At 37.2% G+C, this 72089-nt stretch overlaps 1 protein-coding gene across 1 annotated transcript; it reads right to left on the reverse strand.

The window, feature by feature from the left end:
- Window positions 1–28582: 28582 nt before the first annotated feature.
- On the reverse strand, window positions 28583–57606 carry LOC149792961 (uncharacterized). The gene is made up of 3 exons (XM_089966830.1): window positions 56934–57606; window positions 52071–52712; window positions 28583–32149 (listed from the first exon to the last, which is right to left on the reverse strand). The coding sequence occupies exons 1-3, from the start codon at window positions 56980–56982 to the stop codon at window positions 31866–31868; spliced, it is 975 nt and encodes a 324-aa protein (XP_089822956.1). The 5' UTR covers window positions 56983–57606; the 3' UTR covers window positions 28583–31865.
- Between the last annotated feature and the right edge of the window lie 14483 nt (window positions 57607–72089).

Here is a 72089-nt window from a genome sequence, read left to right on the forward strand (position 1 = left end):
GGGGGTCTTATAATATCTTTAGCTTTTCCGGCTTGTGCGGGAGGCCTGATGGCTGGGTTTTAGCCACCTTATAATCCTTAATTTTGGGGCCATAAATCTTAGTTGTTTAATTTTTAGTGCCACTTTGTGCGGCTGAGCCTGAAATCTTTGGGCTTTTAGACACCTCGTAGAACTAATTTTGGGATCTTACTGTAAACTTAGCAAGTTACTAGTCAAGTCATTGCCACATTGTGCAGCGGGTCCTGATGGCTGAGATTTAAGCCTCCTTATAATAGCTAAATTAATGGGTCAGTTTTGGTTTCTAAGTTTTAAATGATCCACCTTATTAAAAGTTGTAGAAGAGAGAACTAGTAGATTGTTAGTAATTGTATTGGGAGAATTCGGGAATTTCTGTTGACGGATGATTTTTCTATTTGCCGTTACATTGCATTGCTTCGTGGATAATAATTCAGATAAACCCATGGTGCTGTAGTGGGTCATAGGCGCAGGTGCAGCATCGACCCGCGCACAGGCTGAAACACACTCCTACTTGAGTTGTAAACCGTATACCACTCCCACGCCTAATTCTCCACCCAGACAAGTCCATAAGAGTGTCTGGGGGGTTCATGTCCGGCTGTGTGGAGAGTTGGGTAGTTTGTGGGGCAAATTGTGAAGTTTGGCTACCAACCTCCATTGCATTGCTTAGCGATTCGCACTCCTGACCGTCACATGTTGCTGTTGTGGGTGATGGGTGCAGGTGCAGTATTGACACCGCGCACAGGCTGAAACACAACCCTACTTGGGTGGTAAACCGTATACCACATCCGCACCCACTTCTCCACCCAGTCAAATCCTAGCCAGTTGTGTGTGGGAGGTATCAGTCGTACGAACCGCTTTACCTTACTCTGCTTGCTGTCTCAGTTAATGAGTCTAGGAGTGGGGTGGTAGAGTAGGTTGGGCCAGATACTTATGGGGAAATTTGAGAAGGTATGTGAGTCAGCAAAGTTGCATTGCATTGCTTTATAATTGATTGATGAAGTATCAAACCAGTCCAAATGTGAGAGGTAATATTAGATTTTTCCAATTTTATCTATCTCCCTAAGGAAAATCAATATGGCATCATTAGTTAGATTGGGGTTTGGGTTGGTTTGGTATAAAAATTCGGGATAGGTGTGAGGAGAGCCAGTGTTCATAAGAGAGTTGGAGTGCTTTTCTCTTGGTGTTATTATCTAGGGCAGATGTTGAAGACACGATGGAGATCCTCAGTAGTGGGATAGTAAGGACGGAGATTCTCAGTAGTGGGATAGTAAGGACGGAGATCCTCAGTAGTGGGATAGTAAGGACCTTTCACTTCGTTTTCCCTATTTGCTTGATTGAGTTTCCCCTGCAAAGTATGGTTTTGCCAGTTTTGATCCAGTATATCATCCGTTGTATATATTTATTGTTTGTTGTCGGGGCTTTGACCATACGATTCACTGTTTTTTGTGTCGAATACAGCGTACTACATTTGCCGCATAAATCCAGTTCTGTTTGCCATTTGGAGGTAATTTTTTTGGGATATCACGCTGTATATTTCTGGTATACTGTACTCGATTTGGACAGGGTTTGGATCATTGAGTTTGTTCTTTGCTGTTGTGTTTGCTTTTTCATTGCCGGGGATGTTGATATGAGATAGTACCCACATGAATTCTACAGTTTGGTGTTGTTTCTCCACGGTTCTGAGTAGCGGATTTGTTTCTTTTAGGAGATTTTCTCTCACATTTGAGTTTCTGGTTACTGATGTTTTTAGACCGCTGTGTAAATCGCTGATTATTAGTGTTTTCTGGAATTTTTGGTGGTTTGTCAGTTTCAATGCTTCAGATATTGCCCAAACTTCTGCTGTGTAAATGGAGCAATTATACGGGAGTCTGTTTCCTAATTCCTTACCTAATTCCGGGATAGTGATGATTGCAGTAGTTCTGTCTGGGTCCTTTGATTATGGTCAGACTGGTCGGTTGGTCGGTCGTTTTAATTAAAGGCTGATTGATATTTTCGAGGGGGAAGGAATGGTGCCACTTCTCCCATCACACTGATGCACTCATAGAGTGCTGTTTGATTAGCCGACAGGTCGTGGGACAATAAGTCCCTTCCGACATGTGTGAAAGGCTACCTTGAGTGTGATTGGACCGAGCACGCACTCAAGGTAAATAAAGGTCTGTGTGTCTGTGTTACTGCAGGATAAGACGTCTCGCAGGATTGGGCACTGATCATATTACATACATGACGTACACGCTCATCGGGGCACCTGATTTATAGACGAGTGGAAATCGGCACACACACTAGTCTTTTAATGTCGGAGCAGGCAGGGAGGTGATGAACCTGGAAGGAGGGACCAAACGTCGCTGGAACGTAGGTGAAACACCAAGGCTTTCTTTAAGTCAAATTCTTCCCAGTTTTGTAATTATTTGGATTCCCTATAACCAGTTCTGTGTTAGCCACAATTGTAGTTAGAGTCACACAGTATTAAGTAGAATAAAATTTTCCTATCGCCTAACTAATCGACTTAACTAGTACATAGTGTACATAATATAGTACCCTACTCTTACATATATAATTTGTCTAAGCGACAATGAAAAAGTTTGGTCAATATCAGGTATCGGTTTTAAATTTGCACGGTGTATAAAGGATCAGAAAAGTATTTGTGGTTTAATCGAATTGGGATTCCAAGTCAAAATAAGGAGACATTTTGATAACCCTTAAAAGGGCTGCTTTTATGAAGGCAGTTTGAAAGTTCCACGGCAGTCTTCTTCTTTTTTACATTCTGCCGTGCTTCGTGTTTCTGCGCTGGTCTGTACAAGGAACGCCTCGTATCCGTGTAATTCTGACAAATAGTCAGCAGATTCGATCAGACTGGAAAGGGGATATTGTTGCCACGCCTGATGATAGAACTGGGTGAGGATTCTGACTCCATACTGCATTTGTTCGGGTCTTGACTTCTTGGTTTTTAGAGTTCTATAGACAAGATAATTGACAACATTGATAAATTGCCTGCCTTCTTTGTATACTCGAGCGCATCTCCTTTGTTTCATTGGGTCAAATTCCTCTTCGTCTTCTATCATCTCCGGATCTAATTTTTCCTCCTTTTCTCCTCATTCTTTTTCCCTTCAATATCTTCCTCATTAGAGGAAGACGCGATTTCCAAGTCTGATTCAACCGTTGATTCAGCTATTATTGTGGCTCTTCGGTGGTGTTCTCTGACGGTATCTATACTAATATCTGTTTGAACCTCACGGTTGATATTCTGCCTTTTTGGTGGTATTTTTGCATTTTGGAGGTTTGGATACTATACTCGCAAATGTCTCCAATGGTTGGTGTTGTTGTTGTAGTTGTGATGGTAGTAGAAATGATGGTGATGGTTTGTCAGGAACGTGGTCAGAATATTCCTGAGCAGTCAAGACCTTTGGACTGGCCCCTAAATGAACTTCTACTTTTTTTAATTGGGGAGGTTGTTCTAAGTGGCTCGGTCGGCTGCTGAGGTTTATTTTCGTGTTGGGTCGTTAATAGCGGGCTGCTCATTGACTGTAGTACCCTCCAAATCATCTAATGGGATAATTGCTGGCAGTAAAGCTACTAATCCTGGGAAACTCACACCACAACAAGAACAACCAAAACTAGTGAGCGTACCAAGAAACAACAACCTACCACACTCCCAACAGAAACAACTACAACAAAGTCAACACTTACTGGTGCCAGACCAAAACCCGGAACAACACCAGATAAAAGCAAAAAACAAATTCGAACTGCGAAAAAGACACCAAAGAAACAAAAACAAGAATTGGCCCAACCAAGACTGACCAAGCCACAACTCAAACAGACGTTAATAACTTTGTGGCCGATTAATTCGATGAATGTGGCCTTTCCTATCTACTTCAAAATAACAACGCATCTATTTATTTCACTGATGCACTCCGGATTATACTTGAGGACCATCAAAAATTATATTACAATGGAACACTAGGAAAAAACGAACTAAAAAATCGAAGATGCTAAGGAAGGCATCGTTGATATCAGTAGAAGAATTTTACGACTGGCCAATACCAATCTTGGCAATGCTGATAAACGAGCTTCAGAAGTTCCATGGAGTGCAATCCAATCCAATCAAAAGATACCATCAATGGAAACTCCTGGTCTTGAGAGACCTATCCGGTATTCATGGATACGCAGGACGAAGGGAAATCTTCAGCTCTCCAAAAAACATCCAGTCGTTCCTGTATCCATTCTCCAAGGGGTAACCTCAGCTCTTCTCGGGGCTAACAAAAATTGCCATTTGTATTTAAGAGATTTCAGTTTTGCTTGAAATCTCGATTTGATATTACTATGATACCTAATATGATCCTTTGACCATCGTTCTAAATCAAAACCACAATACCTAACCTGACATTCAAACATTTTCATATGGTCTCTCAGACCCAGTGTTTTGCTGTTGATTTAAATCATTAATGGACACTATGTATTTCTGGAATTAATGCTGCTGCGGTTGTTGTGGTGGTTGTTGTTGTTGTTGAACCCGTGTCATTTGCTGTACTATGATTAGTAATGTTACTGCTTCCGATCTTCTTAATTTGTTATGGTCCTTGATTTCGTACGGCGGTATTGGGATAGTAAAAAGAATTGTTTCCTTTTCATCCTCCCTTAGGGTGTTCTCAGTTGCCATTGACTCCTTTCCACTTGGTATAGGACATGATTTCACATCCATGCCCCTCTCTTGAACCTCTTTTCTATTTCTGGTATAGATTTCAACTGTTCTTGTTTCCAGTTGAATAGATGGACGTGATTTAACAGTTGTTAACATCATTCCCATAGGTGGGAGTCATTATTTTGCCGACAATGGGAGTCACTTGCAGCCAAGTGTATATATTCTGCTGTTGCAAGTTTTTCTCCCTCTGCGGTATTCATTTTCTCTTCTTGGTGTCTGCCTTCTTGGGGGCGCATTTCTCCAATTTCTTCTATTGGCAACTCTCTAATTATTTCTGCTGTTTTATTCCCAAATTACAATATCTTAGTACGCTTTGCTTGAGCACGTAGGCTCCATCCGGTGTCAACTTGGAGGTTTAACCCCCTTAACGCATTCGACGCTTGTTGAGGGAATATGGTTTCCATCGCTGGCTCTCTTAATGCTTCACGTGTTGCTTGCTGATTCGTTAGTCGACGACGATGGTCCGACTGGGGATTGTCTCGCTTTATATAGTTTAAACGCGGACGCGATAGAAAACATCCCTACGTATTGTGTTGGGTCGGAACGCTATGATAGTTGATTTTACGGTGAGGGATAGAGAGAAATCAAACAGCATGTATACTGATAAAAGTTCAAAACAAACAACAGACACAATTGTTTTCAAAGCAACATCTTTTAGTCAAACAATTACAACAACCAGCAATAAATAATAAAGAAACAATGTTTCAAATAAATTATTATTGACAAGGTTGACAACGTTGTGAGTTGAAGTGAGATTTCCACTGTTGGAAGTCATTTGGCCATTCATGTACGCTACATTTCCCAGCTAATGAAACAAAACATAGCCATAATGGTCACAAAACCAACGATCAACTTTGTCATCGTTTCTAGAAGAGTGACGATCAAAATAAGTCATTCAATGTTCTAAACAATATCCAAGACTGCGTTGATGAAGCAGAATAAAATTTGGTCAAAACACCATAGAATATGTGCCTTGTAATTTCACATTATTGAATCGTGTCGTCTGGGCATTTCGTCTTATAAAGTCGATGATGTCTTTCGAAGGTGGCAATCCATGCGAGTCAAAATACTCCGCACAATCATCTTTAGGAAAGCAGACGGCTACTCATTGGGTTCCTGGAGATGACTGTCGTCCGTGTTCATGCCATAAGCTTGATGGTCTTGAGGTTTGCGATGATTCAGTTAATTTTTTTCACACATGACAGGATTCTAAGATGCAGTGTACGAACTGTTCTTCAAAAGGTAATAACGTTCCCAGCTATTCATTTTTTGTTTTGTTTTGTTTTGTTTCTTCTTGTTTTCTTTACAGGCAATGACAAGTCATCAATCCAATCCTGAATTTTAGTTTTAAAATCTCTGATAAATAATCGTTTCTTCGCTTCGTCTCCCCCCTCTGATGCAAGAGAGTTTCGATGTGATGCATCTCTAGAGAAATCAATGATTACGCAAGTCTTTATATCACTGATGCAACACGGCTTCTTCTGAGATGAGACCCCAATCCTCGTCCAGACACTTTGTCCTATTTTTCTTCTTGACTCAGCATCAGACATTAATCGTGTTGAAGTTGAGTGGGATGATCGTGACATCCATTGCAATCTTTCTTGTTCAATTCTCTAGTATTTTCTGTCAGGTGCTTGGCAAAACAGGAGACCAAATGTTGTTCTTGTTCTGGCCATCTGGACATGACCACCACACCCTCTTCGTCTTTGACTTTGGGTTCTGCTTCCACGGTATCCTCCAATTCCATTTTCATAGAATCTTCACCATTAAAAGAGAGATTTCAGTCTTCCATAGTTTCTAAAAGTCTAGAATGACTTCTCTCAAACTGTTGATTTATATGGTATTATCGAATTCGGCATACAAGAAGACGTTCACGTGTCAGTTAGAGCTTTATCAAACTGAACTTCCACACGAATCTGTCCTGATTTTATAGTGTGGAAATGTCCCTCGTCGCTGCCTTGGTCTGGCGTGAAATCAGAAGTCCACAAAGCATAACCTCCTGCATAATCCTCGTATGTAATGCTATGACTGGTGTTGATTCGTAACTGTCCGGTGAATTCGTGTAGGGATAAGTACGATCTCAAGTAATTCATACTTGGCACTTATGTCAGGTTCGAAGGGTCTGGTACACAAGGTCTTGCCATCGCAACTGACTTCAATCTTGGACACGTTGTAGTGCTGAAACTTGAAGGATATTTGATTGTGGGCTCCGTTGAAGGCTACATTGTTAACGATGCCAACTATTAATCGTTTTCGTAACTGTCCTTGTAACAGATGATCTTCGATCTTGGAGCGGAGTCCAGTGGCAATGGTGAAGGTTTTCCCTTCCACTCGTCGTATTAGATACTTGGCGTTCTGCTCAAAGTGTGATGTCGTTTCCCACTTTAGGTAACACTTCCACGCGTCGTACGTTGAGTTTGAATTCCTCGATGTAGGTTTTGTAGTCGGAAGAACCAGGCATCAAATGGAAAAGCGGTATTGCTGAGATTCAGTCTCAGGCGGACAACCACATGCAAGCGGTCTATCAGTTCAAGACTTGGATTCCAAAAAAAAATCATTTTATTTTCACGTCTATCAAATCCCTTATTGAAGCAATATGTATCTACCACCTCAGATTTCCATACCAGGCAAGTATCCAGGTGGTTATTTTGGGCTTCATCTCCGTACGTCAAGACATTTTCCAGGTATGCTCGATAATGGTAAGTATCCATACTGCTGTTGACCAGTTTGTTATTCAAGTACAACTCCACATCGCTTAGCAAGAAATGCATTAAATTGTTGACGGGAGCTACTACCTCATCGGCATCTAGATCTCCAACATCCGTATCATTCACTCTGACTTTCAAAAACAAGTAACTACTGTTCAGATCGATGTAATCTTCGGGCTGTCTTTTGATTTCAAATACAATGGGAGATGAAGCTGTCAAAGAGGAGATGGGATGAAATTCGACCCATGGGGATTCTCGCATCGTAATCATGGTGGGTGAAATGGAAAACAGATCCAGTTCCGACTGGGAACAGGTGCAAGACTCTCGGAACAGCATTTTCTTTCCTTCTCTCTGTGATTGTTTTAATGACCTAGAACGTCTAAGTCTCCAGCAGTTCTTGTTTCTTAGTCTTTCTAGCTTTATGAGTGTGAAGTACTTTGGAGTGGTGTCTTCATCGTCTCTTTCTGTCTTGTCCTTGCTGTGGTGTCATGGAAGCAGGAATGCCTGACTCGTCACCGTCCATGGCATTTACATGAGTTTCTAGCAAGACATTTTTGCCTGGTATCAAGAAAACTTCTTTAGGGTTTTGTTTGTCAATGATGACATTTTGGAGAAATTCTTTACCGTGTGACAATGCGGCATCTTTTAAGGTGTGCAATCTTCGTGTCACCATCGGTTTCAAAACTAGGACCACCAAAAGAAATGCCGATTTCAACATATCTCCTAAACCATGTCCACGCTGTCGAGCGACTCCTCGGTACACTGGATACATGACATGCAACTCGATATAGAATAATTTTCGAAAATGGAGTTTCACCGTGACTTTTTCTTTGGAGAATGGAATATTTTGTCCCAGATCTCCTTTTATAGCAATGTTGACAGTGTCGAAATACGACTTACTGATGGAGAAATAGTAAGGATGTACAAATTCGCGGTAAAGATGATAAGTATTTCCACCTTCCTAGTCACCGGCCGTGGTAGAATCCACTTTGAAAGGAATGACACTCAGTAACGTTTCGGAGGTGTGTTCCACAACGTTATACTCCACCACAAATGAGTACACAAACATCAGATTATGTCCCTCGTTCAGTTCTATAGGGGGATCTAAATGGTACTAACAGCTGCGTCGCTTGGCGCTCAGTATTAAGAGGTTAACGTTAGGACTGGTCGGTCTGGCGTTAGGATAATGTGACTGGGTGGGGTATCATGCTACATGTCTGCGTCATGATGCCCCAGTGCTAGATATCACTATAAACTGCCACATTGCAGACATCCTAGTGATATGACTGAAAAATTGTTAAAGCTACGTTAAAAATCAAAATCACATCACATCTGAATATTTATCACCTATTCTAGTTCTAATATGTCTATCTTTTAAGAAGATTTTGATCCATTTATGCATGCGGCCGTTGATTCCATAGTGATTCAAATTGGCGATGTGACCATCAGTCCAAATTAGGTCAAAGGCTTTCTCAAGGTCTAGAAAGATATTTGTGAGATGTCGATGACATTTTCGTTTAGCATTGAAAGATAGTTTAATGCGTGGCTCAAGCCTTATTAGTTGGTCCAGGGTGGATCTTTTATTGCGGAAGCCACTTTGGTTTTTGAAAAAAGATTGTTACTTTCGAGGTGAAGTCTTTTGTTTATCATTGTCTCCATCACCTTACATATAGTATCGGTGAGGGAGATTGGTCTGTAGGATGATAGTTCTGTTGGGTCTTTACCAGATATTGTGACTATAACTATAGCCTGTTTCCATTTTTGGTGTATTTGTCCTGTCTGCCATGATTTATTAATCATGTCTTGTATGATTTCTTCAATACTGGATGGAACGTTTCTGTATATTTCATATCTTAGGTTGTCTTCTCCTGGAGAGGTGGATTTCTTGTTTCGGAGGGCTGATCTCCATTCATCTAAGGGGAAAAGATCGTTAAGAGGAGAAGTCCTGGAGTCTAGGCCAGTAAAGAGATGGAGATTCTTACACTCTATTATTGTTCTGTGTGTTTGGAATTGTGCAGAGTGGTTATCGTTCTTGCTCATTCCGGCGAAACATTTTGCTATATGTTCAGCTTTTCCTTTATTGCTTGATGCACCCTTGATATTTGGGATAATGTTACTACTACTGGTGCCTCACAAGGCTTTTATTTTGTTCCAGACATGTTTGGAATTGTATTGCTTGATTTCAAGGGTGGAGCAATATTTTTGCCAAGATGTTTCTTTTCCTCTTTTGATAATAGTTTTCGCTTGTTTTTCTTTGGTTTGTTATGCAATGTAGTCTATTGATTGCCCTGTATGACGAAATTTATTGATGGCTTTCTTTTTCTCCTTAATTATACTTTTGCAGTCGTCATTCCACCATGGAAATGGTTGTTTTGTATTTGGTCTGAACTCAGTTCCATTAATGGGGATGCTTTGAGTGGCGTCTGCATTTATCACTTCAAGGATATTTTGGTTGTATCTGTCGATGTAGTCTTCTTGTAAATTGGCTATAGTTATACAGGTAAGTAGGGTATTGAATGTATGCCAGTCAGCTTTCTCGAGTCTCCATTTGGGTACTTTTGAGGAGGTGGCGACTGGATTTGTAACGTTTACAGTAATAAATATAGGAATGTGGTCGCTGCCTAAATTGGATTCCCTGTTTACTTCCCAATTAGTCATAGATGCTAATTGGGTGTGCAGATTGTTAGATAACTGCAGATAGTGACCCGTCCTCTGGTGAGATTCTGGTTTTGGTACCGTCATTTCGTATGACTAGTTTGTTGTTAAGGAATCATTCTTCAGTCAATAAGCCTATCTTGTTTTGATGATTTCCACCTCATCTTTTACTACGTGCGTTGAAGTCACCTCATATCATATACTCACTCGTTTTGCTGGTTAAATGGGCATAGTTAAGAGGAGAAACAGCATATGACTTACCAGGGTCATATATATTAAAAATTTCAAATGAAAATTGACCACTGTGGATGAGTATCGATTGATGCTTAAGAGTTATGTGATTGTCGGGGTCCGTTGGAGTTATGGAGTGTTGTTCAAATGTTGTATTTGGTAGTGATTCGCTGACAAAGATGACTAAGCCACCACCTGTTTTCGCATTATCTCTCATGGTGAGTTTACTGTTAGAAAAACCTGGGATATTTTGGTATATGTTTCGAAATGTGGTGAATTAGAGTTTCTTGGATGCAAATTATATCTGGTTTGTGCTTGGATTGTTGGAGTTTGATCATTTGTTCTGTATTATTAATGTTTAGTCCCCGGTTATTCCATTGCCAAATTATTAGTTTGTTTTCCGTGTTTTTATCCATTTACTTGTTGTTATAATTAATTTATTTTAATAGATTCCAATGGTCATATTAGTATGTGGTTTCAGGGTGTTTCTCTTATAAGTCTGACAGTAATTTAAAGAATGGGATACATGGAATATGGTGGTTCTGGGAGAGAGTAGTAATTCCCTCCAGGAGGACTTTTAAATGGTATATAATGGTGGTATGTGAGAAGACATCGGAGGAGGGCGTCCATGTGTTATCTGCATTGCTTTTGCCTTTGTTACTTGCATTGCTCGTCATTGGTTTGTCTACAGTCTCTCTTTTTGCTTGAGTTCGTACCTCTTGAATGAAGTTTGATACGGCATTGTTGGTAGATTTTATGGTGTTGCTATTAGCATCGCTTTCACTTTTTAATTGGTCTTTTACATGTTTCCTATTATCGTTTGAGGGCAAGGGGGAGGGTCCCTTTGTCAACTGTTTTGGGGGATTGGGTTGGGAGTGGGTAGCGACGGGGTTAGGGTTAGAGATAGCAGTACGTTGTAGTGCTGGCTCCTTTACCTGCGAGGTATTTTCTATTTTGCAAGTACGTTGAAACGTTTGCTTTTGTGTATGATAATTTACGTTCAGTCATGATTTAGGACTATTTCTTCTTCTCTCCTGGTGTACGGGCAGTCCTTGGAGAGGGGTGATGGGTCCGTTGCAATTTGCACATTTCTAGCCTGTGAATTTGCATCTGCTACTGTGGATACCGCCGCAGGTATCACAACGGTTCCTATTCTTACACTTGTTAGCGTAATGACCCCATGCCTTATTTATGTACTCTAGGAGTGGATAAGAATAACCATCGAAGTAGTCAAGTAATGGTGGGGTTTGTGGTGAATTCCAATAGTATTTTTGTTGTCATCTGTCTGCGACTGGTCTTAAACCTAGCAGTCCTGGAGATGTCAGCTCCTTCAGTTTTTAACTCTCAGGCGAGGTCATTATTGCTTAGAGAATTGTACTTCGCGTGCAATTTTATGTCCTTTTTACAGGTCACAGTAGGTTTCGATACATTTGTTTGGGTCGGTCTGGTCTTTGTTGTTGAAGTTGCATCAGTCTTTTGTTCCTTTCCCGTGTTCTTCGTTGTGTCCTGCTGGGTCTTCCTCGAGGGGCTTGCTGTGAACGCATTATGTCTGGTTACTTAAACTTGGATTGGTCCAATTTGTTGGATTTCCATGTATTGTGTCAAATGTCTGAGGGTCCTGCACCTGACTATTATTTAATTTGTTCTTGGTCTGATGATTTGAAGGGCTCCTGAGTACGTTTTCGTCAAGATCGATGCTAGGCTTCTGTTGATGATGCTGATATATACGTGTTCTTTACTGTGATATAGACTTTTTCCCTGTTGGTGTCTTCTTGTAGTTTCGTCGTCCTTTTCCGTCTTTTGTTTGGTTTCTTTTTTCGTAGTCTTTGCTCCTTATGGTTTGGGGGAACGATGTTTCTTTGTCGATTCCTTTACTTTTCGTTCGCTGTTTTTGGAGTTTTTGGAGTTTTCTGTTTTGGTCTTCTTCGCTTTGGGTATTCCATTCATTTGTGTCTTGCCCTTTCTTTGGTATGTTTTCTCAGCTGGTGATGTAGTCTTCCTCTTAGCATGTATGATCTGGCTAGTTTGCTCCTCTTCTGTTACTGGTAGATTATATATATATATATATATATATATATATATATATATATATATATATATATATATATATATATATATATATATATATATATATATATATATATATACATATTTCCTTGGAGAGGAATGGTATTTGGCGTGAGTGGAATACCTTTGCCGTGCAGTTGATTTTGCACTTTGTTTTGGAGTTGTTTGTCTGTCCGTCCTGGGTTTTGTCTTGTGGTAATGGTGGTATGTGAGACATTTGGTTTAGTTCGTCATTCCTACCCTGGTTGTTGGTGGTAGTGGGAGTGTTTGGGCCATCTATGACGTAGCTTACCTGCTGGCTTTGGTGATTAGGGGGATGACGGGTTGTTGGTGAGGGGGGTAATGGAGACAAGCGCTGCGGATGATAATTCATTGGGGATGGAATAGTAGGTGATGACAGATCTGGGTTTGACGTTGAATAAGGGGTGGTTCAATTGAGTGAGAAAGTCGTGCTGGTGTTGAGTGGAATTCTGGTAAGTCTGGAAGTGTTTTCTTCTCTCCCGTTTTGTTTGGTGGTCGGATATATATGGCAAGAGGGGTTGATATTTCTGGTGATGCTCTTTTATGGTAGCCATTGAGTTATAATTGAAAGCAAGTTTGATGGGGTTTTTCTTATTGGGAGACAAGTTTAGCATTTCCAGGCTGCTGAAGGTTGATACCGTTGTTTGGTATGCGATGTTTGCTGGTGTGCCCCGAATGGTCAATCTTATGCTCCATTGTATGGGTGAGGGCATTTGAAATATTCTGCTTTCGTAAGTTTGTCATGGCCTGGCGCTGTAGCTGTATTAATAACTGGGATCGTCGCCTGTTATATGCGAGATTACGTCCAATGGTCGTTGAATAATTAAGCTTGAGGTGGGACTGCATGTAAATTGTCCAAAGATGGTATGAAAGTATAGGGGGCTATCCAGTTTGACATTTGGAATTAAACTGTTACTACCGTCACTGCTACTTGAGTTTTCACCATTCTTGCACGAATCGTTTGGGCTTTCTGAGTGAGGAGTTGCCAATGGCATTGTTGGGTTTGTTAGCCATATTGATGTTGTTTATTTTCCTGACTGTATATCTATTGGCATTCATCCTGACTTGGGACCTAGTCACTCGTGACATTTTTCATTTATCAAAAATGGAACCACGATCTATATAAATATAACTGGTTCGGGGGTGGGGTGGGGGTTGGTATTCTTTATGTGGGAAGTCTCCAGTCTTACAACTTTATATTGTTCAAGTGCAGAAGCGATAGAAAACATCACTACAATGTTTAGAGTCGGAACACTAGGATAGTTTGATTTGAGGGCGAGGGATAGAGAGGAGTCAAAGACCATGTATCATTGTTACAAACAAATTAAAAACAAACGACAGACACATTTTTTTCATTTTTATTCCAATAGCTAATAACCAACAATTGACTATATTTTTTCCCAAACAATTAAACTAACATTTTTCAAATAACAAACTATTTTTGACAAGTTTGACAACGTTGTGAACTGAAGCTAGACTTCCACTGATAAAAGTTTTTGGCCATAGATGTACACTATGTTTCCTAGCTAAACACAAAAGATAGCCATAATGTTCACAAAACCATCGGTCTACCTTCTCATCGTTTCTATAAGAGTGACAATCAAAATAAGTCACTAAATGTTCTAAAGAATATCCAAGACTGCGTTGATGAAGAAAATACACACAATATTGTCCACACACCATGGAATCGGTCCCTTGTAATTTCACATTATTGAATCAGGGTTGTTGGCCCTATTTATTGAATCGTTTTGACTGGGCATTTCTTCTCATAAAGTCGATAATGCCGTCTTCCAAAGGTGTCAATCTATACCAATCAAATTACTCCACACAACCCACTTTAGGGAAGTGGACGGCTACCCAGTGGGTTCCTGGGAGATGACTGTCGTCCGTGTTGATGCCACAAGCTTGATGGTCTTGAGGTTTACGATGAGGTAGTTCATCTTTAGCACGCACGATGTGATTCCAAGAAGCAGTGTACGAACAATGGTTTAAAAGGTAATAAAGTTCCAATGTATCCATTGTTGTGTTATTTTGCTTCGATGTGAGGGATCTCTAGAGCCATCAGTGGAGGAGAGGAATGATCACGCACGTCTTTATACCACTGATGCAACACGGCTTCTTCCGAGATGAGACTTCAAGCTTCGGGCAGACACTAGTCAATTTTTCTTCTTGACTCAGCATCAGGCATGTATCGTGTTGAAGTTGACTTGGGTGATCGTTTTGACATCCATAGCAATCTTTCTTGATCAATTCCGTATTTTTTTCTGCCAGTTGCTTGGCAAAACAGGAGACTAAATGTTGTTCTTGTTCTGGCCATCTGGATTTCATCATCACATCCTCTTCGTCTTTGTCTTGGGGTTCTACTTCCTCGGTATAGTCCCATTTTATTTCCATAGATTCTTCACGATTCAAAGAGCGATCGCAGTCTTCCGTAGCTTCGCTCCTAATAGTCTAGAATGACTTCTCTCAAACTGTTGACTTCTATGGTATTGTCGAATCCGGCATACAAGATGACATTCACCGTCTCGTCTGGAGTTTTATCAAACTAACGTCCCCACGAATCTGTCCGAATTTTATAGGATGCAATTGTCCCTTGTCGCTGCCTTGGTCTGGTGTGAAATCAAAAACCAACAAAGCATACCATCCTGCATAATCATCGTACATAAAACCATGGCTGGGTTTAATCCCTAACTGTCCGGTGGCTTGTTAAAGGGACAAGTAAGATCTCAAGTAATTCTTGTCGAAAGGTGTGGTACACAAGGTCTTGCCATCGAGACTGACTTCAATGTTCGACACACAAAAGGGATGAAAGTTGAAAGACTTTTTAGTCTGGTTCCATTGAAGGCTTCTTTGCTGACGATACCAATGATTAAACGTTTGGGTAACTGTCTTTGGAACAGATGATACTCGATCATGGATAGTGTCGTATCGGATACTTGGTGGTTGATCTGATCAAAGAGTGACTAATGTCATTTCCCACTTTAGTACGTAGAGTCTGACTACTTCGATTTTGGTTTTGAAAGCGGCATCAATATCAGTCATCAAATGGAAGGCGGCACTGCTTCGATTCAGTCTCAGACGGATATCCACACCGTTAAGCAAATACTTCTCTTACAACCACATGTTCAAATGCAAACGATCCATCAGTTCTAAACTACGTCAATGCAGGATTTTCTTTCGTCTTTCGTTGAATCCCACATTGTGGTCTGGTCCTTTATCTGTAATCAAATCGGTGTCATCGAATTTGCCTGCTGTGTCAGGATTCCATAACACACATGCATCCAGATGGGTGTTCTTGGATTCTTTACCGTAAGTCAAGAGATTTTCAAGGTACGCTCGGTAAGGTTAAACATCTATGCTACTATTGATCAGTTTGTTATTTAAATACAAACCCACATGGCAAACAGCTCTAGTTCCCTCAGGCGCAAGACTCTCTGTGCGGCATTTTCTTTTTTTCCTCTCTGTTCCTTTGTAATAATACAAAAGTCTAAGTCTCAGACATTTCATCATTTCTTACTCTTTCTAACTTTATGAGTATGAAGGATTATGGAGGGGTGATTGTTTCGTAGTCTATTTCAGCCTTCTCCTTCCAGTAGCGTCAGGGAAGCAGGAATGCCTGACTCGTCACCGTCTAGGGCATTTGTAGGACTTTCTCGACGACCTAGGATGTCTTTGCCCGTTTACAGCAATACAGTTGTTCCTGCTCTCAAGAATGCTTCTTTAGGGTTTTGTTTGTCGATGATGACATCTTGGGGAAATTCTTTGCCTTGCGTCAATGTGGCATCTTTCAAAGCGTGAAATCCTCGTTTCACCATCGGTTTCACCGAACGAAAGGCCGATTTCAACATATCTCCTAAACTATGTCCTCGCTTGCAAACGACACCTCTGTACACTGGATACATGACTTAAGAACCGATCGAGAATCGTTTTCGAAAATGGAGTTTCACCGCGCCTTTCCCTTTAACAAATGGAATCTTTTGTCTCAGATCTCATTTGATAGCAATGTTGACGCTCTCAAAATACGACTTACTGACGGGTAAATAATAAGTATGTACAAATTCGCGGTGAACGCGATAGGTGTTTCCACCTTCCTCGTCAGCATTTCTGGCAGAATCCACCTTGAAAGGAATGACACGTAGTAACGGTACGGAGGTGTGTCCCACCACGTTGTATTCCACCACATCGGAGTTCACAAAGATTAAATTAGGTCCTTGGTTCAGTTCTACCGAGGAACGAAACCATTTTTCAAAATTCGGGTTTTCGTAAACGATTGCTAATTCGCCGTTTTCTTCTACTTTTTCCTCATCTCCATGATCCCGCCCAAAATGTCAAACAACTCAGGCCAGAATTTAATACTTCTCGTTTTTTCATCTGGAAATTTCAGCAGCAGCGACGAGCCACTTTATGGCACTCAATCGTGACAGTTTTGCTGACTTTGTCCAAGGCTTTGCCAAACGCTGCCTTAAATTTGCTTTCAATTATGTCCATCAAAAGTTGGCCACTAAAATAATAGCCCGAACGAATCATCAAGTTATAGGCGTGAGGTGAAAGATAATTTCTCTCACTAGCATCTGTAGGTTTGTTTTCTACTAAGAATTCTTGCATTTGCTGATTAAAGATTTCGACCTCAAAAACGTTGTTTTTTTTTTTAAGATGGAAGGAGATTTAGGACCTGTGTAGGATGAATCAATTCCACCAAGGTTACTTCCTAATGGGCTTTGTGATGCGATTGGATGGCCTGAGGCACTTTGGTCGTGTAACAACGCAAAGTATTGTTGGGAAACACCTACATGGAACTGGCACTGGGTAACGTTAAGTAAACTTTGTTGTTGCTGTTCATACTTCCAGAGGTCTGTTGCTGTCTGAGGAGTCACTGGAAGCCAGAGGAGTGTCTAAAAGAGGATTGCTGCTGTGGTGATTGTAGTTGTTGTTGGACTGTTGACTGGTGTTGGGCAAAAGGCTCCCGTTGTTCCCGTTCGATGTGTATTTCAAGGAACGATTAGGAAGAAAGCAACCGATGCAACTGCTCAATAAAATGGTCCACAATTGTTTGTCGTCCTTCTTTAAAACTCAAATTGGCAAAGTCCGCACCGATGACACAATATACCAGGAAGATTTGGCAGAAAAATTTGCGCTTTCGGCACGCATTCTCCACATCACACCTACAATGGCTGCATTTGTCGATCTTGCAAAGCAGACCTCGGTGAAGGAGTGGTCGCTGCAGTGGTAGCGGTAGCTGAGGCTGTGTTGGAGGGCATGATGTTCATTGATGGCCATTTCTTTTTATAGTTGATGACTTGCGAAGCGTCGATCTAAGAATCAAAGCTGGCAGGATATCCCTTCCAACTTCTTTGACACGTCGTTTTCTCACTTTACGGGTTCTTCGTTCGAGAACGCTTTCGATGTCGATACCTTCGTTTTCTTCTTTGGTTACATGTTGTAACTCGGGCAACTAACACGTTCCTTTTAACACTTTCCCGTTCATGTCTTCCAATTTATAGACGGCAGGATGACGGCCATTCCCTCGTCCAGTAACACAAAACAAGTCGGTCGTCCAGATGGGTTAGTAACATTTTCGAATGTGCACTTGGTTTTACCAATGCGCACCCAATCTCCTGCTGTCAACACTCTACTTTTCTTGTAGACAGCCATTGTCTGGGACGTACCAAACAGTCGTTCAAAAACGGGCACTTCGTTGTCGGGAGTCACTTCTTGGTGGGGGGTTATGTCCGATACTTCGATGGCAAGATTGGTTGTACGCTTGAACCAAGTGTGGTAAGACGTCGATGTACGTGAGAGTGTGCTGATGCGTAAAATATTTCCACATGCGTTCTTTCAAGATGTGTTGAAAACGTTCCATGATGCTGGCTTTGGTTTCGGGATTCCCGGTGGTGAAAAAACGAATTTCTGATTTGTTTAATTCCTTTTGGAAAGCTTGGTCAATATTTTGTGTGCCTTTGTCGGCTTGTCATCGAAGAGAATGATGACCGCTTTGTTTTAACACCGGTTTGAGGGCTCTCACTAACTCACTACTCGATTTGGAAGTCCATGGCACAACCCAGGCAAATTTAGAAGAGACGTCGATGACTCAAAACAAATATTTATAGCCATGATTTGTAGGTGGCCAAATGAGAGATATCGGCTAAATCGTCTTGCCATTGATGATCGATCCCCTCCACTCGGGTGCGACTTCTGGAATATTTTCATCGAATGGTTTTGTGTAAAGTGTACGTGGCTTGTTCTTGTAACCATAGTTGCACTTGAGGTAAACGGATAATTTTCAGTCGAGTTTTGGCAGCACGATACAATTTCTGAACTACTCCGTAACTTGTAGGATGGGCTGGATCGTAGTAAATGCTGTCCAACACTTTCTCCATTTTTAATAAGTCACCCATTCTTCGCTGATGCTACTTTGAATTTGGCGAGATGGTGGCTTCGAAACGGCTTTACGTGTCCAATGTGTCACGGGAGTAGACGTCGAACGTAGTGGTGACGGTATAAGTGGTAATGGGATGACTCTGGTCTTCTTTTCTTTTTTCACTTCTGGTTTCCTTTCTTTCCTTTTCACTGCTATTGAAGGAGGACTGGATATCATCTTTTTAACCCAAGCTTTAAGTTCTTCTCGTTTAGGAGTGGGGGAAAGGGTCAACAAGGACGCTGCAATCTTACTAGGAATGGGAGCTGCTGACGGTGTTCTAAAGACCTCTCGTACCTCTTCTTCATCAGGCATTCGTGACGCTGCGACTGTCTCTGTCTTGACCGCTGTGGGTGGGGGTGGTGATGGTGATGGACTTTTCCTCAGGGTCTTAAGATCTTTTAGAGTGGGCAGAGCTGTTTCGTCTAAAGTTTTCTGGTGAAAGAGTTGCAGTCGTTGCAATAGTTGACCGGACTTTTGCAACTTTTTTGTTTCGGACAAATCGTTCAGAACCATCAACGACTGAAATTTGTGTTGTAACTGGGACATCTCGGTCAAATGAAGATTGGGAATCAAAAGCAAGGTCCGTTGTTCTTGTCAACGATGATATTCCATCCATCAATTGTATGGCGCTAAAACCAGTGTTCGTCCTTCCATCGAATTTCGATGGTCACGTCTGGTCCTTTTATATTGCTCCTATGAGTCCCCCCAGCTTTGTTCCCAATACTCCTTTCAGCAAGGGTCCTAATAACAGGGACGAAATTCCTCCACGTTGTACTAACATCTTTTTTCTTTTGACGAATGGAATTTTCTTTTGAGCCATTTTGGCGAAGAACGTGACGATGCTGGCTAAGCATTTTTCTGGTATTTAGACAAAGGTATCATGCCTTTCAATATTTTCAAGCAACATTCGCACTCCGTATCGATCACGTACTTGGAGACTGTTTGAATGAGTTTTCTTCGCATGGGTGGAGAAGATTTGGATAGGTCGGACAACATGACCCCATATTTGACTGAACGAGGAGGAAGTTCTTTCCTTTTCTTTTCCTAGGGGTTAGAAGAGGGGAGATTTCAGGGAGGTGACATCTTTGGGCGTTCAGGATCACAAAAACACTGATTCCCATCCTTTGCCTCATGTCTTTTTTATAGTGAATTGATTATCTTTACGTCGTATCAATTTGAGTACAGGCATCACAGGTTGTGGAGGGGTTTGTAACGGACTAAATCGGGACAGTTCTTGCTAGGACAAATCCAGTAAACTCTGTAACATGCCCGATCTCTTTTGGACATTGATTTTGGGAGCAAGTACTTTGCGAGCAGCGGCCAATGCAGTTAAGGAGGAGGAGGGTGTGACCGCTGGAGGAGCAGTTCTTGGACACGTGGTGTTTCATTGGTTCATCAACGGAGGAAGAACTGGTGTCAAACTGAGTTTGACAGGCATCACCAACAAAGGACAAGTGGAAGAACTGAGGCTACTGGAGACGCGGTCACCGTCGCTCCAGGTCGTGGTCTGCGTCCTGATCAAAGTGTCTCTTTTTAAGGGTAGAAGCTGTTTTCTGAGGTCTTTGCTTTGTTGAAGCCATATTTGAATGATATAAATGACACTGGCAATACGATGATGCCCTTTACGTGTAGACCACAGATTGCCACTCTTTGTGACACCACACGATCCGTTGAGGTTAACAATCGATCAAATTATGTCTATATTTGATCAAACGTTTGAAAATTCGGTTTCAACCGCTAGGTCCGGCAAATAACGAGTTAAAGGGATGGCGCAGATACAAGGCCTCGCAACTAGTATGATATAAATGTTGGTCGATGACTTTGAAAGTGGAGGAAAAGGGAACAGGGACATTAGATGTAGCCGTAGTAATGTAGGAATGTCACTTTTGACATGAAGACTAACAAGGCAAGAGTTTTTATACTTTTTTCAGGACACGTTTATTGATTTTTTTAATGGAACATTGCGAAAGACAAAAATAATAAAAGCCAAATAGTTAAGTACAACGATACAATACACATTAAAACGATCAAAGTGGAATATAAACAAGTCACTGTACAACATGTTTTGGTAAGCAATATGTCCTAGGACAGTGTGTAATGTTCGTACAATCTCTACATTGGGTACAGTTACACAGGTGTCCTCCAGGAATGTCTTTCGGGAATGTCCATGACAGTCCTGTCCCGAAGGAAGTGGTTGTCCTTGGTGACGGGTTCTTCAAGTACTGTCACTAACACAGGTTTAAAAGTTACTTTATTTCCTGGAAGTTTGAATTGAGTATCACATCTCTTGACCATAATTAGCCACTTCTTTGGTCCAAGCCTCGAAACCCGAACTTGTCCAATCACGTATGTCTGCCCAGTGTGGGTTTAAGTCACAAACTACACAAACATCGTCGTACACATCTTTATTACCTAAAAGTTGACGAATCTTTTTTCCCGTAGAGGTCGAGAAGTATCCAGATGAAAACTCAAGGCTTTTAACAAAATGAGTTTCTCGTTCTCATTTAAAGGGACCACTTTCATGTTTTATTGGTGGCTAGTACTGTTCGTAAAGAGTGCACATGGAATCAGATGGTAAAAGAAATCCCAGAAAGAATGCCACTAAGACACACACCACGTGTCGACTACAATTCTATAGAGACAGTTCTTGTAATAGGTGTTGGTAATCCTCCAACATTTGAATACTCTCATTAATTTCCTTCCACGGAATCTGTTGTATCACCACTGATAAAGGTTGTGGCATGGTAGCCTGTTTTTAGCCCTCTTTTGCCAGATGCAGTAAGTGTACTTTCTGCGCAAAGATTATCGTACTCCAGTGGCGAATCTAAATGGCTTAGTCACTAACTTGCGCATCACACTCTGTTCAGAAGTTTCCTCCTGAACTAAGTTTATATTGTGTTACAGATTTTGGTAACCCTCTAACTTTTCCTCTGGAATTCGTTGAAGTATGTCTACCTTGTATTAATAAGAATGAGTCACAACAAACCAATTCAGGTACCATTGGTTTAAACATCGGTGACGTAACGGATACAATTGTTCTTTGTGTTTCACTTGTATTTTTACCAGTTCTCGGTAAATGCGTTCTCTCAACTCCACGGGCAAACCACGAATGTTCTCTTTTAAGGTATCCATGATCATGTCAGTCAGTATTATTTTATTTAAAATCTTCTTCTAGAGCGAAAATAATGGACATATAGTGAGTAATTTCTGACCACTGTTATTCTGGGTAACGGTCAAGAATGTCAGTATAATCTTCTGATGTAAACGGTCTAAAGCGGAATAATCGGATGAACGCAGACTTGATCGAGAGAAATCTGACGCGTTTATTGACTTTTTTCGCTTTTCTCTTCTGAATGTTTCGACACAAAAGTTCTACAGTCACTATTGAGATTTTGCTCCGGCAAGTCCCTGCCCAACTTCCTTATAGATCTTCTATTGCAATTCGTTTGGTAATCCTTGAGTATTATTTTCAAATGGTGTTTAAATACTTGTCTCGGTGTTTTCCAACGTTTGACTCCTAGCAAGCTAGTTCCTTAAACGACTTGATATGCCACTTCACTGACTACGTCCCACTAAAGGTAGGTAGTGACAATCCGGAGACCATCGAGCATGTTTTTGCTAAACCGAATCTTTCTGCTTCCACTGGTAAAGTGACACACCGCAACTGAAGCACTCGACTTTATCCCCTGGCAATGGTGCAGGCTTCTTTCATATGATTGATCTGTCCATGCTCCTTGAATAATTCTCGAAATGTTCCACAGCAACGCCGTAAAATGTCAACATCAGAACGACAATATTTTAACATTTCTTCCTGAAAGTCGAAGCGGTCCGAGGCGTGAGTCTTGAACCAAGCGTAGAAAGCTTCTCGTTTTTCGGTGCGCATGTTGTCGGGGTCGTAGTAGTGAGCCTCAGACAAAAAGGGCAGAACGGCGTGTTGATTGGCTTCGGTATTGAAACAGTGCGGAAAATAGCCTTTGGCCGTTTCTGTCATTCCAAACGTTTTAGGAATTCGACTCAAAGGCATGGCCAAGTAAATCAACTTTAAACAGCACTTGAACCATTTGCATGGAAATGGTTTTGGCTCTGTTCAAAGTCACTTTAGGACGTTGGGTACTTTGTTCCGTATAGTATGTCAAAAGAAATTGTCCATCGTATCCAGAGACATTGTGAGCCATTACCGTGTCATAGCGATGACAATCTCCATAACGTTCTATGTCATCTTGGCTCCACGTCTCGTCGATGGGGTCTAAGATCCATTGGGCGAAATAGGCTAGCGTGTTCGGTCCCCGAAAGATTTTTCACGTCCTCCAGGAATCTTGCTGCAGTGAGGGCAATGACTAAAGATAGGTTCTTGGATGCACTTCTCGCACGATCGGTGAGCCACGCAGAAATTAGGAATGTGAATGCCAATCTATTACATGCATTCGAAATCGAAAAAGATGAAATTGTCTTTCTTCTGGTCATCGTCTTCCTATTTGTGTTTGGAATGGTATTTTCGAATGTAGCATTCGTGTTCGAAGTCTACGATTAGGTAACAAATGTGAGATCGTTTCTTTCCTGGACATACGTGTCACGTGAGTAGGGCTCAATCTCAGGAGTTGAGAAGCACTTTTCTTCTGTGAACATTACATCTTTAAATGTTGTTGGTAACAAAGAGGGCTGACAAAAGTGCGCTGACAAGCAAGGCTATGTACTCGTTCTTGTCCTTCGTCTATACAGGGTTGAGAGGCCAAACATCTCTCACATTTTGATTAAAAATGCTTGTGTTGCTTGCGATTGATATACTGATATTCACATTTCTCACAGGATTAACCGTATCCCAGGAATGGGGCAAAACTGGTAATGGTAACGAAATGTTCATCGTGATGATAGACGTGAATGTATTTTCCGTCTTTGAAATCTTTGCCTTGAAACAAAAGAGGTCCACGCATTCCTTGAGGGTGAACTTTCAAGGTGTAGCGTGGAGTCAAGACGTCTTGCAGTTTTTGCAGTTCAGGAATTCCACATGGCGTTTCTTTGGATAACCCCGCTTGCTGTAACAGGACTTCTGCTTCTCTTCGTTGCTTGGCTTGGTTCGATTTTTGAATTGTTTGCCAAGCTCTTTCCATTTTACCATGTTGTTCTTGGCGACATATGTTCGTCTCACCATGATGGGATGGGCTAAACACATCTGGTGTTGAGGATTGTTAATTTGATGCGTCCTGTCACTTGGGGAAGAGAAACGTGGGTGATGAACAGTGTGGCTTTTCCATAGGTGATTTGAAACTTGTGGTTGGATTGTTCCACGTGTTGAATAAGTGTCGATGACTTTGGACGGTGACAGTTCTGCAGAGCTGCTAAACTCGATCCAAACGGGGAACTTCAAACTGTCGTGATGAAGTAAAAGTCTCAAGCGATCGTCTTCTTTGGCTTCACATTGCCGTTTCAGAGTGGTTAATAAAAATTCCCACACCTCAGTGATAAACCCCTCTGCTTTCTCTAACGGTACATCGGACTTGAAATCTTCACCGTGTACTTGTAAGCCATTGTTCTAAATTCTCAAGAGGAGCGCCATTCCGTCTCTCGAATGGGTTTAGTAATAGTGGTGAACTTTGGTTAGGTGTACACACTCTGGGTACGGATTCTGGCTCACTCACGTCATCTTCAAAATCGCTGGGATGAATTTGTACCAAGACTTCAGCTACTGTGCGAGGCGATAAATCACGTTTCTGTCTCTTACATTCTTATCCTTTCTCCACATGATCATATCGTTTCATCTTGACTGCAAAAAGTCAAACGACTACATATTAAACGCCATGGTTCCCTATATATTCATGTCAGACTAGTGTCTTCCCTATTTAGAGGGTCAGTGTCTTCCCTTCCAGTATTCATTTCACTCTCAAGCTGACCAGAACGATGGAAGAGCCCACACAAATCGAACTTCTAATCAGAGCTTTGCGAGGTGTCATAAGAAAGTTTTCTTCAGACAAGCCGACGGACTACTCTCCCTCCTTTCGAGATAAAAATCAAGATACTTGCTAAATCTGTAAGAAAAAAGGATATTGGTTTTCAGAATTTCCAGACCGTGAAGAAAGCAAAACAGGTGTCAGAAGAGACAAACGTCAAGATACATATTATCATTGTAACGAAAAATGACATTGGTCTTCAGAGTGCCCTAAGAAACAACAAAGTAAGAGGGAGGTTTCGAACAGGAAGAAGAGGTACCCACTCAAAGGAAGAATCCCGACACAAGCAAAAAGAGAACAAAGTTAAGAAAAGAAGACGATGAGAAAGTAAGGAAGAGGAAAAAACTGAAAGGGAAAAAATTTAAAAGACAATGAGAGTGAACAAAGACCCAACAGAAGTCTATGAACTTTTTAAAGTATTATGTTGTGAATTAGATTTTAAAGTTTGTAACAGAATAGACCAGGCAGAAAATGTAGTTATATCTTGGTTTTGAATTTTTAGAATATGGATCTACACTCACGCATTCATTCAACCACACACGTACATCATGGGCAAATAAAATGATTCTGAGTTTTAATTGATTTTGAAAAAATGAATGCTATCTCTTTTCGAGAGAAGTGGGTGACCCTGAAAACTGCCTTAAGCCTTTTCCACGGCCAATGCTTACTTCCGGACTGGTTCCTGTCAATGATGATTTGGTAGAAATCACTAGGGGTGGTAGAGCAGGCCTAGTAACAGGGCTGGGTTGTTTGGCTCGGGAAGGTCTTTTTCTTTTGGGTCATATTAAAGAAGTCTGATACATTTGTTCCAGACTCCTTAACTCTGCAAAAATGTTGGAGAGTACCGTCACCGTTTGACTTTTACTGTCCTCCTTCTCTCCTAGACCTTGTTTCTTTTCTGCTGCTGATTCTTCTTACTGTCGTTTCATCCTTGCTTCTTCTTCTTCTTGCTGTTGCTGTTGAAGGAGAAAAACTTGTTTTGCTTCTTTCTGCTGCTGTAAAAAATTCTCCAATTCATCTTTCTGTCTCTGTTTAAAATCCTCGACGTGTGGTAAAGAAGAAGAAGGTGGCAAAGGTACTGTCGCGAACACATTCTTGCGAAGCAAAAAGAAAATCCACTAAATACCAGTTGAAATCGGTCTCTTCTGGGAGTAGAATTGTGTTGACTTTGGTAGCCGCTGAATGACTATCGCTTCTCGTCTCCACCGCCAGTGCATCCCAGTTCATCTTCTTCTTTGTTTCCGTCATGTTTGAAAACCTTGTTGCATTGATTCACGGCGGACAGACGCTAGTGCACTTATGTAAGGAATGTGACGTTAGAGTCAGCTCTCTTCGGATTGGAAGACAGACTCCACACTGTGACTGATTTTGTAACGCGTGTTAGGATTGGTGAATAAACTCAATCCGTTTCGATCTGCTCTTCCACTATAAAAAAACCGCAGTTCACTGCATTCCCTTCACCTGTTCTCGTCACAAGATGCCGACAAAGGTAGAATTATCTACTCTCGTATCGTCAATGATATTCCATACGGACTTGCCCATGTATGTCAAATCATCATGGACAATTATCCGGATCACCGATACGAGCGTTTGGAAAAGAATTTATGTGGAGAGACAATGCTGTTTGAAAAGTGTTCTTATATACGGTCCAATAGTCAAAAGAAGTTTGAGGAAGAGAAGAAGACCTATGCGTTGCCCTCTATGTTAACGGAATGATGTTAACCAAAAAAACGAAGGCCTTTTTCAGGGTCACTGATATGCCTCGAAAAAAATTACTTTCTTGCCAAAAAAAATTTTAGTCGGTTGTATAGTTGTTTGCGTGATAGACTGATCTTCATCCAGCTATGTCGGTATGTTGTATATGTTATATATGACTATGTACCGATTGAGGTCAGCCCTTTGCTAGACTGTTACCAATCTTTAGTACCGTGACGTCACCCTACCCGTTCCATTCATATTGTCCCTATATTAATGCTAAGTCCCCTTGTTCATATACAGCCCCAACCTTTTGTCAGTACACATCTTGTCCGTATACTTCCCCAGTGATTTTTTTGTCCGTATACAGCCCCACGACCTTTTTGACTGGGATTTCCATTGTCCGTATACAGCCCCGCCCCCCCCCCCCCTTCACTACTAACGTGAAGTCCATTGTTGCATGAATATTAGTGTCAATTGTTTTACTGCAATTCACCAAATGAGGTTACTCCATGACCAATTTGCATCCAGCTGGAAACTTGTAAAGGATTTCTTCGAATGCATCTATAATATTTACATCATACACACTTTGTTGTTTACCCAAGGGTACAAAGTATTTTGGGGTGAACATATAAACCTTTGCACACAGCAGATTATTTATATATAACTTGTTAATGCATTCGTCAATTATATACAACCAGTTAATGCATTTGTAAATTATATAACAACTATCTACAACAAATCAGTTTCTAAATATACTACACAAAAACTCTGATCAAGGAGTACGTGAAATTGTAATTTTTGGGTATGAGTTGAGGTCACAAAATTGTATGACCAAAGCTAGTTAAAATCGGCCTGATGATAGAAATGGGTAACAATAATAAACTCGACTGTCTTAAAGGCTTATAGTAATGAACAATTCGGTACAGGTGAGTCGGGGATTGACTTTTGATTGTGAAGAAAAATAAAAAATTCTGGTAATAGTGATATCCCTTTTCTTCCAGTTAATTTATCGTTCAGTATTTAGCAGTATGCGTCATAGAATTACTTATAATAAATGAAATTCCATACCATTTTGTCCACAGACTTTGGGGCAGTGTACAACAATATGGAGTCTGTAGTGAACAAGAAAAGTCACTGACACTTGAGCATTATCAAATTTAGCCTTTCTTCTGTACATGCTGTTAGCAAATAAAATGCATTTTTGTCAGTCCTGTACAAAAGGCAGCGTGGTCTGTACTGGCCATAATCAGCAATTCATGATGAAGATATGACACAATTTTGCATGTATTTGGTAATAATAATAATAATAATAATATTATTATTATTATCAATTAATTAATTTTTAACGCAATTTTTAGCCTCAAACATTATTATGATTCACAAAATGAACAGTCTGTTATATCGAGATATTCTGTTATCACATTTTTTCTTTACATCTATCTATTATACCATTATTGCTAATTTATTTTTCATTACCTAAATAATGAGTCTCGACTTTAAATCTTAAACCACATCTTGGGTATCCTTGAAATGTGGTGTAATATATAAGACTTTGGTCTAACATTTCTCCATTAATTAGACCACCAACAACAGTAAGACGCCTTCTTGTATTCTACTGTTTAAAAATATCCATGTTTTTGACATTCTTTGTGTGCCGCGCTCAGGCAAAGGTCAGTTCTTAAATTTTAATTTAATTATTGTTATCAGCATAAATTATGGTCCACGAAAATGCATTCTTATCTGATCAGGTTGCAATGGTTACAAAATTTGTCTTTTTCTTAATCTGAACAGCTCTTGTTTTGCGGGAAGTGCTTTCTCACACACAAGCGGAGACACATATCACAACCAAAATTGTTCTCCCATTTCCATTTAAATATATATTATGTTTATTTATGATAATTAGCTAATGTGATGTACTTTTCATTACGTTAGAAGGGTATTAAAGAAGAAGGCTCATATCTGAACACACACATATATATATATATATATATATATATATATATATATATATATATATATATATATATATATATACACCCACACACACACACTTCGGCGGAATAATATTTACAGAACTATATGCGGTAAAAGAAGAGAAAAATAAGAAAAATATAAAACAAACATATTCATTTCGTAACATGTATTTCAGGAATGTTCATGAAATCTCTAAGCTATTAACATTTACGACAGCAACTGTACCTTCCATATAGAAAGTGTGATAGCCATTGTACTACATGCATGCGTGTAAAATGATTGTCAGTCATTGGACCGAGTTGACTGGAAGAAGACCGATATGGCACGCCACGATACATGACATCGTGATGTTTGCCACATGTACACAAGGTCCAATGTAAATGAAAAATAACACTCAGTTGATCTTGCTTTGTCTTCATAAAATACGTTAATTACAATGCAATATCTCAATACTTTCTCACTGCCGTGATCCACTGCGCTTAAACTGCAATATGAAATTCCTATTGTGTCTCATATAAATACCTTTTCCGCATAAAAAAAGACTGCCAGCACATTTAAATTACAGCTTTTCAAGTTAATAATTTATTACTTTTAACGCATTATGTGCTATTCCTGACATGTAGCTATAACACGCCTACCAACCCTATTAAAACTATTCGTATTATCGATATCCCTCAACTAACGTCAATGTAAGCCAGTTCGTAGTCATTCTAAGCAAACTCGTGATCATTTTATACAGGCTCGTAGCAAGCTCCTAGACGTTGTAAGCAAGCCCGTATTCATTATACACAAGCTCATAGTCATTGTACGCAAGCTCGTAGTCGTTCTATACAGGCTCATAGTCATTTTAAGCAAGCTCGTGATCGTTATATTAAGGCTCGTAGCATTTTATACAGGCTCGTAGCAAGCTCCTAGACGTTGTAAGCAAGCCCGTATTCATTGTACACAAGCTCAAGTCATTGTACGCAAGATCGTAGTCATTCTATACAGGCTCGTAGTCATTCTAAGCAAGCTCGAAAGCTCTTAGTCATTGTACGCACGTTCATAGTCATTCTAAGCAAGTTCGCAAGCTCGTAGTCATTGTACGCAAGCTCATAGTCATTGTACACAAGCTCATAGTCATTGTACGCAAGATCGTAGTCATTCTATACAGGCTTGTAGTCATTCTAAGCAAGCTCGCAAGCTCTTAGTCATTGTACGCACGTTCATAGTCATTCTAAGCAAGTTCGCAAGCTCGTGGTCATTGTACGCAAGCTCATAGTCATTGTACACAAGCTCATAGTCATTGTACGCAAGATCGTAGTCATTCTATACAGGCTTGTAGTCATTCTAAGCAAGCTCGCAAGCTCTTAGTCATTGTACGCACGTTCATAGTCATTCTAAGCAAGTTCGCAAGCTCGTAGTCATTGTACGCAAGCTCATAGTCATTGTACACAAGCTCATAGTCATTGTACGCAAGCTCGTAGTCGTTGTACGCAAGCTCATAGTCAATGTACGCAAGCTCGTAGTCGTTGTACGCAAGCTCATAGTCATTGTAAGCAAGCTCGTAGTCGTTGTACGCAAGATCATAGTCATTCTAAGCAAGCTTGTAGTCATTCTAAGCAATATAGTAGTCATTCTAAGCAAATTCATAGTCATTCTAAGCAAGTTCATAGTCATTCTAAGCAAGCTCATAGTCATTCTAAACCAGCTTGTAGTCATTCTAAGCCAGCTCGTAATCATTGCATGCAAGCTTGTAGTCATTCTAAGCCAGCTCGTAGTCACTGCATGCAAGCTCGTAGACATTGTAAGCAAGTTCGTAGTCATTGTAAGCCAGTTCGTGGTCACTGCATGCAAGCTCAGTCATATAACTCTAAATAATAAGGATGAAAAATAAGTTTTTTGGTCCAAATCGCACGAGGAACTTAAAATGTACTGGGCATATCTTGTTGCATTTTTCAAAATAGAAAAGAATATGACAGTGCCAGGGCGAAGGTTAAAGGACCCCGGGGGCAATGTTCTTTATTGGCGCTCCTAACGATGCGCTCGGAAAGGAAAGATCTTTAATGGCGTTCCTATATTGCCACAAAGGACAGTTGCTTCGTTGTTTGTTTTTTTTTAAATTTCAGACTCAAACCGCTAGCCCCCAAATTCATCTTTCTAAATATAAGTTTTGTCACACCAAGGTTAAAGGTAAAAACTAGAAAAATTTCATCTAAGAAAAGCTACTGATATATCTTGTAACATACTGTTTTTTTGTCATAGAGAACAACCTATCTCATCTTAATCTGTTGTAACATACTTTTTGGTGTCATAGAGAGCAACCTATCTCATCTTAATCTGTTGTAACATACTGTTTTTGTGTCATAGAGAGCAACCTATCTCATCTTAATCTGTTGTAACATACTGTTTTTGTGTCATAGAGAGCAACCTATCTCATCTTAATCTGTTGTAACATACTGTTTTTGTGTCATAGAGAACAACCCATCTCATCTTAATCTGTTGTAACATACTGTTTTTGTGTCACAGAGAACAACCTATCTCATCTTAATCTGTTGTAACATACATTTTGGTGTCATAGAGAACAACCTATCTCATCTTAATCTGTTGCAACATACTTTTTGGTGTCATAGAGAACAACCTATCTCATCTTAATCTGTTGTAACATACTTTTTGGTGTCATAGAGAGAAACCTATCTCATACCAATCTGTTGTAACATACTGTTTTTGTGTCATAGAGAACAACCTATCTCATCTTAATCTGTTGTAACATACATTTTGGTGTCATAGAGAGCAACCTATCTCATCTTAATCTGTTGTAACATACTTTTTGGTGTCATAGAAAGAAACCTATCCAATCTTAAGATATATTCCTATTTATTTTATAACTGGGACGTGGTATCAGATAGACGTGCGTTCGTTAGCCGAAAGTCAACAATTTTCATAGCAAATAATAAAATACCCATGTCGAAGATAGACAATGCATCAAAAATAAATAGCGAATCTTTCTCAAATAATTGTTTGTAAACATATTTTTATCATAACTTGCGTTTTCTGGTGTTTTGTAAATAATTCATATCCTGCCATTAGCTGTAATTTGTTCAAACTTTCCGCAAAACGGGTAGAAAACAGGCAGAATTGGGTAAATTATTCGATACAGCAAATGTTTGTCGCGGCCTTCTTCACCGGCTTGAGAGTGGGGAATATGACGCAAAAGGTAAAATTCTCAGCCATGTTTTTCTCAACTTAATAAACTACCTGTAAAAAGTGACTGTTAACGATTTTCATGATTACTGTTTTTACTATTATTTTTTATATTATCGAACGATTCGGCTTTTCTATATAAAAATTAACAGGGCAGAGTATTTCGTTATCACGGCATTGTATGATAAAAAAAAAAAAAAACAGGAGCGGAAAAACTTAAAAATGGTTTTAAAATCTTTTGACGTTATTTCCTACAAAATTTGAACAGAGTTCTTATGCTGGAAAAGTATACCACTGGCTGACCATTCCGTGGCCCTGTCGATTGCTAATGCTTTTATTCTAGGAAGATATTCATAAGGGGTATAACCAAGATGATGAAGTCGACTGACTAGCTCTCTCGCCTTGTCGGTCGGGCAATCGGGGTTGATACCAAACATTGTATCCCGAATGACATGCCACTCTATGAAAATGTAACGCACTATCTTTTCTTGGAAGATCTTGATTGCTGACTGCATTGCTGTACACTCGTGTCCTTCTGAAACATGCAAGAAAAGTCCTTTATCACAAAAAGTACAGATATTCTGGATTAAGCTTTATGTCCACTCCTATGTCCTTACGCCATAAATTTTGGCCATATGAATTAATATTAGCACATCAAAAGTATGAGTTGTAATTAATTATAACTGCTGGTTTTACCTAGATTAATTGTTAATAAGTCCAAAACATTCACCTTAGTTTTCTATTCACCCTTATGCAATAGTAAGGTCGAGGTTGCTCACCCATCATGGAATACTGGCGCGAATAAATCGTGCATTTGCACTGTATATTTCTCAGAGCAACCGTTCCTGTGGCCTAGTGGTTAGAGCGTCCGCCTCGGATGCGGAAGGTCGTGGGTTCGATCATACCAAAGACTTACAAAAATGGTACTAACAGCTGCCTCGCCTGGCGCTCAACATTAGGAGGTTAGTGTTAGGACTGGTCGGCCTGGTGTCAGGATAATGTGACTGGGTGGGACATAATGCTACATGTCTGCGGCATGATGCCCCAGTGCTAGACATCACTATAAACTGCCACACTGCAGACATCGTAGCGATATGACTGAGAAATTGTTAAAGCTACGTTAAAAATCCTAAACACACACACACACACACACACACACAAAACACACACACACACACACACACACACATTTGTCAGAGTCGTGGTTGTTTCAACACAAACAATAAAGGGAGAGAACTGGAGAAAGGCACTCGGCCTTGAAGGCAACAGTAAATAACATTGTATTGCAATCCACCACAGAAAAAGTGACTATATCACAAAGGGTACCCGCACTGAAGTAAAATTAAGACAGACAGATGTAGGTGTAGTTTAAGAAACTAAACCAAATATCACATCTAATTCCCATAGACTCAGCCAGTTATTTCAGAATATAAGAAGATTCATCACGACACTTTACTGTACCATAGTAATGTGGTCGACACGATTTTAAAAATACATAGCAGAAACTGCCATGTAATGAATTATAATTGCTTGTAGTACCTAGCTTTTAATGAAGGTCATTCCTAATGAATACATTATAATAATTTCAATAAACCTTTAATAAGTTGTTGATTTTGCTGCACGTCCCAGATTCAAAACATTAAAACGTTTAATTGAAACAACACTGTAAATGCACACACGAGGGACAGAAGAGCACATGCACAGTGTCTTTACACCATACTTTTCATATATAGCACCAAGGGAGCGGGAGTCAACATATCTTTGTGAGGGCGTCGATAATCCACCGCCCGGGTTGACCCAACACCCACCCACCCACCCTGTGCTGCTTATATTCTAATTATAATCGAGAATGATAAAATGGTGGCCATAAACAGTGAATAATAAACACGCCAATATCATCTATCTGGAACCATTAGATGAACGGAACTTTTTACAGGTAAGCACTGTGCACACCTGAAGGCACATAACTTTTTACAGGTAAGCACTGTGCACACCTGAAGGCACATAACTTTTTACAGGTAAGCACTGTGCACACCTGAAGGCACACATAATATTTTAGAGACAGGTACTGTGCGCACATGAAGGCATACAGAGACACTACAGACTATAAACCGTCATGGATGAAATGAGACTTGTAGACAGTAAGTAATATTGTTCATAACTTTGTATGATATATTAATAACCCCTTACACGTAACAACAATACACTTCTAAACTGGAAATCTTTGTATAATATATTAATAATCCCTTACACCAAACAACAATACACTTCTAAACTGGAAATCTTTGTATGATATATTAATAACCCCTTACACCAAACAACAATACACTTCCAAACTGGAAATCTTTGTATGATATATTAATAACCTCTTACACGAAAACAACAATACACTTCTAAACTGGAAATCTTTGTATGATATATTAATAACCCCTTACACCAAACAACAATACACTTCTAAACTGGAAATCTTTGTATGATATATTAATAACCTCTTACACGAAAACAACAATACACTTCTAAACTGGAAATCTTTGTATGATATATTAATAACCCCTTACACCAAACAACAATACACTTCTAAATTGGAAATCTTTGTATGACATATTAATAACCTCTTACACGAACACAACAATACACTTCTAAACTGGAAATCTTTGTATGATATATTAATAACCCCTTACACCAAACAACAACACACTTCTAAACTGGAAATCTTTGTATGATATATTAATAACCCCTTACACCAAACAACAATACACTTCTAAACTGGAAATCTTTGTATGATATATTAATAACCTCTTACACCAAACAACAATACACTTCTAAACTGGAAATCTTTGTATATATTAATAACCTCTTACACCAAACAACAATACACTTCTAAACTGGAAATCTTTGTATATATTAATAACCTCTTACACCAAAACAACAATACACTTCTAAACTGGAAATCTTTGTATATATTAATAACCTCTTACACCAAACAACAATACACTTCTAAACTGGAAATCTTTGTATATATTAATAACCTCTTACACCAAACAACAGTACACTTCTAAACTGGAAATCTTTGTATATATTAATAACCTCTTACACCAAAACAACAATACACTTCTAAACTTGAAATCTTTGTATGATATATTAATAACCTCTTACACCAAAACAACAATACACTTCTAAACTGGAAATCTTTGTATGATATTTTAATAACCTCTTACACCAAACAACAATACACTTCTAAACTGGAAATCTTTGTATGATATATTAATAAACCCTTGCACCAAACAACAATACACTTCTAAACTGGAAATCTTTGTATGATATTTTAATAACCTCTTACACCAAACAACAATACACTTCTAAACTGGAAATCTTTGTATATATTAATAACCCCTTACACCAAACAACAGTACACTTCTAAACTGGAAATCTTTGTATATATTAATAACCCCTTACACCAAACAACAATACACTTCTAAACTGGAAATCTTTGTATGGTATATTAATAACCTCTTGCACCAAACAACAATACACTTCTAAACTGGAAATCTTTGTATATATTAATAACCCCTTACACCAAACAACAATACACTTCTAAACTGGAAATCTTTGTATATATTAAAACCCGTACACCAAACAACAATACAATTCTAAGCTGGAAATCTTTGTATGATATTTTAATAACCTCTTACACCAAACAACAATACACTTCTAAACTGGAAACCATTGTATATATTAATAACCCCTTATACCAAACAACAATACACTTCTAAACTGGAAATCTTTGTATATATTAATAACCCCTTACACCAAACAACAATACACTTCTAAACTGGAAATCTTTGTATATATTAAAACCCGTACACCAAACAACAATACACTTCTAAGCTGAAAATCTTTGTATGATATTTTAATAACCTCTTACACCAAACAACAATACAATTCTAAACTGGAAATCTTTGTATATATTAATAACCCCTTACAACAAACAACAATACACTTCTAAACTGGAAATCTTTGTATATATTAAAACCCGTACACCAAACAACAATACACTTCTAAGCTGGAAATCTTTGTATGATATTTTAATAACCTCTTACACCAAACAACAATACACTTCTAAACTGGAAATCTTTGTATATATTAATAACCTCTTACACCAAAACAGCAATGCACTTCTAAACTGGAAATCTTTGTATGATATATTAATAACCCCTTACACCAAACAACAATACACTTCTAAACTGGAAATCATTATATATATTAATAACCCCTTACACCAAACAACAATACACTTCTAAACTGGAAATCTTTGTATGATATATTAATAACCTCTTACACCAAAACAACAATACACTTCTAAACTGGAAATCTTTGTATATATTAATAACCCCGTACACCAAACAACAATACACTTCTAAACTGGAAATCTTTGTATATATTAATAACCTCTTACACCAAAACAACAATACACTTCTAAACTGGAAATCTTTGTATATATTAATAACCTCTTACACCAAAACAACAATACACTTCTAAACTGGAAATCTTTGTATATATTAATAACCTCTTACACCAAACAACAATACACTTCTAAACTGGAAATCTTTATATATATTAATAACCTCTTACACCAAAACAACAATACACTTCTAAACTGGAAATCTTTGTATATATTAATAACCTCTTACACCAAACAACAATACACTTCTAAACTGGAAATCTTTGTATATATTAATAACCTCTTACACCAAAACAACAATACACTTCTAAACTGGAAATCTTTGTATATATTAATAACCTCTTACACCAAAACAACAATACACTTCTAAACTGGAAATCTTTGTATATATTAATAACCTCTTACACCAAACAACAATACACTTCTAAACTGGAAATCTTTGTATATATTAATAACCTCTTACACCAAAACAACAATACACTTCTAAACTGGAAATCTTTGTATATATTAATAACCTCTTACACCAAACAACAATACACTTCTAAACTGGAAATCTTTGTATATATTAATAACCTCTTACACCAAACAACAATACACTTCTAAACTTGAAATCTTTGTATATATTAATAACCTCTTACACCAAAACAACAATACACTTCTAAACTGGAAATTTTTGTATATATTAAAACCCGTACACAAAACAACAATACACATCTAAACTGGAAATCTTTGTATATATTAATAACCTCTTACACGAAAACAACAATACACTTCTAAACTGGAAATCTTTGTATATATTAATAACCTCTTACACCAAAACAACAATACACTTCTAAACTGGAAATCTTTGTATATATTAAAACCAGTACACCAAACAACAATACACTTCTAAACTGGAAATCTTTGTATGATATATTAATGACCTCTTACACCAAACAATAATACACTTCTAAACTGGAAATCTTTGTATGATATATTAATAATCCCTTACACCAAAACAACAATACACTTCTAAACTGGAAATCTTTATATATATTAATAACCCCTTACACCAAACAATAATACACTTCTAAACTGGAAATCTTTGTGTGATATATTAATAACCTCTTACACCAAAACAACAATACACTTCTAAACTGGAAATCTTTGTATATATTAATAACCTCTTACACCAAAACAAGAATACACTTCTAAACTGGAAATCTTTGTATATATTAAAACCCGTACACCAAACAACAATACACTTCTAAACTGGAAATCTTTGTATATATTAATAACCTCTTACACCAAAACAACAATACACTTCTAAACTGGAAATCTTTGTATGGTATATTAATAACCTCTTGCACCAAACAACAATACACTTCTAATCTGGAAATCTTTGTATATATTAATAACCCCTTACACCAAACAACAATACACTTCTAAACTGGAAATCTTTGTATATATTAAAACCCGTACACCAAACAACAATACAATTCTAAGCTGGAAATCTTTGTATGATATTTTAATAACCTCTTACACCAAACAACAACACACTACTAAACTGGAAATCTTTGTATATATTAATAACCCCTTACACCAAACAACAATACACTTCTAAACTGGAAATCTTTGTATATATTAATAACCACTTACACCAAACAACAATACACTTCTAAACTGGAAATCTTTGTATATATTAAAACCCGTACACCAAACAACAATACACTTCTAAGCTAAAAATCTTTGTATGATATTTTAATAACCTCTTACACCAAACAACAATACAATTCTAAACTGGAAATCTTTGCATATATTAATAACCCCTTACACCAAACAACAATACACTTCTAAACTGGAAATCTTTGTATATATTAAAACCCGTACACCAAACAACAATACACTTCTAAGCTGGAAATCTTTGTATGATATTTTAATAACCTCTTACACCAAACAACAATACACTTCTAAACTGGAAATCTTTGTATATATTAACAACCTCTTACACCAAAACAACAATACACTTCTAAACTGGAAATCTTTGTATATATTAATAACCTCTTACACCAAAACAACAATACACTTCTAAACTGGAAATCTTTGTATGATATATTAATAACACCTTACACGAAAACAACAATACACTTCTAAACTGGAAATCTTTGTATATATATATTAATAACCCCTTACACGAGAACAACAATACACTTCTAAACTGGAAATCCTTGTATGATATATTAATAACCTCTTACACCAAAACAACAATACACTTCTAAACTGGAAATCTTTGTATATATTAATAACCTCTTACACCAAAACAACAATACACTTCTAAACTGGAAATCTTTGTATTTATTAATAACCTCTTACACCAAAACAACAATACACTTCTAAACTGGAAATCTTTGTATATATTAATAACCCCTTACACCAAACAACAATACACTTCTAAACTGGAAATCTTTGTATATATTAAAACCCGTACACCAAACAACAATACACTTCTAAGCTGGAAATCTTTGTATGATATTTTAATAACCTCTTACACCAAACAACAATACACTTCTAAACTGGAAATCTTTGTATATATTAATAACCTCTTACACCAAAACAACAATACACTTCTAAACTGGAAATCTTTGTATGATATATTAATAACCCCTTACACGAAAACAACAATACACTTCTAAACTGGAAATCTTTGTATATATTAATAACCCCTTACACCAAACAACAATACACTTCTAAACTGGAAATCTTTGTATGATATATTAATAACCTCTTACACCAAAACAACAATACACTTCTAAACTGGAAATCTTTGCATGATATATTAATAACCTCTTACACGAAAACAACAATACACTTCTAAACTGGAAATCTTTGTATATATTAATAACCTCTTACACCAAAACAACAATACACTTCTAAACTGGAAATCTTTGTATATATTAATAACCCCTTACACCTAACAACAATACACTTCTAAACTGGAAATCTTTGTATAATATATTAATAACCTCTTACACCAAACAACAATACACTTCTAAACTGGAAATCTTTGTATATATTAATAACCCCTTACACCAAACAACAATACACTTCTAAACTGGAAATCTTTGTATGATATATTAATAACCTCTTACACCAAAACAACAATACACTTCTAAACTTGAAATCTTTGTATGATATTTTAATAACCTCTTACACCAAACAACAATACACTTCTAAACTGGAAATCTTTGTATATATTAATAACCTCTTACACGAAAACAACAATACACTTCTAAACTGGAAATCTTTGTATATATTAATAACCCCTTACACCTAACAACAATACACTTCTAAACTGGAAATCTTTGTATATATTAATAACCTCTTATACCAAACAACAATACACTTCTAAACTGGAAATCTTTGTATGATATATTAATAACCTCTTACACCAAACAACAATGCACTTCTAAACTGGAAATCTTTGTATATATTAATAACCTCTTACACCAAACAACAATGCACTTCTAAACTGGAAATCTTTGTATATATTAATAACCCCGTACACCAAACAACAATACACTTCTAAACTGGAAATCTTTGTATATATTAATAACCTCTTACACCAAACAACAATGCACTTCTAAACTGGAAATCTTTGTATATATTAATAACCCGTACACCAAACAACAATACACTTCTAAACTGGAAATTTTTGTATATATTAATAACCTCTTACACCAAACAACAATGCACTTCTAAACTGGAAATCTTTGTATATATTAATAACCTCTTACACCAAACAACAATGCACTTCTAAACTGGAAATTTTTGTATATATTAATAACCTCTTACACCCAACAACAATACACTTCTAAACTGGAATCTTTGTATATATTAATAACCCCATACACCAAAACAACAATACACTTCTAAACTGGAAATCTTTGTATATATTAATAACCCCTTACACTAAACAACAATGCACTTCTAAACTGGAAATCTTTGTATATATTAATAACCCCGTACACCAAAACAATAATACACTTCTAAACTGGAAATCTTTGTATATATTAATAACCCCTTATACTAAACAACAATGCACTTCTAAACTGGAAATCTTTGTATATATTAATAACCCCTTACACCAAACAACAATGCACTTCTAAACTGGAAATCTTTGTATATATTAATAACCCCTTACACCAAACAACAATACACTTCTAAACTGGAAATCTTTGTATATATTAATAACCTCTTACACCAAAACAACAATACACTTCTAAACTGGAAATCTTTGTATTTATTAATAACCTCTTACACCAAACAACAATACACTTCTAAACTGGAAATCTTTGTATGATATATTAATAACCCCTTACACCTAACAACAATACACTTCTAAACTGGAAATCTTTGTATATATTAATAACCCCTTACACCAAACAACAATACACTTCTAAACTGGAAATCTTTGTATGATATATTAATAACCTCTTGCACCAAACAACAATACACTTCTAAACTTGAAATCTTTGTATATATTAATAACCCCTTACACCAAGCAACAATACACTTCTAAACTTGAAATCTTTGTATGATATATTAATAACCTCTTACACCAAACAACAATACACTTCTAAACTGGAAATCTTTGTATATATTAATAACCCCTTACACCAAAACAACAATACACTTCTAAACTGGAAATCTTTATATATATTAATAACCCCTTACACCAAACAACAATACACTTCTAAACTGGAAATCTTTTGTATGATATATTAATAACCTCTTGCACCAAACAACAATACACTTCTAAACTTGAAATCTTTGTACATATTAATAACCCCTTACACCAAACAACAATACACTTCTAAACTGGAAATCTTTGTATGATATATTAATAAGCTCTTACACCAAACAACAATACACTTCTAAACTGGAAATCTTTGTATGATATATTAATAACCCCTTACACCTAACAACAATACACTTCTAAACTGGAAATCTTTGTATATATTAATAACCTCTTACACCTAACAACAATACACTTCTAAACTGGAAATCTTTGTATATATTAATAACCCCTTACACCTAACAACAATACACTTCTAAACTTGAAATCTTTGTATGATATATTAATAACCTCTTACAGCAAACAACAATACACTTCTAAACTGGAAATCTTTGTATATATTAATAACCCCTTACATCAAAACAACAATACACTTCTAAACTAGAAATCTTTGTATATATTAATAACCCCTTACACCAAACAACAATACACTTCTAAACTGGAAATCTTTTGTATGATATATTAATAACCTCTTGCACCAAACAACAATACACTTCTAAACTTGAAATCTTTGTACATATTAATAACCCCTTACACCAAACAACAATACACTTCTAAACTGGAAATCTTTGTATATATTAATAACCTCTTACACCAAACAACAATACACTTCTAAACTGGAAATCTTTTGCATGATATATTAATAACCTCTTACACCAAACAACAATACACTTCTAAACTGGAAATCTTTGTATATATTAATAACCCTTACACCAAACAACAATACACTTCTAAACTGGAAATCTTTTGTATGATATATTAATAACCTCTTACACCAAAACAACAATACACTTCTAAACTGGAAATTTTTGTATATATTAATAACCCCTTACACCAAACAACAATACACTTCTAAACTGGAAATTTTTGTATATATTAATAACCCCTTACACCAAACAACAATACACTTCTAAACTGGAAATTTTTGTATATATTAATAACCCCTTACACCAAACAACAATACACTTCTAAACTGGAAATCTTTGTATATATTAATAACCCTTACACCAAACAACAATACACTTCTAAACTGGAAATCTTTTGTATGATATATTAATAACCTCTTACACCAAACAACAATACACTTCTAAACTGGAAATTTTTGTATATATTAATAACCCCTTACACCAAACAACAATACACTTCTAAACTGGAAATTTTTGTATATATTAATAACGTCTTACACCAAACAACAATACACTTCTAAACTGGAAATCTTTGTATGATATATTAATAACCCCTTACACCTAACAACAATACACTTCTAAACTGGAAATCTTTGTATATATTAATAACCCCTTACACCTAACAACAATACACTTCTAAACTGGAAATCTTTGGATATATTAATAACCCTTACACCAAACAACAATACACTTCTAAACTGAAAATTTTTGTATATATTAATAACCCCTTACACTAAACAACAATACACTTCTAAACTGGAAATTTTTGTATATATTAATAACCCCTTACACCAAACAACAATACACTTCTAAACTGGAAATTTTTGTATATATTAATAACCTCTTACACCAAACAACAATACACTTCTAAACTGGAAATCTTTGTATATATTAATAACCTCTTACACCAAAACAACAATACACTTCTAAACTGGAAATCTTTGTATATATTAATAACCTCTTACACCAAACAACAATACACTTCTAAACTGGAAATCTTTGTATATATTAATAACCTCTTACACCAAACAACAATACACTTCTAAACTTGAAATCTTTGTATATATTAATAACCTCTTACACCAAAACAACAATACACTTCTAAACTGGAAATTTTTGTATATATTAAAACCCGTACACAAAACAACAATACACATCTAAACTGGAAATCTTTGTATATATTAATAACCTCTTACACGAAAACAACAATACACTTCTAAACTGGAAATCTTTGTATATATTAATAACCTCTTACACCAAAACAACAATACACTTCTAAACTGGAAATCTTTGTATATATTAAAACCAGTACACCAAACAACAATACACTTCTAAACTGGAAATCTTTGTATGATATATTAATGACCTCTTACACCAAACAATAATACACTTCTAAACTGGAAATCTTTGTATGATATATTAATAATCCCTTACACCAAAACAACAATACACTTCTAAACTGGAAATCTTTATATATATTAATAACCCCTTACACCAAACAATAATACACTTCTAAACTGGAAATCTTTGTGTGATATATTAATAACCTCTTACACCAAAACAACAATACACTTCTAAACTGGAAATCTTTGTATATATTAATAACCTCTTACACCAAAACAAGAATACACTTCTAAACTGGAAATCTTTGTATATATTAAAACCCGTACACCAAACAACAATACACTTCTAAACTGGAAATCTTTGTATATATTAATAACCTCTTACACCAAAACAACAATACACTTCTAAACTGGAAATCTTTGTATGGTATATTAATAACCTCTTGCACCAAACAACAATACACTTCTAATCTGGAAATCTTTGTATATATTAATAACCCCTTACACCAAACAACAATACACTTCTAAACTGGAAATCTTTGTATATATTAAAACCCGTACACCAAACAACAATACAATTCTAAGCTGGAAATCTTTGTATGATATTTTAATAACCTCTTACACCAAACAACAACACACTACTAAACTGGAAATCTTTGTATATATTAATAACCCCTTACACCAAACAACAATACACTTCTAAACTGGAAATCTTTGTATATATTAATAACCACTTACACCAAACAACAATACACTTCTAAACTGGAAATCTTTGTATATATTAAAACCCGTACACCAAACAACAATACACTTCTAAGCTAAAAATCTTTGTATGATATTTTAATAACCTCTTACACCAAACAACAATACAATTCTAAACTGGAAATCTTTGCATATATTAATAACCCCTTACACCAAACAACAATACACTTCTAAACTGGAAATCTTTGTATATATTAAAACCCGTACACCAAACAACAATACACTTCTAAGCTGGAAATCTTTGTATGATATTTTAATAACCTCTTACACCAAACAACAATACACTTCTAAACTGGAAATCTTTGTATATATTAACAACCTCTTACACCAAAACAACAATACACTTCTAAACTGGAAATCTTTGTATATATTAATAACCTCTTACACCAAAACAACAATACACTTCTAAACTGGAAATCTTTGTATGATATATTAATAACACCTTACACGAAAACAACAATACACTTCTAAACTGGAAATCTTTGTATATATATATTAATAACCCCTTACACGAGAACAACAATACACTTCTAAACTGGAAATCCTTGTATGATATATTAATAACCTCTTACACCAAAACAACAATACACTTCTAAACTGGAAATCTTTGTATATATTAATAACCTCTTACACCAAAACAACAATACACTTCTAAACTGGAAATCTTTGTATTTATTAATAACCTCTTACACCAAAACAACAATACACTTCTAAACTGGAAATCTTTGTATATATTAATAACCCCTTACACCAAACAACAATACACTTCTAAACTGGAAATCTTTGTATATATTAAAACCCGTACACCAAACAACAATACACTTCTAAGCTGGAAATCTTTGTATGATATTTTAATAACCTCTTACACCAAACAACAATACACTTCTAAACTGGAAATCTTTGTATATATTAATAACCTCTTACACCAAAACAACAATACACTTCTAAACTGGAAATCTTTGTATGATATATTAATAACCCCTTACACGAAAACAACAATACACTTCTAAACTGGAAATCTTTGTATATATTAATAACCCCTTACACCAAACAACAATACACTTCTAAACTGGAAATCTTTGTATGATATATTAATAACCTCTTACACCAAAACAACAATACACTTCTAAACTGGAAATCTTTGCATGATATATTAATAACCTCTTACACGAAAACAACAATACACTTCTAAACTGGAAATCTTTGTATATATTAATAACCTCTTACACCAAAACAACAATACACTTCTAAACTGGAAATCTTTGTATATATTAATAACCCCTTACACCTAACAACAATACACTTCTAAACTGGAAATCTTTGTATAATATATTAATAACCTCTTACACCAAACAACAATACACTTCTAAACTGGAAATCTTTGTATATATTAATAACCCCTTACACCAAACAACAATACACTTCTAAACTGGAAATCTTTGTATGATATATTAATAACCTCTTACACCAAAACAACAATACACTTCTAAACTTGAAATCTTTGTATGATATTTTAATAACCTCTTACACCAAACAACAATACACTTCTAAACTGGAAATCTTTGTATATATTAATAACCTCTTACACGAAAACAACAATACACTTCTAAACTGGAAATCTTTGTATATATTAATAACCCCTTACACCTAACAACAATACACTTCTAAACTGGAAATCTTTGTATATATTAATAACCTCTTATACCAAACAACAATACACTTCTAAACTGGAAATCTTTGTATGATATATTAATAACCTCTTACACCAAACAACAATGCACTTCTAAACTGGAAATCTTTGTATATATTAATAACCTCTTACACCAAACAACAATGCACTTCTAAACTGGAAATCTTTGTATATATTAATAACCCCGTACACCAAACAACAATACACTTCTAAACTGGAAATCTTTGTATATATTAATAACCTCTTACACCAAACAACAATGCACTTCTAAACTGGAAATCTTTGTATATATTAATAACCCGTACACCAAACAACAATACACTTCTAAACTGGAAATTTTTGTATATATTAATAACCTCTTACACCAAACAACAATGCACTTCTAAACTGGAAATCTTTGTATATATTAATAACCTCTTACACCAAACAACAATGCACTTCTAAACTGGAAATTTTTGTATATATTAATAACCTCTTACACCCAACAACAATACACTTCTAAACTGGAATCTTTGTATATATTAATAACCCCATACACCAAAACAACAATACACTTCTAAACTGGAAATCTTTGTATATATTAATAACCCCTTACACTAAACAACAATGCACTTCTAAACTGGAAATCTTTGTATATATTAATAACCCCGTACACCAAAACAATAATACACTTCTAAACTGGAAATCTTTGTATATATTAATAACCCCTTATACTAAACAACAATGCACTTCTAAACTGGAAATCTTTGTATATATTAATAACCCCTTACACCAAACAACAATGCACTTCTAAACTGGAAATCTTTGTATATATTAATAACCCCTTACACCAAACAACAATACACTTCTAAACTGGAAATCTTTGTATATATTAATAACCTCTTACACCAAAACAACAATACACTTCTAAACTGGAAATCTTTGTATTTATTAATAACCTCTTACACCAAACAACAATACACTTCTAAACTGGAAATCTTTGTATGATATATTAATAACCCCTTACACCTAACAACAATACACTTCTAAACTGGAAATCTTTGTATATATTAATAACCCCTTACACCAAACAACAATACACTTCTAAACTGGAAATCTTTGTATGATATATTAATAACCTCTTGCACCAAACAACAATACACTTCTAAACTTGAAATCTTTGTATATATTAATAACCCCTTACACCAAGCAACAATACACTTCTAAACTTGAAATCTTTGTATGATATATTAATAACCTCTTACACCAAACAACAATACACTTCTAAACTGGAAATCTTTGTATATATTAATAACCCCTTACACCAAAACAACAATACACTTCTAAACTGGAAATCTTTATATATATTAATAACCCCTTACACCAAACAACAATACACTTCTAAACTGGAAATCTTTTGTATGATATATTAATAACCTCTTGCACCAAACAACAATACACTTCTAAACTTGAAATCTTTGTACATATTAATAACCCCTTACACCAAACAACAATACACTTCTAAACTGGAAATCTTTGTATGATATATTAATAAGCTCTTACACCAAACAACAATACACTTCTAAACTGGAAATCTTTGTATGATATATTAATAACCCCTTACACCTAACAACAATACACTTCTAAACTGGAAATCTTTGTATATATTAATAACCTCTTACACCTAACAACAATACACTTCTAAACTGGAAATCTTTGTATATATTAATAACCCCTTACACCTAACAACAATACACTTCTAAACTTGAAATCTTTGTATGATATATTAATAACCTCTTACAGCAAACAACAATACACTTCTAAACTGGAAATCTTTGTATATATTAATAACCCCTTACATCAAAACAACAATACACTTCTAAACTAGAAATCTTTGTATATATTAATAACCCCTTACACCAAACAACAATACACTTCTAAACTGGAAATCTTTTGTATGATATATTAATAACCTCTTGCACCAAACAACAATACACTTCTAAACTTGAAATCTTTGTACATATTAATAACCCCTTACACCAAACAACAATACACTTCTAAACTGGAAATCTTTGTATATATTAATAACCTCTTACACCAAACAACAATACACTTCTAAACTGGAAATCTTTTGCATGATATATTAATAACCTCTTACACCAAACAACAATACACTTCTAAACTGGAAATCTTTGTATATATTAATAACCCTTACACCAAACAACAATACACTTCTAAACTGGAAATCTTTTGTATGATATATTAATAACCTCTTACACCAAAACAACAATACACTTCTAAACTGGAAATTTTTGTATATATTAATAACCCCTTACACCAAACAACAATACACTTCTAAACTGGAAATTTTTGTATATATTAATAACCCCTTACACCAAACAACAATACACTTCTAAACTGGAAATTTTTGTATATATTAATAACCCCTTACACCAAACAACAATACACTTCTAAACTGGAAATCTTTGTATATATTAATAACCCTTACACCAAACAACAATACACTTCTAAACTGGAAATCTTTTGTATGATATATTAATAACCTCTTACACCAAACAACAATACACTTCTAAACTGGAAATTTTTGTATATATTAATAACCCCTTACACCAAACAACAATACACTTCTAAACTGGAAATTTTTGTATATATTAATAACGTCTTACACCAAACAACAATACACTTCTAAACTGGAAATCTTTGTATGATATATTAATAACCCCTTACACCTAACAACAATACACTTCTAAACTGGAAATCTTTGTATATATTAATAACCCCTTACACCTAACAACAATACACTTCTAAACTGGAAATCTTTGGATATATTAATAACCCTTACACCAAACAACAATACACTTCTAAACTGAAAATTTTTGTATATATTAATAACCCCTTACACTAAACAACAATACACTTCTAAACTGGAAATTTTTGTATATATTAATAACCCCTTACACCAAACAACAATACACTTCTAAACTGGAAATTTTTGTATATATTAATAACCTCTTACACCAAACAACAATACACTTCTAAACTGGAAATCTTTGTATGATATATTAATAACCCCTTACACCAAACAACAATACACTTCTAAACTGGAAATCTTTGTATATATTAATAACCCCTTACACCAAACAACAATACACTTCTAAACTGGAAATCTTTGTATATATTAATAACCCTTACACCTAACAACAATACACTTCTAAACTGGAAATTGCTTGACGCTAGCGTTTGTTTAACGCCAGGGCAATTTCAGTATTGTCAGTTGTTCAAGGACACACCATAGTAGCCGATCCAGGCTGATCCTGTGGTAGGATTCTAACCCGCGCCCTTCAGGTCGCGAGTTCATCAAGCTAACCTCCGTGTCACCGCGCCTCCTAAAGTGTATATGAGAAAGGGCTGAACTATTTTAGTCTGTAAAATATACACGATATAAAGGTTCTGGTCAAAGATGTGAATGTTGACGTTGAAAATCAATAGGCAAGTCACAACGTCTCACAAACTGCATGTCAGGTATCAATTCCTGCCAAGCACGGTGCAAGAGACTACTGCGCTTGTAGGACGTGGCAAGTATAGCTTCATTTTCCGTGTCTGATTTTTTTTATTTTAAAATTTTGTGCTCGCATATTTTCCTATAAATTGCCTGACGGTTTTAACACTATATATGTAGAAGCATATATCATGTGAAATTTGTATCAATAGACCATAAATATATTAGAATATTCTGAAAAACACAGAGAAAAGAAAATTCCTTATGTATAGATATGAAGTTTCCAATAGATAACAAACAGCTTCAGCTGAAGGTCTATGCATATGCATTGGTCGATAATTACTGTAAAGACAACAAACTAACAACCTTAAGTTGAGGGTCTATGCATTGGTCGATAATTACTGTAAAGACAACAAGCTAACAACCTTAAGTTGAGGGTCTATGCATATGCATTGGTCGATAATTACTGTAAAGACAACAAACTAACAACCTTAAGTTGAGGGTCTATGCATATGCATTGGTCGATAATTACTGTAAAGATAACAAACTAACAACCTTAAGTTGAGGGTCTATCCATATGCATTGGTCGATAATTACTGTAAAGACAACAAACTAACAACCTTAAGTTGGGACCAATGAAAGCTCAGAAGTAGTACGTGTCCTTTCAGACATAAGCAGGGAGCCACGGTATCTCAGTTAGTATAGCGTCAGATTCGTAATCCAAAGATCGCGAGTTCAATACACACTCAGACCAGCCCGGGTCGGATGCCTCATGGCCTCCTTGGGAAAGACTTAGGTTCCATTTGCTCGCACGGTATAACCAATAGTGTGTTTAAAGTCCTGGTAAAATATGCAAACAAACAAATCTGAAGCAAGCATTACGGACACCCGAAAGCAAACAGTGTATCCGTTCTGATTAATTGCATCGTTTTATCCATGTAAACCCATAATAGTCACCGAATGTGACATGGTAGTAACTTTGACTTTACATCTACATGTTTAGGTGGTCAGTTATCAAAGTTTTGTTGAATGTTTCGGATTAAATTGAAAATATGAAGAGACTAAGCCTTTATGTGGCACACCTACATCAATATGGCATTCTTTACCCCCAAACTGAACCAAGATATGTTAATAATAATAATAATAATAATAATGAGGACTTTATATAGCGCCTAATCTTTAAAAGCTCTAAGCGCTTTACAACATTAGACAACACCTATAACATAAAAAACATATATAATGATACGATTACAAAATCAAACTCCATGAAATTAGAAAACATAAAAACATGCTGTAAATATTTAGGGTAGGGAACATTATTAGGTATTTAAGTTTGTTCTTGCAGACGAAATAAGTGAGTTTTAAGAGCACTCTTGATTGGTATTACTGTGTTTTTGTGTCTAAGTTCAGTGGGCAATTCATTCCACGTTGCTGGGCCCTGGCATGCAAAAGAATGTTGTCCATATGACTTCGTTTTCCTTGTGGGAATAATGAGTATACGATTGTCAGAAGAGGAGCGTAAGTGTCTTGCTGGTGTCAAAAAGGGTGAGATCGGATAGGTATGTGTGACTGGAGTCCGTCAGTGAAACGTAGCACAGAGAAAAAATTTTGTGTTTGATTCTGGATCGAATGGATAGCCAGTGTATGGTACGGAGCAGCGGGGAGGTGTACTCTGATCGTGGTACTCTAAGTATGATCCGAGCAGCTGTGTTTTGAACTTTTTGAAGTTTCTGGAGCAGATATGGAGATGAACCAGACAGAATAGAGTTACAATAGTCCAGTCTTGAAAGTACTAATGAACACAAGTGTTTTAGTGGCATCAACTGAAAGATATTTGCGAACTGAGCTGATACGTCTCAGCTCAAGATATGCAGCCTTGCATATGTTCATGACATGTTGGTGCAAAGTGAGAGTACTGTCCAGAGTAACACCTAGGTTTCGTACTGATTGTGTGAATTTAATGTTCGTGTTACTGATATTTTTTGTTTGAGGTAAAGGATGTGAATGAGAAGGTCTTTGTGTTGTGATCAGAATGGCCTCAGTTTTATCATCATTCATCTGCAGCTTGTTGCATGTCATCCATGATTTCACATCAGAAACGCACCTCTCTACACCTTGGATGGTAGCATCAACTTCAGTTGCGTGGCTAGATTTATATATTTGGGTGTCATCAGCGCACATTTGGTGAGACACTGGATGATGCTCTATGACACTTGAGAGCGACTGAGTGTACAGAATGAAGAGAACAGGTCCAAGAACAGACCCCTGTGGAACACCACAACATAGATCAACTGGGCTGGAGTGTATTCCATTTGCAGATACAATTTGTGTCCTGTTGACCAAGTAGGACTTGAACCACAGTAAGGCTGTATCATGAATGCCAAATACATGCTGGGGACGGTGAAGTAATATATCATGGTCTATTGTGTCAAATGCTGCAGACAAATCAAGGAGGTTGAGGATTGTAATCTTTCCGCTATCCAAAGCAGAGAGAGAGTGTCATTAACTACTTTTAGAAGAGTAGTTTCAGTACTGTGGCAAGGGCGATATGCAGATTGTACACTGCTAAAAAGACTTTGAATTCAGATGAGATACAAGTTGGGATAGAAGATTAAGATTAAAGCCTAATGTTGAGCCATATTGTTGTTGTGATAGTCAAGACAAACTAATTTTTAAAAGATCAAAATCAGCAATGTAATTTTAGCAAAATATTACTGAAATGAGCTATTGTGTTTTATAGAAAATACAAAGAAGGAAGGACGCTCAGGAACAGACAAGATGTGACCGAAACGGCTATCTGTTTAAGTATAGAAATTAACGGTGCATCAGAACACTCCTCGATATAAGGAAGTTTAGAAGTTTAAATATATCCCCCAACCGAAGGTTTACAAATGATATGAAAAGGCAAATTTTCTTTTACAGTTTTTAAAAGTTACACACGCACACACACACACACACACACACACACACACACACACATATATATATATATATATATATATATATATATATATATATATATATATATATATACCCTTTTGAAAAACGAATATCTTCCCAGCGCGACCATCACAACATGCATCAGACCTATTCTACTTCCTTGAACCTGTCGAGGTGGGCGTAACGAAACGAGAGACGATCTGAAAGAAACGTAAAGCCGGCAATGCGTGACAGACATACCTATGCTGATCTTGATGATGACTTCCTTAGATTTAATAAAGGGTATCAGATCATCAATGGTAATTGCTTCGATGCCAGACTCCGACTTGTCAATCTGCTTTGCTTCATTCACAGGAATGGCACGGATACTTCCCAGATCATTCGAGTCATCTTGCGACAAATACATTTTTGTCCTGTTTGCCGAAATAGCTTTGGATATTATGTTTACTTTGCCATTCAAGTGGTTCAAAGCTACACTTCTACGAATTTGCGTAACACTTCTATCGTAGGGCTCCACCGCCACTACTGAGTTTCCGACAGTAGCGGCCAGTACCGTAAAGTAGCCAATGTGGGCCCCAATGTCGATAAGCGTGCTCTCAGGGTAGTTTTCCAGAGTGGACTTTATATATCCAGTTCGCATCCCATCCCATATTCCTTCCCGACGTAGCCATCTGGAAACATGAATATCCTCCTCCCGTTCATACGGGCATATAAAGAACTGTGGTTTCGTGTAGGTCAATACGCACGCAATCTTTGGGCCGGGTCTCGGTAGTTCGGGGTCACAGGGTGCCATTGGACGTATTTTTTGCGAAATATTATCGCTAAAAAGCCCAGTCTGTGTGATCTGGATAAATCTGAGCATATATCCCAGGATGAAGAAAACTGAAAATATAAAGAAACTGTTTTCATCTTTGGAGATTAATTATGGCAAAACGTCAAAAACGAGTCTTTACGATACACTAATGTTTAATAGATAGTTGTTTAGTTGATACACACACACACACACACACACACACACACACACACATATATATATATATATATATATATATATATATATATATATATATATATATATATATATATATATATATGTATATATATGGCTTCCGATAACGAACAAATACGCGTCCCTGACGCAATAAAATTAAAAATGATGCATTAAAATCCAATTTTGAGTGTTTTGTCGGACGCATTAAAAATTGTTGGCCTACGTAGATTTCCAGCTTACGGTAAAGGTAGAGGTTTCTCTAGCAAGCATCACACATTAAAATGAACTTTTGGATGTATGCACATTTATGCTTGACATTCAGTGACAAATTACATTTGGATGTATGCACACTTATCCTTGACACTCAGTGATACACTACTTTTGGACTTTTTGATGCATGCACGCTTAGCCTTAACATTCTGTGACACGTTATGTTTGGACTTTTGGATGTATGCACGCTTATCCTTGACATTCTATGACACGCTACTTTTGGACTTTTGGATGTATGCACGCTTATCCTTGACATTCTATGACACGCTACTTTTGGACTTTTGGATGTATGCACGCTTATCCTTGACATTCTATGACACGTTATTTTTGGACATTTGAATATATGCACGCTTATCCTTGACATTCTATGACACGCTACTTTTGGATTTTTGGATGTATGCACGCTTATCCTTGACATTCTATGACACGTTACTATTGGACTTTTGGATGTATGCACACTTATCCTTGACACTCAGTGATACGCTACTTTTGGACTTTTGGATGTATGCACGCTTATCCTTGACATTCTATGACACGCTACTTTTGGACTTTTGGATGTATGCACGCTTATCCTTGACATTCTATGACACGTTATTTTTGGACATTTGGATGTATGCACGCTTATCCTTTGACATTCTATGACACGCTACTTTTGGACTTTTGGATGTATGCACGCTTATCCTTGACTTTCTATGACACGCATTCTGTGACACGCTACTTTTGGACATTTGGATGTATACACATTTATCCTTGACATTCTATTACACGCTACTTTTGGACTTTTGGATGTATGCACATTTATCCTTGACATTCTATGACACGCTACTTTTGGACTTTTGGATGTATGCACATTTATCCTTGACATTCTATGACACGCTACTTTTGGACTTTTCGATGTATGCACATTTATCCTTGACATTCGATGGCACATTAAATGATACAGACTTATAACTATTTTGGGACTAAGAATAGCAATAGGAAAGAACAAGAGAAATTATGATCGAAAATGAGAGTGCAAAGCAGAATAAAAATTAGAAACAAAAACAGTTTCTAATCTTGTATCAAAGACTGTAACATGGCACATGTATGTGAATTTTGTGACATTCGAAATTGAAATACACTGGCCTTAACTTCAGTGATACTTCGCAGAGAGTTACATATACAACAAATTAGTGAATATCCTAAATCGTTAACAATAAACGATAATACATGTCGATACGGGGGCAATCTTATATTAATGCTAAAACTTCGTTTCTTTCGGGATTCTCGTGTTATACTTTTGGGATCAGTCTGAACGTGATGTTACACTTGAAGTGATGTGTCTTCGTTTAGTAGCCGAAGACCGGTAAAGCAGGCAATATAGAGAACAAAAAAAGATGTACTGTGTAAAGGGAGACAACTCTCCCAATTACACACTTAAGACATTATGCAGTTGTTGGCCGCGGGTGGACTGCATCTGTTCCTACCAAACTTCTGATCATTGTTCTTAATTACCTCCCATGTCGAAAGGAATCGAACAAAACATTACTCGCTAATAAACATCTAACTGGGCGACGGGTTGGTGCTTTACTTCTTTTTAGTGTTAAGACAACTGAAGTAAAGTGCCTTACCCAAGGATACGCCATTGTAACAGACCTTGGCTGCACCGAAGGTAGGACCCGAACCCGCACCCTTTCGACCGTGAGCACGCTAATCACTAAGCCACCTTGACCCCCAGGAAACGAGAGAGAGAGAGAGAGAGAGAGAGAATATATACAGACATGAAGAAATATACCGTAGAACGGAGAAAAATAGAAACAAAGACACAAACAAGTACACATAGGTCTATGAAAATAAATATAAATGTTTATGCAAGTTTAAACGGTAATGGGTGTGTACGATCGCTTATTCCTACGATATGCAACACAAAACCCTTTGGTGACTACATAACTTGCAACCGTGGTCAAAGTTAAGTAACCAGTTTGTTATTGAATTAGGAACCAACCATTTGATTTTCGGGACGAGGTGTCTTAGAATTTTCATTCGAGCAATTATATACTTATTAAACCTCAGGATAGCTTTTTTATTTTCCCCATCACCCGTCCCACCTGCAAATAATATATTGTAATATAATGGATGTCATTTAGACTTTTTTCTACAAATCACAAATAAAATATTTTGGAAACTATTTGGCGGACTGAATGTGGTATATATATAATTACTACGATAATGATATTTTGTAAAATACATATTAATTTTCAGATAAAGTAAGCGTCTTAATAACTGCGACTCGTTTTCACTATTATCACTGTTAAGAACACTAGTTTTTTGAAGCATGGAAGCAACAGACTCATATATGTGATTTATTACTATTTTGCAATTAACAATTTTCCATCAGGAAAGATTTCACAAACCGAATAACTACGAAAGATGTAATCCGAAGCCAGGCTGATGCCGTTTGAACTGTTTCTGGCAGGACATTGTGAGATGCTCTGATGGGCATTTGGCATTGGAATGACATTGTAAGAGGCTCTGATGGGAATTTGGCATTGGAATGACATTGTGAGAGGCTTTGATGGGCATTTGACATTGGAATGACATTGTGAGAGGCTCTGGTGGGCATTTGGCATTGGAATGACATTTTGAGAGGCTCTGATGGGCATTTGGCATCGGAATGACATTGTAAGAAGCTCTGATGGGCATTTGGCATTGGAATGACATTGTGAGAGGCTCTGATGGCATTTGGCATTGGAATGACATTAATTTTTAAATAATTATTTAAAGAGGAGTTGAACAAACTGTTGTAATTTGATCGTTCAGATTTGTTAAAGAGAGTACTATTCGTTTCCATGTGTATGTCACGTGAGGCTGCGGCATAGTAACGCTTGTTCAGTTGTAACCAAGAAACATCAGGGAGCCTCGTTTCAGAGTATGGTAAAACGGAATCGAAAACAACAGCATGGTTTATGGAGGGGGACTACCGCCATAATTCTGTTCATTCTTGGGAAGATAATTGACAGGTTTTTAACTTTAAAAAAAAATTAAATAAAACGATTGCAAACAATACTGACAAAAACATAAATTAATGCAATGCAAGTGAAGCATAAAATAAAGGTCATGGTGGTTTCATTTTCGTATGTAAGTTTAGTCCTGGCTATGTATGGCAAGGAATACCCAAATATAAAAGTATATGGACCTTGTGTTGTTTGAGAAGCTGGCCTAAATCCTTAGCTTAATTAAAGCCATTGAAGTGGGACATGTAGATCACAGTCAGTTAATTTTGATGTGATGATGAAATAATCTCATCATTTGTTCCATACCGTATGATTGAATTTTCTATCAATGGCCCCCGCATTTTTTTTTTTATTTATTTATTTATTTATTTTTATTTTATTTTTTTTTTGGGTGGGGGGACATGTAGTGGTCAGCTATTAAGTTTTACGGATATAGAGCAAAACATATTTAGATGTTAAATCCGGAAAGAGGAGTAGAAGCAAGTCCCACCCTCCCGCTTGCCCCTATGTTCTGGCGTCCATTATATCAACAAAAACAGACCTAATGCGCGACTCAGCAGAAGTCATTGAAGTGTTAATTGTAGCTCAAAGTTAGTTCCTTTGCGCGACGTTATAGCACACAGGATGGATCTACGCTATGAACGGCGAGATAGCATACGACCGTCTGAAAATCTGAAATGCAAGGTTTAACTTGGGTATAATCGACGCAATGGACATATGTACACATCGATAAACACAAACACTTAATCCGCCTTAAAGCAAACGAGTATGCACCGGAACGAGTGGGAGGAGTGGAAATGAAAGAGGTATTTGAAACGAGCAAACAAAATTTGTGATTTACCAGCTTACCGGCAGCAATGAAATAAGTCTGTCGATTCAAATACTTGCGGACATCCATGGTGTTCACCTGCCTAGAGATCTAAAATCCAATTTTTGCATAGATCTCCCCGAGTCTATATTCTGCACGGGAACGCTACTGACTAGACCTGTGTATGCCTGTCCATTCGTCGAGTGTTTTGAATGAACATTGATTGCTGATTGTCGTGGGTATTCAATAATTGGTTAAGGAACATTGTCGGGAAGTCTGAGGTACCTATGTTACTATGGGGAATGATCAATCGATTTTGTTACACAAGACGTGATATTTATTTCAATTGCTAACTTACGATCAGTTGAGTTAAATAATTAAGCTAAACATCAGGTGAGAAACGTATCAAGATAGGTAAACTACATGTATTTCTCAGGTGAGAAAGGTATCAAGATAGGTAAACTACATGTATTTCCCAGGTGAGAAAGGTATCAAGATATGTAAACTACATGTATTTCTCAGGTGAGAAATGTATCAAGATATGCAAACTACATGTATGTTTTTGTTGGGATCGGAATGGCAAACGTTTATGTAAAAATACAATAAAAAGTGGCATAATCCGTGGAGATGCGTGTAATTGATATCGAAACCAAATTGTTTTTTGTTTTCATATATTGATGTATGATGCAAAACAATATTTTGTCCGTCATATCGGTACAACTCTCACAGTCACCGTGCAAATAAATTATATATGAATTAACTATAATTGTTTTATGATGTGCAGACATGTGTTTTTATTATTTTAATTTAAAGAGAATGTGTGTGTGTGTGTGTGTGTGTGTGATTTGGATTTTTAACGTAGCTTTAACAATTTTTCAGTCCTATCGCTACGATGTCTGCAGTGTGACAGTTTATAGTGATGTCTAGCACTGGGGCATCTGACATCATGCCTCAGACATGTAGCAAGATGTCCCACCCAGTCACATTATCCTAACACCAGGCCGACCAGTCCTAATACTAACCTCATAGTGTTGAGCGCCAAGCGAGGCTGATGTAAGTACCATTTTTGTAAGTCTATGGTATGACTCGGCCGGGATCGAACCTACGACCTTCAGCATCCGAGGCGGACGCTCTAACCACTATGCCACCGGAGCGGTGAATAGCAGTAGGAAAATGTCGGATTATTTTCAGTTCTGCGTTTAATGAGACGAAGATATCTTCAGAGGTTATGGAATTTATATCGAATCACATGTCGACTCAGTAAAACAGAATAAAGCGAGACATCATTGATTGGTTAAGTGATGTTAGCGGCACAGCAGCACATGAACGGCTACGTCGTGCAGAGGCAATGGAGTAATATCAAGTCCAGAGACATATTACGGTGGGATGATGCGGACTGACCTGTGCAGGATAGAACCGAAACTCTTATGATTGCGAGTCCTGAATAGTCTGAAGCAATTATGAACTGTATGAAGCAAGTATGAACGGTAAGAAGCAAGTATGAACGGTATGAAGCAAGAATGAACGGTATGAAGCAAGGATGAACGGTATGAAGCAAATATGAAAGGTATGAAGCAAGTATGAACGGTATGAAGCAAGTATGAACGGAATGAAGCAAGGATGACAATATGAGGCAAGTTTCAATTGACGGTATGAAGCAAGTTTAAATTGAGAAATAAATGCACAGCTAAATATCTAGTATCTAAATGGTCAGTGATTTCATGTTTGACGTTAAGAAATTTATTTCTCTGCATGTAAATTTATATTTTAGTAGCTTTGGCCTGGACTTGTTCAAGTCAGTTTCTGACGAGAGCAAAATACATACTCTGTAGGGAAATACCAGTATCTGTATGAAGCTTTTTTCATTGAAAATTGTAACATTTTGTGATGAACATGTTAAAGTATACTAAAATAATTAAGTATGCTAAAGTTCTCAATTTTGTAACACTTTATTTATATGCATTCCCACAACGTTTTTTTCTACAGTCATAGTCCCAATTGTACCTCACGGTACCTGTTTATCGTTTCTTGTGTTCCAAGGTGTCTCTCTATTTTCTGTTGAACTCCACTCTGTCCCATAATCCTATATTGGCAATTTGATAATGTACACAGTTAACGTTTTTGTTCAAAACTCACCAGACCATCAAAGGAAACTATCATATTTCACGTGTACCGTAATGTCGATCTCGAGTGTTGTTGAAAACGATTTCTAAAACAGAACAACGCATTAGTTAATGAAAATCAATCTTTTTTTTATTTTATCCCCATAATACGTTGACCGCTGGGTCGGGGAAGACCATCTCAAGTCACTTTACAATTAAGCATTTCTGGTTATCAAATAATCTAGGGACAATAAATTGTTGTTGTTGCTGTTGTTGTGGGGTTTAACGCCATTTTTCAGCACACGATAGGCTATGCATGGCGGCCAGTATTAATGGTGAAAGAAGAACCCGGGAAAACACCGGGAAGAACCACCGACCCACGAGAAGCTACTGGCAAGCTTTCTCACATTTTTGGCCGAATCCTAGACTCGAACTCACGCAGATAGAGGTGAGATGGCAGTGATCCGTAACGAAGAGCGCTTTAGACCACTCGTCCACTCGGGGTCCCGGGACAATAAATAAAACGCACACAAGTAGAAAAGACACGCGAACACTCACGCATGCATACATACCGTATTGCTCGCAACATCTTTTGACACAGATTAGATAGGCTGACACAAGTATACAGTGTATAAGTGACACTATTATATTATTAGTTACTGTTTACCGCATTGTAAAAGATACATGTTCGTGCTTCAGGCCCGTTTTTAAAGAAATTTGTCCTTATTTTGGTTTAACTTAGCAGTATGTATTTCAATATTCTTATGAACTATTTGCTTAAAAATATAAACGGAAGGGCTTTGTGTGTTGAATCTTCAAATGTAAATATAATATTTAGCCAAAATAAGCAAGAGATCACACAAAATGTCCGATTGTTCAATTCTTAATAATATTTAGTTTTTGGACAAATGTACAAGTTTTGGACAACAAGGTGCAAAACATTTAGTAAAAGGTATCAGAACTTTGAAGTAATATTGCAATCGTAGAATAAACATTCAGTATTTTCGTTCTTCCTCCAACAGAATGTGCATTTGTTGTCATCAATATGTTAATTATTTTAAAACAATTATTAGTGACAATTATTCTATGAATTAATTTAAAATCAAAAGAGAGCAACTTTGTAGCTTAGTATTAATCTTAGACCACTACATATATTTTATTTAATAACCGCATCCACGTTTCCTGCTTAGCAGTGTCTTGCCTCTTTACCTTTTCATTTTTTTTTTAAATCTTTGTAAACATGTTTCATCTAGTTTTATTTGCGCAAATTTATTATTTTTTTCCCAACTTGTCAAGCATGTTGTGAGCAAAATGGTTTCCAATATTTCGGTATTTTGGATATCAATGAGTTGTATTTAAAAAAATAGTACATCCATGAAAGAAAATCTTAGGTTACAAACACGTGGTGTATGAGAATACCACAACTGCTTCAGTTTTATAAAGTGACAATTTCTAAACTGAAATTCATTCGGTAGAGCGTAGGATTCGTCATCCGAGGGTCGCGGGTTAGATACACTCCCGGACCAACTCAGTTCAGCTGTCTCAGCGTGTCCTTGGGAAAGGTACATAGTTCTTGTGTCCTGGGCAGGATCTGGCCAATAATGTACTGAATGAACCCATTCACAACATTCAGGTCAGTCTTATAGACAGTGCCAGATTATCCTAGTAGCAAAAGTAGCCTATGCTACGGGCTCTCACTTTTAAGGGCCCCGTGCTAAATGCTTTAAGGCTATCAATTACCTGTATGTAAATAATACAAGTACTGACATGTCAGACATATTTGTCGTTTTATCTGGCTGTGTAGCAAATGAAAAAATACAATTACTTCACTATGCAAGTTAAAAATGTATGTGTTTTGATATTTATGTTTTTTTTATTCTAATTTAGGACCCCTTTATAACATTTGTTACAGGCCCCGCTTAATCCGGCACTGCCATTAGATCATAACTCAGTCTGATTAAATTCAGATCTCCACTGTCCTACGTGAAGATCTGACAGTGACCGCTCAGGGGTCATGTTCTGGTGACCTATGTTATTACATTATCGCTAAGTTTATCCTCCAATCAGATAAAGTCATACCTTTGCGTGCGCGCGCGTGTGTGTGTGTGCGTGTGTGTGTGTGTGTGTGTGTGTGTGTGTGTGTGTGTTTCGGATTTTTAAAGTAGGTTTTAAAAAAAATCAGTCATATCACTACGATGGCTTCAGTGAGGCATCTTATAGTCATGTCTAGCACTGGGACATCATGCCACCTAATAATAATAATAATAATAATGACGGCCTTTGTATAGCGCCTAATCTTTAGAAGCTCTAAGCGCTTTACAACATTAGGCAACACCTATACAAAAAAATAAAAATAGTAATATTAATACAAAAACAAACAAAATGAAATTAGAAAAACATTAAAAAAATAAAAAACATGCTGAGAATATTTCAGGTAGGAAACATTATTATGTCTTTAAGTTTGTTCTTGCAGTCGAAATAAGTGAGTTTTGAGAGCCCTCTTGAATGTGATCACTTTGTCTTTGTGGCATGATGTCCCATCCAGTCACATTATCCTGACAACCAGGCCGACAAGTCCTAACACTAACCTCTTAATGCTGAGCGCCAAGCGAAGCAGTTGTTTGTATCATTTTTGTAAGTCTTTGGTATGACTCGGCCTGGGATCGAATCCACGATCATACCGTTGCGTTTGGGAGACTGAGCAGTCTGGCTGAAGAACATCAAAGTGTGCAGAACGATTGGATTCACATTCAAATTTCTGAAAATTGCGTTTTCATTCGCTAATAGAAAAGTCATCAGAAAATGACAGAAAAGCAGTCGCTGTCAGATCTTCATACAGGACAGTGGAGATCTCATTTTAATCAGATTGGATCACAACTCGAATGTATGACGACGGCTGTCATTTGGAACAAACACTACGGCTATTTACGAAAGAAGGATTGATCAAACTATTTTTCTCTTTAACTCCGCAATGAAAAATAGAATCAATCAAATCGTTTACATAACCTAGTAGGTCCGAATAGATTGGGTTTCTGTTTTTTCGGTCACATTTCAGACTAACAAAATCTATGTAATTACTGCGCCGACAAAACGTAGAGACTTTTTGTTTGTCTCGCAGAAATTGCCATTGTAGTTTCGAATGCGTACAACAAAAAGGCCAACATGCCAGGCCATAACTACCGAAGTTCACGGTGTACATTAGATAATAATCACTCCCTCCGAAGAATGGAATGTTCTTTCTGTGTGGCGTCCAGGAAACAAGAGGAGGCACGAGAGAGAGAGAGAGAGAGAGAGGGGATGCAATGTTATTGATAGGCATAATTTTTTTTTTTTAAATCAGAACTCCATGACGTCAGAGAGGACAATTTTAATCGGTTTTTAAACACATATGCTCATACATACAAGCTGAAAACAGATGTATAACGCAAGAGAATGTGTTGTGGTTGGGCAGTTACTCGAGAGTAAATACCATTTTAAATGAACAGACCACACGCCATATCTAAAAAATAGATTGCAGATAATGTGTATTTTAAAATATGTACATTAATCAGGGCAAACATGTACTGGTCAGTTAATACGTTGACGGATGTAGGCCAAAACATGTTTAGAGGTGAAATGGGGGTGGGGGCAAGTGCCCCCCCCCCATGGGCCCTATGTGCCGGCCCCCATTTACAGCTGCAAACAAGTGTTGCAATGTAAAAAAACAAAAACAATGAAAGTATCGTAAACATCATGTTGTGTCAACGTGATGATCATCTGTAGCCTGAAATTAAACGCACACAGTTATATCATCAAAACCTATCAAGCCAATTTACATGCAAACGTATATAAACCTATTTAGAAATATAATACATCCACAAAGCGATAAAGTTACGGGCTACTCAGCCAAGTTTAACATCGTCGAGGTGGTTTAGAAACTATACCAGGTATATATGGGGGTGGGGTGGGGTGATGACATCACGCCAAAATGCTCAAAGTCCGAGTTCAGTATGCCTTATAACAAGTTAGGTAACTTATCAGATCCCCTCTTATTTGAGGCATTTTCCTATTATATTGTTTGCGAGTCTAATATGCTGACAGAAATTTGTTGTCACTGTGCTTAATTGGACCATGAAGACGCGGGAGGGTGCTCGGGATAATTGTGTAAGCCATGTTAACCTAACAAACATGTAAATAGTGATAGGGGGCTGTTTGGTATGGAGGTGGATTACCGCCATAATTCTATGCGTGTATTTTCTAATCTTTTTTGATGCATTAATGTAAATGGCTGCTTGCTTACGTTATAATTATTCAACTGCTCTTTGTCTCATTAAAGATTTTTTAAAAATGTGAAATAATTCTTTTAATATGACTAGTGACGCATGATTCCGTCTTATTAAGAGTACTGCTCTTTGCAATATAAAAGTAATTTAGTGAATTATCTATGATCAGAGAGAGAGAGAGAGAGAGAGAGAGAGAGAGTACCAAAACTGTATATTTCATTAAGTTATTGCAATTGTATACATGTATCCTGGGTCGATTAGCGTGTTTTGGGGCAGTCTTAGGGTCTTTCCTTCAGCAAGTATCAACAAGAGAAAAAAGCTCTATTGATCTTACTCTGATAGTTATACAGGGTAGAATTTTACTGATCACGGTCTTTTTATTTGGTTTTATTTAATTTAATTGCCTACATATATCCTAGGTAGGTGAGAGTGTTTTCGGACAGTCTTGTGCTAGCTCCATGACTTTCAGGGTGATAGGCAGAAATTTTAAACTGCTGGATATCTAATTCATGCACAAGTTGTTGGAAATAATCAAACATAAAATTGCTGGACAGATTTGGGAAGGCAAACTAGTGTTAAAAAACATTACCTAAACTTTTAGAACAGTTGTTGCTTTAATATTCTTCAAAAGGAATAGCCTTGGCTTGGTATTAGGTAAGGAACTGACAGTCTACCATTTTTCTGCTGAACGGCTTGTCAAATGGTCAAATGCAGGAATAGGATGCAGATGTACCTTAGATATCTTCTGATTGGGATTTCCTACCATGTGACAAGTGTGACAAGATCTATGATACTTTTAAACATAACTTTTAATTTTCGGCAAATAAAAATGATTCAGGATCTTGTGATAAGTCTTACTGATACCTAAATGGCCAGCTTAAGGAGTTTTATGGGCCAGACTATGAATTTCCTGTCTATATGACTTAGGAACAACAATCTGCTTGTTCACTGACCACTCATCACCATGTAAAAATTTGTATTAATCTTTTTAACTATTACATTAATTTCATATCCAAATGTATCAAGCAAGTTTGGTACTGTATTGTAGCAGTAATAGTAGAAACAAACTGAGCTGGTTACTGGTAGTGGTAGCAATGTTATTTATATTCAATATATTATATTTTTATAATTGCCACCAAAGGAGTCTGATGTTTTATCATTGAGGTACCATACAATCAGTCATCTTATCTGTACTATAAATATCGCTTGATATATTGATGAATATGGTTTTAAATAATAAAAAATGTAATTTCCAGTTTGATATATATGGAAATAAAGTATCTCATAATTGAATGGAAATGTTCTTTATATCTAGATATAGAAAATATATTTCATACTGTTAGAATTTATTTTCTTATATAATGAAAAAAGTTCGTATTTTTGTAGCATATAGCTATGCTACAGTATATGTTTTGTGTGTGATGTCCTTGTTCCAAGTCATTTGACTCTTGCTATTTTATTGGAATTGGATATTTAAAATGAAGATATGAGACACTTCTCACGAACTGACAATACTTGCTGGCTATTGCATACATATATAAAATTTATGTATAATTAGAATATTTACGTTACTTCTTATATATATATATATATATATATATATATATATATATATATATATATATATATATATATATATATATATATATATATATATGTAATTAAACTGCCACTGTAAACTGCAGGTTAACAGTAAATATTAATTTCAAAGGGATGAAAGAATAAACAGAATCTTCATCTCTGTAATGTACTCTCTCTCTCTCTCTCTCTCTCTCTCTCCCTCTCTCTCTCTCGTGAATATATCACTCCGGAGGCCTAGTGGTTACAGCGTCCGCCTCGGATGCTGGAGGTCGTGGGTTCGATCCTCGGCCGAGTCATACCAAAGAGTTACAGAAATGGTACTAACAGCTACCTCGCTTGGCGCTCAGCATTAAGGGGTTAGTGTTAGGACTGGTCGGCCTGGTGTCAGGATAATGTGACTGGGTGGGACATTATGCTACATGTCTGCGGCATAATGCCCCAGTGCTAGACATCACTATAAACTGTCACACTGCAGACATCGTAGCGATATGACTGAAACATTGTTAAAGCTACGTTAAAAATCCAAATCACACACACACACACACAACACACAGTCTCTCTCTCTCTCTCGTAATTAAACAAGAAAGATAAAGTATAGCCTTGATGTGTAATTATCTGCAATTTGCTCAATCCATAGGAGGTCTTTACAAAAAGCAGACTTCACACTGCACTCTAAAAATAATAAACGTTTTAAATTGATAACCTTGTGAATGAGAATATTTAAATAAATAAGGACATTAAACGTTGCCTGCAAGCGGCTACCATATTCTTCCACCGTGTGGTAACGGTAAATTACACCCACAAAATGTCCAAATAAAAATGGGGTGGGAAGGGTCAGCGGAAATATAACATTGTGTCAATTCATCTAATTGCATACAAATTGATACATTTCATTTGTTTTGTGCTTTTAAATGGTCACCTCTCTTCCCAATGTTAATACTCTGAGAAGACAGCTGACTGTAATGCGGTAAATTAATTGGAATGATATTTTAAATAAGACGCCAAAACATGCCGTAAACTGGTGTATATAACGTCTTGTTGCTAGGGTCAGGGGAGTAGTCGTATCCTAAGAAATTAACGTGTCACTTTGCCATCTATTGTCATAATGAGGCATTATTTTATGCTAACATCCGTGATGCTAACTTTCAACGTTCTTGATCCTAAATTATAATCATCAGTTTAGAAGGTGCAGTCTGTGTAACTTGTGACACAGCAAGTTTATAAATAGAATATTAAAACTTGTAATAACTGACATATCATTTGCCATACGACACAAAAAAGAATCAATTCAACAGTTAGCAAATCGTAAGATACAATGACGCAGAAGGAAAGTAGATTTAAGCACTTGCAAGCAACCATTTACAGCTAGCATCAATAAAGAATAGAAAATTCATGACTAGAATTATGAATGCAGCACATGCAAGCAGCCATTGACAATACTGCAGAAGGAAAATAGCACTTGCAAACTGCCACGTACAATATGCATCAATGAAGAATACAATATACATGGATAAAACATGAAATTAGTACTTGCAAGCAGCCATTTACAATAACGCATCAAGGACGATTAGAAAATACATGCATATAATTATGGCGGTAATCCCCCTCCATACTTTAGCGACAATGGAAAAATACATTACAGAACCCCTTGGGCACACCTTTTAGAACACCCTGGGCACATTTAGCGACAAGGGGAATTTAACATGGGGAACATAAAGCCTGTATAGCGACAAAGGAAAGTTGGGTTGTTGTATAGGGACAATAGGAATGGAACAGGTGAGTTGACGTCACCGTACTGGACATTGGTAACAATGCGGCAAGGGTTTGACCTAAATACGCGCTACTCGGGGCAGAGATAAATATTGCAGAGATATAGACATAGACATAAACATATACAACACATAGACATAGATTGATGAACATCAATCTATCACACCTAAACTATAAAATCGACGAAAACAAATTTAAGCAAGAGAATAAGTATCTTTTCGAGACAGTGGAGTGGCTCTGAAAAGGGCCTTTGATATTTTTTTAACACCGTTCCATTAACACAGAGGGCATCGCATATATCTTCTTCTCTTCCTAAAACTTCTTCTAACTTCTGGACCGTAGATGAGGACTCCCTTCAGATAGCATTGTCTCTCCACATAGATCCTTTTTTTTCCAAACGCTCGCATCAATGATCCGGATGATTGTTCATGATGATTTCACTTACATGGGTAAGTCCGTTCGAAACAGCATCGACGATACGAGAGTAGATGATTCAACGTTAGACAACATCTTGTGACGAGAACAGGTGAAGGAAATGAAATGAACCGCGGTTATTTATAGTGTAAGAGCGAATCGAAACGGATTGAGGTCGGTTTTTTTAACCAATCCTATCACGCGTTACAAACATGACGGACACTAAGAAGACGATGAATTGGGGTGCACCTGCCGTGGAGACGAGAAGCGACGGCATGGCATAGCAGTGGCTACCAAAGTCAGCACACTCCTACTTCCAGCAGAGACCGATTTTAATTGGGATTTAGTGGATTCTCTCTCTTCTTCGCAAGAATTTGCGAAGAAGAATTTGTTCCGGTATAGCACCTTCGTTACCTTCTCCTTCCTTACCACACGTCGAGGACTTTAAACAGAGACAGAAGAAGAATTGGAGAAATTTGTACAGCAGCAGAAAGAAGCATAAAAATCTTTTCTCCTTCAACAGCAACAGCGAGAAGAAGAAGAGGCAAGAAGATGGAAACGACAGGAAGAAGAAAAAGCAGAGAAGAAACAAGGTCAAGGAGAGAAGGAAGTTAGCGAAAGTCAAACGGTGACGGTACTCTTAGACATTTTGGCAGAGTTAAGGAGTCTTCAATGTTAAGCGAAAATGCGATAGATACCTCATAGCTATTTTCTTAGGCCTTGATAAAGCCTTCGATCTAGTTTGGACTGATGGTCTCGTTGCCAAATTGATCCACTATAGAATCAACGGCAACATGCACAAATGGATCAAAACCTTTTTAAAATACAGACACATCAGAACCACAATAGGAGCACAATATTCAGAAGAATATGTTCTAGAGAACGGCACCCCATAATGAAGTGTCCTAAGTCCGACCCTATTTATCATCATGATAAATGATCTAGAACGCTCTGATGACCTCAGTAAGACTGACCTATCACAATTTGCTGAAGACAGTGGCTTACGGAAAGCGGGCAACCCACGCAGCCAACAGCTAATAACTAAAGTACAACCCAATTTAACTAACACTGGCAAAAGGACCGATAAATGGGGGTTCAAATTATCAAAAGGAAAAACAACGGGAATACTATTCTCCACCCATAAAGGTTTCAATATAGAACCACCAACCCTATATATCCAAGGCGAACCAATCAAATATGAAAGAGTCGCAAAAAAGTTAAGCATGTACTACGACCAACATTTCACATGGAATCATCACATCACCGAATTAATACGAAAATGTAATGGATACCTTAATCTCCTGAAAAACATCAAAGGTTTACAATGGGGTGCAGACCAAGATACATTGGTAGCACTCTTCCATACACAATCATAGCCATCCCACAAGGAACATCATTAACAAATGCAACATCTCATTTAGCGGAGACTCGTCCCCCTACCACCATCTGGGAAAAAGATCAACACATTATGTAAAGAAACAAGGTCAAGGACAGAAGGAAGATAGTGAAAGTCAAACGGTGACGGTACTCTTAGACATTTTGGCAGAGTTAAGGACTTTTTAAAAAAAGTATCAGACTTTTTTAATAAGAACTAAGAGAAAAAGACCTCCCCAAGCCAAACAGCCCAACCCTGTTACTACGCCTGAGATACCCACCCTAGTGATTTCTACCAAATCATCATCGGCAGGAGCAAGTCCAGACGTAGCCTTGGCCGTGGCATAGGTTTAAGGCAGTTAAATCTGATTACGTCCCGTTCCTTTGGAGTTTTTTTATTAAAAAAAAAACAAAAACAAAAAAACACCCAATGATCCTTTTCAGGGCCTCTCACCTCTCTTTAAAAGAGATAACATTCATTTTGCCAAAATCACTTAAAACTCAAAATCCCTTTTTTGCCTATGATGTACGTGTGAGAGTGAGTGCGTGAGTGTATGTACATATTCTAAAATATCAAAACCAAGAGGCACTTACGTTTTCTGTCTGGTCTATTCTGTTAAAAATTTTACAATCCAAAATTCACAAAACAACACTTTAAAAAGTTCAAATACTTCTTTGTCTTTTTGTTCAATCTTTCTCTCTCTCTCTCTCTCTCTCTCTCTCTCTCTCTCTCTCTCTCTCTCTGTGTGTGTGCTTTAATTTCTTCACTTAAACAGGTTTTTCCTCCTCTTCTTCCTCGCTTTCTCTCCGTCTTCTTTTCTTCTCTTTTTTCTCTTTCTGAACGTATATGGGTCCTTCCTTTTGGGAGGGTACCTCTTCTTCCTGTTCTGAACCTCTCTCTTCTTCTTGCTCCTGTTGTTTTTTAAGGCATTCTGAAGACCAATGTCCTTTCTCTTGACAATGACAACAAGTATCTTCACTTTTGTCTCCTCTGACACCTGTCTTGCTTTTTTTGACGGTCTGGACACTCTATCGCTAAATGCCCTTTCTTGACTTTTATCTCGAAAAGGAGGGGGAGTAGTTTCTTTCTTTATGACAACTCGCAAAGCTCTGATCAGAAGTTCGATCTGTGTGGGCTCTTCCATCGTTCTGATCGGTTTGAAAGTGAAATGATTACTGGGAGGGAAGACACTGACCCTTTATAAAGGGAAGACACTGGTCTGACACGGATATGGTCTGCCATGGCGTTTAAAATGTAACCATTTGATGAACTGATCGCATCATTTCGTGGAGAAAGGAGAAGAAAGTAAGAAGAAGAAACGTGATTTACCGCCTCGCACAGATCTGAAGTCTTGGTTCAAATTCCTGCCAATGATTTTGAAGATGACATGAGTGAGCCAGAATCTAGACCCAGACAGTGTACACCCAACCAAAGTCCATCATTAACTCCTCAAAAGTATCACCACATTAGAGAGACGGAAAAGCTCTCCTCTAGAAAAATGAGAACTACGGCTTAAAGTTTAAAGAATTCAGGTCCGAAGTACCGTTGGAGAAAATAGAGGGGTTCATCACTGAGGTATGGGATTCTTTGTTAACCACACTGAAACGACAATGTGAAGCCAAAGTAGACGATCGCTTGAGACTTTCCAGTAATCACGACAGTTTGAAGTCTCCCGTTTGGATTGAGTTTAGCAGCCCGTCAGACCTGACACCTTCCAAAGTCATCAACAAGATTTAACACGTGCAACAATCCAACAAGTTTGACATCACCGATGGAAAAGCGATATTGTTCATGGCCCACGTGTCTCTTCCCAAGGAACAGGATGCAAAAAGGTGATTTTGCTTGACGACCTTCGCAGCACCAAAAAGAGCCTCGTCCAAATTAACAACCCTCAAGACCAGATGTGTTTAGCCCGTGCCATCGTGGAGTTGAGGAACGTATTTACCGAGAGCTGGTCAAGTACAAGTGAAGCGCAAAGAACAATTGCATCCGTTACGTCACCGATGTTTAAACCACTGGTACCTGAATGCTATAAGAAGACTGATTCAGATGAAAGTGTTCCAGTGGTCAGACTGGACGTAGGCGAAAAGAACTGGCTTGCTGTCACTCATTCTTTTTACTACAATGTAGATATTCTGTAACGAATTCCAGAAGAAGAGTTCGAGGATTACCAAAATATTTTACACAATGTAAACTTAGTTCAAGAGGAAACTTTTGAACGGAGTGTGATGTGCAAGTTAGTGACTAAACCATTTAGATTCGTCACTGGAGTACGGTCAACTACACTTATTGCCTCTGACAAAAAGAGGTACGAAAACGGGCTACCATGCCACAGCCCTTATCAGTGGTGATACAACAAATTCCGTGAAAGGAAATCAAATGACAGTATTCAGATGGTGGAAGATTACTAGCACTTATTACATAAACTCTGCCCATTGAATTGGGGTCGTCGTGTAGTGTGTCTTAGTGACTTCCTTTCTGGGATTTCATTTACGAGCCGATTCCTTGTGGGCTCTTTACTAACAGTGCTTCCCACCAAATAAAACATTAAATGTCCACGAGAGACTCATTCTGTTGAAAGCCTTGCGATTTCATGTAGATACGTCCCGACCTCTACGGGAAAAAAGGATTCGTCAGCTTTAAGGTACTGAAGATGTGTATGACGAAGTGTGTACAGCTTGTGACTTACACCCTAATTGGACAGATGCACGTGATTGGAAAAGTTGGGGCTTTGAGGCTTGGACCTAAGAAGTGGCCAATTATGCTCAAGATCTGTGATCCTAAATTCAAACGTCCAGTGAAAAAAGTAACTTTTAAACCTGTGTTAGTGATAGTGCCAGAAGACGAACCCGACACTGAGGAAAACAACTCCCTTCAGGACAGGAATGTCATGGACATTCCCGAAAGACCATTCAGGGAGGACACCTGTGTGACTGTACCCAATGTAGAGACTGTAAGAACATTACACACCGTCCCTAGGACACCTTTGTTACCAAAAACTTGTTGCACAGTGACTTCTTTATATTCCACTTTGATCGTTGTGATGTGTATTGCATCGCTGTATTTAACCATTTGGCTTTTATGTATTGTTATTTCGTGTTCCGTTTTAAACATGTATTGACAAAAACGTGTCCGAAAATGTATATAAAATCTTGTCTTGTATGCCTTCGTGTCAAAAGTAGCATTCCCTGCACTATGGCTACCTCTACTGTTTCTGCTCCCTCTATCTTCACTTTCAAAGTCATCGACGAACACTTAGATCGTGCTAGTTGGGAGGCCTTGTATTCTTGCCATCCCTTTAACATGTTAATTGCCGGACGCAGCGGTTCAGATAAAACTAAATTTGTCAAACGTTTGATCAAACATAGACATCGGATCGTGTGATGTTACAAAGAGTGGTAATCAGTGTACAGTCTCTTACAAGAAAATCAAGATGATTCCATCGTGTTTATGGAAGGCATTCGTGGCGAAGACGACAAGATCGCGTCTGAACCCAATCAAACCCATCTGGTCAACTTCGACGACATGTTAGGAGAAAACGAACAAGAAATGAAAATGTGGTTTACACTCAAAGGACATCATTGTAATGCCAGTGTCATTTACGTCAGTCAAGATTGGTTTCAGCAGAGTAGAGCCAGTCACACCATCAGTCTCAGTGCTCATTACGTGGTCTTGTTTAAAAGCCCTAGAGGT

Source organism: Sinohyriopsis cumingii, chromosome 8, assembly GCF_028554795.1.
Source record: "Sinohyriopsis cumingii isolate HCF-2022 chromosome 8, ASM2855479v2, whole genome shotgun sequence".
Lineage (NCBI taxonomy): Eukaryota > Metazoa > Mollusca > Bivalvia > Unionida > Unionidae > Sinohyriopsis > Sinohyriopsis cumingii.

What these genes read in the sequence shown, in the direction of transcription:
- LOC149792961 (XM_089966830.1), bottom strand. Translation starts at nt 56,982, where the DNA reads ATGGATGTCCGCAAGTATTTGAATCGACAGACTTATTTCATTGCTGCC. An exon ending in GACTTATTTCATTGCTGCCG is followed by an intron (nt 52,713 to 56,933) that starts GTAAGCTGGTAA and finishes TTATATTTTCAG; the next exon opens with TTTTCTTCATCCTGGGATAT. An exon ending in CATCATCAAGATCAGCATAG is followed by an intron (nt 32,150 to 52,070) that starts GTATGTCTGTCA and finishes TGCATGTTTCAG; the next exon opens with AAGGACACGAGTGTACAGCA.